The following is a 72,089-nucleotide window of genomic DNA, read 5'->3' on the forward strand; positions in this document are numbered from 1 at the left end:
AGTTATGAGTGTGGGGAGGCAGTCGTACATTGTTTGGAGCAAGGGTTCCGATCAAGAGAGGCTGCCCAAAGAATTGGATCAGTGGTTGACTCTTTGGGCAACACTGTAGAAACCAATGTCGTGATTTTACATGTCTTCCATGACTTTTACAAGGCACTTTATACTGGAGAGAATCTCGATATGCAGGCTGGTGAAACACAGCTGCAGAGTCTCAACTGCAGGAATTTAAACCTTCAAGATGCAGAAATGCTAGAGGCATCCATAACTATTGAAGAGCTGGAAGCGGCAATTAGTAGTTTAGCCACAGGCAATGCAGCAGGGCCCAACAGACTCCCGCTGGAAGTATATAAAACCTTTTTTTGGAGAGCTTTAGGCTGATATGCTTGTTATTTTTCAGCAGGCACAAATAGGCGCAGCACCTCTGACTTATATAGTTATTTAATTCTGATGGCAAAATGTATGCCAAAATGTTAGCGACCCGATTGAAGGGTGTACTAACCCCTTTGGTGCTGAGTCGACAGCATTGGTTTATACCTAAGAGGTGAACAATGAATCACATCAATAGGGTGGTAACCTTACTAGACATAGCTAATACCATGGGGAGCAAATTCAGCGTAATTTTATTAGACGCTGAAAAAGCATTTGATCGGGTCGCGTGGGAATTTTTATGGGCAGTACTTCGATGTTTAGGTTTTAAACAAGGTTTTATTTCAGCTATCCAGGTTTTATATCAGCGCCCGACATGTAAAATCTGCATAAAGGGCCTTGAATCAGATCTTGCATATATTACACTGAGCACAAGGCAGGGATGCCCGTGCTCCCCCTTGTTGTTTTAATAATATATTGACCCCTTTTTAATGGTGCTAGAGTGAACCGTAGAGAAGAATCAGTAATTTGTAGACAAGAACACTATTGGGTTTTCGCATATCTGGACGATGTGGCGGTTGTCACTCCAAATCCTATAATGGCTATGCCTAAGATTGAACAGCTGGCGCTTGAGTTTGGAGCAGCCTCAAGATACAAACTTAATGTGTCGAAGACACAAATTTTGTGTTTAAATTAAGTAGGCTATAATGACTATCGGATTTTGAGTGAGCTATCATACCTGGGTGTCACATTAAGGACATGCCTAAAGGCACTTGTGGAGATCAACTGGGGCAATATTTTAAATTCTGTATGAAAACAATTAGATGGTTGTGAATGTCTGCATCTCTCATTGGTGGGGTGATGCAACGTTCCTAAAATGTTAGTATTAACCAAAGTTTTATAATATTTTGGATCTGTTCCATTAGAGATTTCCCGTGTCCAATTGTCAGCACTTCAGTCAATTTGTGCTAGGTTTTTATGGGCACAGGGGAAGCCTCGTAGAGCTATGCGCTTTATGGTCCTCCCCATGAGAAAGGCGGTTGGGCAGTACCGGATTAGACCTTATATTACTACGTGTGTATACTGCAACATATGAACATAATATTAACCAGGGAAGAGACACTTAGCATTGATGGGTTTCCCTCTATATATCAGATGCTATTGGGCAGCAATGCTAAAAATCAATGATTTGCTAGCCTGGAGCCAAGATACTATAAAAACAGGTTTATTGTTTTAAATGCTGCATATAAGGAGTGGAAAGCTGTGCAAAAACGCTACCGACTTGAGAGGGTCTCCCAGTATACTCCGTTTACAGCTACATTGTTATTGCCATCTGTATTTTGGGATAGGACCATTGACAGATGTTGGATCAAAGGTATTCAATATATTGGAGATCTCTAGGCTAACGGGATCTTGATGTCCGTTGAGATGCTATCTGAGAAATAGTGCATCCCTAGATGAGGAAAAATGTGCGCATCAGTATTTTATATATTTACTATTAGACATTCAGGGTGGTGATTTGGATATGCACAACATCAAGTGGGACAGTGGGTTAGGATGCCAAGGTACTCGGTGGAATACTCTATCGATTTGGCCGGGAGGGTATTGATGTCTTCTAATCTTCGTTAACAACATTCTGAACCTGTTTTTAACCTCTATTATACTCCAGCTAGGCTGTTAAATTGAGGAGGGGCAAATGATGGAAGATGTTTTCGATGTGGAACGCAGGACGCAGACATTGTGCAATTTTTTTTATATGTAGGCACCTAAGAAATGTTTGGGAGCATCTAGAGAAATTCTTAGCGAAAATCATGGGGGGTCCAGTAAGACTGTCCGCTTCTCATGAGTTGTTGGGTGTGGCTAAGAGTGACAGGTGTGATCAGGGGTTTATAAACTCAGATACTTGATATTTTCTTAGCTACAGCCATAGCCAGAATATGCATTGCTTCAATGTGGCTTCAGAAAGTGCTCCGACTTTTGAATTATGGAGGGCCTGATTTTTCACCATCTTTAATTTAGAGCATAGTTTATACGCTCTAAAAGGCTCTCGAAAAAGGAAATTGGACATGGCGATATGGGGGCCAGTGTTGGCATATATGGAAGAATGATATTTCGCATCTGGGTGAAACCTCAAAATATCTAGCATTTGCACTTTAATGAATTATTATGGATTTTAGATCAGTAATGAAGAAGTATGCACTGTATGTGAATAATCAACTAACTACTGCCTAACTGTTTTGTTTGTTTTTAGGACTTCGTTTTTTAAAGCTGTCGATTATATGAGTGTAATGTAATATAACTATCATGGATTGAAAATAAATTAAATTAAAAAATAATTAAAAAAACACTAAACAACATTTAACCTCCTTAAAACGCACACATAATGTATTAACATGTATATTTAAGTATGATTAAAGCAAATTTAAATACCAACCAGAATAACAATATTTAAAAAGACAAAAATTCAGATTGATAAACTAAATTTATAATAACAAATATTTAAAAATAGATAAAAGAACAATGCAAGATAACATGAATAATTTTAAATAGACAAATTATTTTCAACCAGCTGTATTATTATGCTAACACCATCAATATTCACATATATAGACAATAAACAAACATAAGATCAGAAGAATTAACATTTGCTACCCAATAACATAAATACATAAAATAAGAGATCCCTTACTATTTTAAAAGCTGAGGACCATGTTGGTAAAATGATGGCCAAAAAATACAACCCAAAAAAGTACAGAAAAATAGCAAAACCACAACAACAACAATATACTTTTTTAAGTGTCAATGCAGGTGTGCTCATTTTACTTTGATAAGTTGCGAAATGTACACTAATGCATTACAATAAAAATATGCATGTAAGAGCAATATAAAAATACACAATACTAAAGCAACTGTCAACACACTATTCAAGTAAGACAAGTGTAAAAGAAGCTTACCTTAGACCTGTGCGACAACGGAGTTGATTAGCATCGTGGTCATGTTGTAGCAGCAAAGGGAGGACCTAGACAATGGGGGTCAAGATGGAAAATAAGGTAAGTATCTATCTCATTTCCTTTGCTTCCACCTACTCAAAGAAGACTGAAACTACTTTGTTTACACATCCAGCTTTGTACAACATTATCATGATGCCTTGAACATCATGTACTAGGCCTCTGTACGCACTAGGTACGAAAGTCGTCCATTCTTCATCCATGAGATGACAGCGCTATTCATATGTCTATAACGGTTGTATGTTGGAACAAAGAATTCCTCAACAACGACTTCCTAAACCACGATATCTGTACTACGACCGTGTCTCAACAACCACGCATTCTTTTATCACAAATTTTTGTGATAAAGGAATGTATGGTAAACCACCCCCTAACATCTATTTCGAACCCCCCCACTCCCTAAAATCTACCTTCCCACCTCCTAAAAACATACACAAACCCGCCCACACCTCCTAATAACTAACTAACACTAACCCCTCCCACCAGCTAAAAACTAACACTAACCCCTCACACCCCTAAAAATTATCTCAAACCCCCAAACCCTAACAACGAATACAAACCCCTAAACCCCTTAAAACTAAATCAAGCCCCTCCCAACCCCTAAAAACTAATACAGATCCCCTCACCCCTAAAAATTCCCCACACCTTAAAATATACCCGAACCCCTCCCATCCCCTTAAAACTAACACCCAGGCCCCCTCCCTACCCCTGAACCCCTCTTACCGCTCATTTTTCTCTGACGCTCCTTGTGACTGCCCATCCCGAACACTAGACTGTCTTAGCCTGAACCACGCACATGCTTGGTCCAGGCTAAGTTGCTGTTCGTTTAAGTCGTTGTTTGGTTTGCGTGACTCCGGAACTCGTTGTTCCTGAGTTGCTGTTAAGGATGGTCCCCATCCATAACATAACTAATCTAGCGCCCACATCGCAGAGGCTGATTTTTATTATAAATGATAGGCATCCTGATAGTTTAGTAGAGGAGGCACTTGTGCTGACACTGAAGGTCCCTGCATGCTGAGAAATCACCACACACTGCTCTGACATTCTGTGAGGGGTGTCCAACTCGAGACCAAGATGGGGTCCTTCACTCTCTCCTATCCTTCGGGGGTTTCTTGACTCTACACCCATATACACTCTAGGTACACTCAGGGCAGGGTCCGCTTCATAGGATTACATTAGATACAATATTGCATATATGCCTGCACATACTCATCGTTTCAGCACCATGGTAGAAATGCACCTACAGTTCACTCTTTGGGTGCATGTAATCTCCTTTATTTGCTACTGTGTCCTATTTTTTAAGTTCAAGAGAAAATGTTATTAAGAATAAAAGAGGTGTTTATATATGGTACAGAATAACAACTCACATCATTACAAAATAAAACCATTACATTCAATGTGCATGAATTGGACTTAGTAATAAAAGTAGAAAAAGCATAGCATATAAATACAATATTAGCATCACTAGAATATAAAATATGTTTGGAACAATTGAGGGAGTCAAGGTGGTTTAGGAACTTCTTGTTGAGATGGTTGTAACTGGGAGCTTCATTTAGCACTTGCATCGAGGTAAATTGTCACGGGTGACCACAAGATTAATCTTTTCATTGCCAATTGTAAAGGGTAAACAAAGGAAGTGTCCAATCTATGATTATGGCAAACAGCATACCACCAGGCCTTACAAGAGATTTTTGTAAAGTCTTTCCAAATGATGGTGATCTGCTGAAAAGCAACTGCTAGCAGCAAATCAATAATTTTAACGTTAAGCGTAATATTTTCGCAAATAGACGAGAGATTACCTATAAATATATGAATAAAGGCAAAAGAAAATTTAGTGCCAAAGATTAAGTTAATTTGGTTCCAGACTTGTTTCCAGAAATTAAAAGTACACATGGACAAGAGAATAACATATGAAATAACAGTGGTGGCTGGTGACATTTGAAAGTGGTAGGGCGTAAAACAGTTATCATACTGGACTGCGGCGAGTGAGTGTAGCCCAAACCTCCTACAGGAGGTTTGGGGGGTTCCCCTCCCGAGAACATTTTGAAAAAAAGAGTGGGCAAATGGTGCATTTTCAAGCAAATTTGAGACAGTAGGAAGGTTAATAAAGCAATTGTGAATCTGTTTTAATAAAGACAATGACTAGCAAAACTGTCAGTTTAATCGGGTGCATATCAGACGCTGGCCTACCGTGTGCTCTGTCCATCTGCGCCACTGTGTGATGTTATCAGTCATTTTAGCTGCTTGCCTCTTCTTTCGGATTGACTCTCATATCCTAGTTTCTCCCTGAGCCACGGTGAACGTAACCACAATTCAGGGTTGCCAGCTTAATTTATTTTACTTGACGTCATGTATCTGCAACTTGTTAATTGAACTGAAGTACTTTCATGTCATCAGATTTCAGCTCGAGGCAACGAAAGACGATCCGTTTTAGTATACATCCCAAGCGTGCTCCATGAGATCACTGCACTCAACACAGTTTATCTTCCTAAACCACCTCAAACAATCTACCTCTCCCAAATAACCTTGCCAATGTCTGCGAGCTTTCACGTTTTACCCTACAACCATTCAATGCCGGTGGCCTGGCCCGTCATTTCCTTTTTGGAGTCTACAGTTTTCCCATTGACTTTTGTATCTCAGTTTGACCGTGGTAGATTAAAAAGGGCACATCTGCTGTTTCCATCCCTTGCGACAGTCCCTTCCTTGAGGTAAGTGCATTTGCCCCAATAAAACAGACGCGCTTGTACAGCAGACCTTACTATATCTGTTAGTGTGTTGGCTGTGGAGAGCTTTAAGCTGATGAAAGCGCACTGCAGCTACATCCTGCAGGGATTAAGTGTAGAAAGTCTGTATTTGGAGAGCATCAAAAGAAACAATAATTATACAGGGAGAGGGTGCCCATGTCTGATCCCAGCAAAAGGGGAAATGGTGTATGTGATCTTGTGACACGCAGTATGGTGCAAACGTGTGAGGGGCAGTAAGCTATGGAAACATAATGCGTGAAATAATTCTTCACACATCGCTCAAGTAAAAAACAAATACCACAGACACGGTACGTCACGTACATGAATGAACCCCTGGCATGGTGGGCACAGCAGACTGCGCGATGCGCAACACCTCTGAGGTAGTTAGCATATGTACAGATTCTGCAACAGGCACATCTTTGAGGAATAAAATATGTTAGAACTCGGAGAATGTGAATCTGCACTCGCCTCAACCACAATATTTCTAATCCTGACTACTTTCTACTTTCCCTGCCCCCCGCACAAGCACTCTTCATTTAACCAAGGCAAACGCAATCCCTGATCTATGTAGCATACCGCGGCATCTGTACAGTTTGTATTCAGTCTCTTACTCGCAAAACCAAACTAGACTCGTACCTCTTTGCCAGCATTGCCCCGTGGCCCAGCCCCGCCTGTGGTCGGGTCTGCAGAGACGGTACACCGAGCCATCCTGCTGCCGGTGCCAACCAGAGCAGAGAAAGGGTATAATTTACAGCAGGTGGAGGGAAGGCAGCGCCTCTCTTCCCTTTCAGATCGGCGCATCTGCAGTCGCGGCTGGCATGGCGGTGGGGGGTGCTTGTCGGGGGGGTGAGGGGGATGCGGGAGGGGTTTCATTAAAAATTGTTTTACAAAAACTTACCATCCTGCGTGGCACCTCAGCTTCTGTTCTGGATATCCCGACTCCCACCATTCTGCATTTTTCTACTCCGGCTGCAGTTCTCATCGTCATCGGGAAAGGCAGCCTCACTCCCCTCTGCCAATCACAACACTGCAATGGCAGCGTTGTGATTGGTAAGGCCGCGCCCCACCGGGGTCATTTTAGGCAGCAGCATACATAGAGAAAAAGGGAGAGTGGGTGGTCCTACTCGAGGGCAGGGGGAGTGGCTTGCCCAAACAATCCGTATGCACAACAGTGTGCAAACCACTCCCCCTGCTCTCGAGCAGGACCGCCCACCCCCATACAGGCACTTCTGCTTTCTCTCAGTGCGAGAAGGCAGAAACATAAATGGTAGTTATTACCATTTATGTTTCTGCCTTCTCGCGTTGCAAGAAAGCAGGGGGGCAACACCCCAACACCCCAATAGGGAAACCGCCCCTCTGAAATAAATCTACATTTGATGACGAACATGTCCAACAAGTGTCTGCTCTGGTCGAAATCCTTTTACTTAAAGCAGTCGGTGTTGGTAAAAACCTATTATATACAAACAACAATGTTTGCGTTGTATTCGCAGCCCTGGAAGATCTGCCAAATTGATAGTGGCCAAGATGTCTTGAAATCAGTCTTCCACGCCTCCTCTATTTTAGATTTCTGTCCAACATTATACTTACTTTTTAAATAACGATGTTTGGTAGATGCTTTAGGTTTGGTGTTTAATAAGGTGTGAAGATGTGGATGAGTGCCCCAGGTCTTCCAGTAGAAGGGTTTATTTCGAATAAGCACGTTTTTATTGAGCCCGATTGTTGAGTTAAGGAAGGAGTCTATAGTTTTGTGAGATGTATGAGAGATTGAATCCAAAAGTTTGGAGGTCAGTTTGATTGTGGGAGTGGAGAGGTACTGTAGTTTCTGTGAGAAGGAAAGTATTCATGAAAGGAGAAGGGAGATAAAAATGGATGTTCTCTTAAGGTCCAAAGAGGACATTCTTCTGTGGAATCAAGCAACCAAAAAGAGGCTTGAAGTAGAAGGAATGCTATCTGGTATGTCGAAAAACCTGGAAAATTAACTCCACCCTCTGCTTTAGGGCAAACCAATTTCGATAAAGACATTCGGGATTTTTTATTATTCCTTAAAAAGGAAGCGAGGATAGAATTGACTTTCTTAAAAAGTTTAGTCGAAATGGGAACTGGGATGTGGGAAATAGTATATAAAACTATGGGAGACAACATTGTCTTTATAGTACCCAGTCGATCCACCAAGATAGATAGAGAGGGTGCCATTTGGTAGTTAATTCTGAATTTTTTGAATGGATTTATTCATGCAGAGTGCTACTGTGTCCTTAATTGAAGAAGTGAAGTGTAGTCTTAAATATTTAATGTACGTGGGACTCCAAGCAAAATTAGACGCACTAAAGTCCAATTTAAAAGTGTATTTAGTGAAGGGCAGAATTTCACACTTATCACTATTTAATTTGTAACCAGAAATGAGGGAGAATAATCTCACCTCTGCCAGGAAAGCAGGAATTGAGTCATCTGGTTTTGACATAAAGAGTAAAATATCATCAGCATAAGCTGCATGTTTGATGTGAGAGTTTGATGTTTGGCAACCATGTAGATTTGTGTTTTGATGTAATTTAGAGAGAAATTGTTCCAAAGCCAAATTAAAAAAGAAAGGGTAGAGGGGACAACCTTGTTGTACCCCTGTCAGAGCGCCACTTCCTCGGAGTCTGTAAGTTGCTCTATGGGCCCACCTCTCGGTACCTCCAATTCAGGATGCTATTACAGCACTGACAGTTAGAGTGACCAAGTGAGGGGAAGGGTTTGAGGAAGGGAACAGCTGGGAGGGAGACCTGTAAAACAAACAGATAAACATACAAACAATCAGTATAAATAATTCTCAGGTACCAGACTCTGCTACGCGGAGTCTTTTTGCTAATGAGTCTCTACTTTATCACAAGTCCGTGATACAAGTTATACAGAAAATACACTTCTAAGGAATGTGTTAAAATCACACCTTCCTAACAATAAAGTTCAATAATATACAGAACATATACTCATAATTTTGACACAGTACATAAATGAGCCCCTGTGCAAGCCTGCCCAAGCGTTTGAAAAATCAACATACCAAAAGTACCAAAGGGCTAATCCAATATTTCTACATACACTATGCAAAATGAACCCAGAGCACTAGTCCCTATGTTCACCAACCCACTATACAAAAATGAGCCAGACCTCTAAATCGTAAAGCTGGACCTAATGCTCAACAACACAATGTTTTAATGAATTACAAAACGAGCAATCAGCTGTGTGAGTGTAATCATACAATAGTCAAAATAAACTACAGAGCGCACTGTTGTTTGCTTGCCAAAATGTAGTTTGCAAAATGAGCCCCAAAGAAAAACTACAGCATGCTTCCAAAACACTGAATGCAGCAAATGAGCTCCAAAGCGCACCGAATCCTAACAAGGAAATGAAGTTACTCTGTTGCCTTCAAACAACAAAGGCTTACCTGCAGGCTCAAAGTAAATTGGAATGAACTCACGAGTCAGCAGAAGAGAGAGAGGCTGCTTCCACACAGGATCCTGAATAGTGAGCCACGCCCAATGGGTGTGGCTCCTTTTATAGGCAGACCACACCCATAGGCAACCACACCCAAAGTGATTGCTGTGTGGGGATTCTGGGATATGACCACACCCATAGACAACCACACCCAAAGTGACTGCTGTATGGGGGTTCTGGGATTTGTAGTCCCCTATAGTTACATCCAGCAGGGAAAAAGGAGAACATATAAAGGAAAATGGACAATGAAAGGAAAATTCTAAGAAAACATATTGCAGTGCTTAATGTATATTTACAGGACACCGCAGCCACCATTTAGCAACAGGAAAATGTAGTTTCCCACATCGTACCACAGTGAGGGCGGGCCCTAGAACGCGCACCATGGATGCAACGCTAACAACTCCTCTTCCTAAATCGAAGAACGGGGAGATCAAGCCATTAGCACAGACTGCAGCACGGGGATTGGAATAGAGGAGAGATACTAAAGATTGAAATTTGTGACCGAAAGCGAACCATTTAAGATTATAAAACGAATAATTCCACTGAACTCTATCAAGCGCTTTTTCCGCGTCTAACGCTATTGCTGCGAGGAGTTGTTTTAGGTGCGGAGATTTTGATAGAACGTTTAAAAAAAGCTGTGGGTTGTCAGTTATAAGTCTCCCTTTAACAAAGCCAGATTGTTCTTTGCCTAACAGATTAGTTAAGTGGGAATCTAAGCCAAGGGGTAACGCTTTGGAATAATTTTTGTAGTTAATGTTTACCAAAGATATAGGTCTGTAGTTTTTACAATATCTAGAATCTTTGCCTTCCTTAGGAATGAGACATATGTGAGCTTCTGAGAAAGAGCCAATCGAACTGTTGGGGGAGCAAAAATAATTTATCAGGGAGTACAATTTGGGTAATAAGAGTTTAGAAAAGTGGAGATAAAATTCAACTTTGAAACCGTCTGTGCCTGGTGCTTTATCCTTGTTAAGGCATTGGAGAGCGTTCAAAAGTTCTTGCTGTGATAGATCTAATTCTATAGAGGACAAATCGGGAGGGTATTGTTGGGATTTCTGAATTGTGGAGAAGAAGTTTGACAATGAGTGTTCTGTGGATTGTATTTCAGATGCGTATAATGATTTATAAAAGAGAGAAAATTAATTCAATATTTCTGCTTCTTTGAATTTTAAAGCAGCGTGTTCGTCATAGATGGATTTGATGTTTAACTTGTTATGTCGAATTTTCAGATAATTAGCCAAAATGTATCCTGCTTTGTTTTTGCCTCCATTGAATTTTGCGCTGGCTTTTAACAAATATAAGGAAGCATTGTCCGTTGATTTTTTGTTGAATCGTAGTTTAGCATCAATAAGAGCAGTTGAACATTCTTTCGAGTGGGACGTATAATATGAGTGTTCCAATTTCTTAATGTCATAAAGGAGATCCTCGGCGATTTTGCAAGCACTTTTTCGTTTTTGGGCTGTAAAACCATTAATAAATTCTCTTGCTGAAGATTTAAAAGCATCCCATATGGTTGAGAGTGACAAGGAATCACTTTGGTTCATCGCAAAGAACTCATTGAAGAAAGTGGTGAAGGAGGCGGTGAACATTGGGTCTAAAAGAGGAGAGTTATTAAAACGCCATGTTCTAGGAGCATTAACTTTAGGTAACAAATCAAGGCTGATTAAGACAGGGGCATGGTCTGATAGTAGAATAGGCCCAATTTCTGCATTCATGAGGTTTTGTGAAATATTATGAGAAACAAAAATATAATCCATTCTTGATTGAGTGTGATGAACTGGGGAGTAGAAAGTGTATTATCTAAAGGTTGGATTACATAAGTGCCATGCATCAAGAAGTTTATGTTGGGTAATAGTATGAACAAAAGACTTCTTAGGAATAAAAGTGACCTTGGAGTTTCTATCTATAAATGGGTCAAAGATCTGATTACAATCACCAGCAAGTATAAAATTATCTTCAATACAGTGAGTAATTTGCTTCGCCAATGTGTGCCAAAAGGATACGTCACCACCATTAGGAGCGTATGCATTGAGGAGAGAAACTGAAACACCATTTAAGTACAGTTTAGCATTCAACCATCGACCATCATCATCTGATTCTTGCGATATGATTTTGACTGGAAGCGTTTTAGGACAGAGAATCATAACTCCATTGCGTTTACCATCTCCTTGAGAAAAGAAAGGCTCTTCCACCCAGCCTCTTTTTAATTCTAAGGATTCGGTCTCAGTAAGATGTGTTTCCTGCAAAAATACTGTAGCAGCATCTAATTTTGCTAGGTGGGTTAAAACTCTCTGTCTTTTGATTGGAGAATGTAATCCCCCTAATTTTCCAAGAGATCAGTTTTAAGGGCATGAGGAGTCAAAAAGAAAAAGAAATAGGAACATGAAACAAAAGTCCAATTCTTTAAAGTTAGGAAAGAGTGTGAAAGGAAAGAAGAGAAAAGAATAAATGATCAGACAAAGAAAGTGAGAAACATCAGATGATCGGAGCCAGAAATGTAATCATTACTTAATAGTACAAATGAAGATAGATATAATACATAAGTAATGGAAAAATAGAAAGATAGTACAATTTGAATATGCAATGCTGAGTATAAGAACAACCATGAGAATACATGAGGGAATGAAAATATAGAGACACCAAGTGAGCAAAATATCAAGGATTGTGAGCCATTCCAAAGAACAAAAGACAAAACGAAAAACATACCTACAAAAAGGGAATGTGGAAGTAGGGGTGGGTGGAAACACATGGAACAGACAAACGTCTGGGGGCAACCGGACCGTGGAGAATCACGTCACAAAGTAGAAATAATTGTGGAAGCTAAGGAGAACTTGTTTAATTTTGATGTGTAAAATGAGCGGTTAACATGAAGGTGATGAAACCCAATAGCATAAAACTAGTGTTAACATAAACACCGAAAAGACTGTAAATCTGTTAATGATTCACTAGTAGTAAATAAAAGGATATAACAAAACATTGTGCAACCTACGATCTGAAAATTGATAGCAATTTATGTGCAGAGTTAAAAAATAGTCATGTAATATGAGAGGAAGAGGATCCTGAGGAATCCATGTGGTCCATGTCCTGCGAGTTAATGAAGCTTTGCAAATGTATTGGATCCTTGTATGTTGTTGTTCTATTGTTGTAGGTAACCTTAAAAAGACATGGGTGAAAGAGGCCATACCTAGCCCCGATAGATCGGAGAACTGGTCTCATATCCAAGAAAGCTTTCCGTATGGCTGCTGTGGCTTTAGAGTAATCTTGTGCGAAGAATAGTATAGAACCAGACCAGGAAATCCGGTTCATGGCTTTAGCAGCAGCTAAAACTATCAACAGATCTGTATATTCCAGAAAATAAAGGATAACTCCTCTTGGCCTCTGTGTGGGTGAAGAGCTTGTAAGAGCGCGTCCCAATCTATGGGCACATTCTATGTTCAGCATAGTGTCCTCTGGCATATGAAGACTCTTAGGAAGAAAGGACTTGAAAAATGCAAAAGAATCAGTGCCTTCGGCCTCTTCCACCAGACCATAAATACATATGTTGTTTCTCCTATTATGTTTTTGAAGTGTTGATACTTAAGATTGCAGGGATGTAACGCTTTTGGTTGTGTCGCTAAAGGGGGAAACGTTTTGCTCAACCACTGAAAGTCTCGTATCCAGTTGCAGCCAATTGTCTGAAAGAATTTGTAATTTGGAGTTGGCTTCCTAAACAAAGGGTCTGAGGGCTCTTATTTCCTCCAATCAAACCGGAGAGGTTGATTAAGGTGGTGAAGGGGGATCCTTTTTGAAGCGTTTCAAATTGGATTTTCCTGGTAGCAATTGAATGGGATCCATTGTTGTAGCTATGCTCCCCGATGGAAGCAAACCTGAGTCTTCCAGTTTGGAAAATTCTGAAAAGAGCGTTGAATTTTTGATGAAAGAGCGATTTGGTTTAGATGCAATGAAGAGGGATCCCTTCGTTCTACCCATCAATTTGAGAAAATTGATAAAGTGGGATTTGTTTGTACAGACTCAATAAGCGTCGAAGATGGACTTAATAACAGGAGAAACAATTCCATCAAAAAGATGAAACAACGTAGAGAAAGTTATACATCCAGGGTGAGAGTCACAGCTAGATATGTTTCATGAGCCAATTGAAGTCCATAAGTGTTGAGGCCTCTTTAACCACAATAACATTAATAACTTTAAGCTTCCTGGTACATCTTACTCCTCATATTGGTATGTATTATGGGCACAGTGTAAAGAAGCATAGGAGTGTAAAAGGGGTTTTATGCTTAAAGACTGTGCAGGAAAATATGCAGAGAAATGAGTTGCAATTCATGTAGGAGCCTGAATGTTTGTCAAAAAAAAGTGATGAAAATTCCACAAAATGGTGGCCGTAACTCCTTCTCCTCATAATGCATGAGATAGAGAGATGAAACAAGATTACTGTATTGTAAAAAGCTGCTGTTAATTTTGTTTGCCCAAGTTTTTCACATTATACTAGGTATGGGCACTTGTAGAAATGAAGCATTTACGCGGCCGTGAGGAGCAGGAATGATCACGACGCGATGCCGTTTTCCAAAATGGCGGCTGGATTATCGCAGCCGCAAATGTGAGTTATTACCTTCAGAATAGGTCGCTAATACGTTGTTTAATGCCTTTGGTAGGGTCCCATAATGGTTAGCAGCTCCTCAGAAAGGCGTGCCGCCGGTCAGCTTCGCGCGAAACGATGTTCAAGCGCGATACCGCCGCACCGGTCAGGAGAGCCTCACAGGAACGCTGCCATGCTCGTTGGGCGCCTAGCCTCACCCCTTGCTTCTGTCTCCTAATCATTGCAGCACATGTTTTTTATGCAAGAATAACGTTGGTTCAATAAATATTATTGAAAACGTCCCATTGTGTATTCTCTGTATAGTTCTATGAAAACAAGTGATCACAAGTGACTGAGTGAAAGTTTCTGTACTGTTTACACAATTCCTGAGTGACCAGGGTAGTCATGTTCAGTGGTTGCCAGAAACTGTTTGCTCCCTGGTAGGTTAGGGGAGCTTACACTGGAACTGTGAACTGGTGGGTCTATTGGCCAACATATCCTGGGGGGGGTCTGGAATCAGTCCTGACACCAAGCCCTTAGTTTATGTTGTCCAAACAATGTGCAGATCCAATGGATTAGTAGGAACTACACAAAATAACAAATGCACAAATGCACTTAAAGAAACAAAATAGCTTACAAACGATATAACACACAATAATATTTTTATAACAATAAAAAAATACAAATAAAATGATTATAATAACTTTTAGAATCTGACCAACTTTATTTTAGATTTTTAAAATATAAAATGTTTCTAACAATATTCTTTTGACAATATTTAGTTGAAACACTAACAGAAATATTTCCACTGGTCAAATCCTCCATTGAACTGACTGTTGATGGCCCGCTAACCTATATCATTTCACGACTCAGAAAGAAGTGGTCAAAAAGCTTGCTCATGCAGGAGGTGTGTGATATGCGGGCATCAGTTTTGTTTCTAATCTATGCAACAATGTAATCAGACATTGATGAAGCTAATAGATTAGCACCTGCAATCTAAAGGAGAGACCTATTGCGTCTTAATATTTATTATTCTAGACAGCTGCTGCCAGGTCAAAACTAGTAGCAAATGCTAGCGCTAAAATCGGAGATAACACACTTTGGAAATAAGGGGCATATTACCTAGAAGTGCGTTAATAAACACACATCGCATATCTTCATATCGCCGGCTATCGCCGGATTTTTTCACCGTGATAGCGCACAATTATCAATGCGCATCACGTAGGCGAACTGAAATCCGCCGATAGTCGGCGATATGGCACATTAGCGCATGAAAACAAACGTTGTTTTCATGCGCTAATGTGTGCCTTGATAATATGGGGGGGTGGATTCAGCTTTATGATCCACACCCCCATGTTATCAATGCCTAACACCTGGTCAGAGCAGGCGTTGGGAGACCTGCGATAAACGAGTTTATGGCAGGTCTCCCTCTCTCAACGCCTGCCTTGGTAATAGGGTGTTCCCACCTCCAACCACATTTTACATGTGGTTGGACGTGGGAACGCCCACTTTGCATGTCAGTAGCGATGTTTGTCGCCGACATGCAAAGTGGGCTTGAGCCAGGCGTTAAAATGCCCTTGTGGATAGGGCTCTAGAAGTATCGCCGCTTTCTCAGCACAATTCGCCGAAAAAGCGCCAATACTTCCCCTTGCTAATATGCCCCTCAGTTCTTATAGAAGATAGTTCTAAAATAAATGCAAATATATTTATATCTATTATTCAGGAATAAATCATCCTGTTAGCACAAAAAACACAGAAAGCTTGATTGACACTATTACGTGTCCTTGGTGATAAAAAATGCAGGGTTTGACACTAAGAATTGTTACAAGATGGTAAGGTGTGACAAGAATGTTTGTGCATGTTTATTCTGTTGTGTTTTGAGGTAGAGATCTGTTCGGTAAATTATGTTGATATGTTTGTGTACTGAATTATTGCATTGTGCTGTGCTGTGGTTGTTCTGTAGTGATTTGTTTTGACTTTTTTGTTTTATTGTGGAATTTCATGTTGTTATGTTGCATTGTTGTATGTTACTGATTTATGTTCTGTGGTTTACTTTAGAAATATCAACAAATGCTCCTACTTTTCTAGTGAAACGCATCAAATTCCTTTAAAGTTCTTGTATCAAACAACATTTCCCCCTGTCTAAAGTGGTAAAATACTACTGCTCTAGATCTCGAACTACTTCAGATACCAGTTAGGCTAAAACTGTGGCAGTGACCTGTCGGAAATTAGAACTTTCTCTGGCATTAACATAATGTTGGGTGCATTCTTAAGTAAACATTCTATTGTGAGCGGTGGGAAACTGTGGCTGTTACAGGTAAAGATCACATATAATCTGCTTCTGGTTTATGGAATATATCTAATTTCTGCCCACCTTTTAAACTGTGCTACCTTCATAGTGGCTAGGAGCAGGAGAAGACTAGGGGGCATATTACCAAGAGGGGCGATAGACAATTATCGCCGATTTAGCGGCCGCTTTCGGCCGCTAAGTGGTGATAATTCTATCTCCCCATTAGCAAGCTGTCGCTAACTGATGTTAGCGACAGCTTATAGGCGATAGCGAGCGGTTTGGGGCCTGCTTTACATGTCAGCGATGTTTATCGCTAATGACATGCAAAGTGGGCGTACCCAACCCGTTAGCGACTGAAAACAGTCGATAACGTCGGTATCGCCTATTAACAAGGCAGGCGTAGTGTTGGAAATATTCGCGCTTAGCGCGAATATCTTCAAAAACTAACGCCTGCTCAGACCAGTTCTTAGCCATGTTATCCAATGGGAGGTGAATAACATGGCTAAGACCATTTTGTCGCTAATGTGTGAATATCGCTGTATTCTCAGCGAAATTCACGCTCTCGCCGGAAAAATTATCGCTTTGGAGATAAACCTTGCTAATAGCAAGTTATCTCAGCGATAATTTCCGGCGATGCTTAGCGATAAAAAATTCGTTGCTAGGCCTAGTTAGCGATAAATATCGCTAATCGTTGGTAATATGCCCCTAGGTTTCTGTGGTCTTCACCTGGCAGTGTCAGACTCTGAAAAGAAGTGGCATATCAGCAATTTTCGTGTCGATTGGCCTTGTCAGGAGATTGTGTGCTCAAGAAAGTTCTGAGGAAACTGAGGCATCTGTTGCAGTGGTCAAATTTAGGGTAAGAAAATACTACTCGACCCTTAAGAAGCTGGTACAATATTATGTATAGAAAGTTGTGCTTATAGAGGCTACTTTGTGCAACTAGTAGAGATTAAAAGCAACATCAAACTAAAGTGGATAATGTATTGCAGCCATCTTGAACATTTTACCTTTTGCCAGTATTTTGGTGCTAATCTGGATAATTTGAGCAATCCCTACAGTGAATGGAGGAAAGTTAAATATTTATATCACATTACTTATAGGAGTTTGACTTCCTGTAATATGTATTGATGTACTAGGCTACTGTTTAATTTCTGCATCCCCTTTCAGAAGCTATCGTGTGGTCATAGTGTGGACTGAAGAAAAATAATTCTTTCATTGCCAGTAATGATACTACAAACGAACAAAAGGTGATGAGAGGATCCCTTGCAGTAAGTATAACCACTGGCAATCACTTGGGGTAGTATTTGAACCAGGTAGAACACAATTGTTTGCAGACTATATGCCCCCTTTTCCACTTGATTTGGATTTTGAGTCCAGTGATGATAAACAATGCCAAACAGCATTTACCACTGAGGATAATTCTATTGCAGATGTGAAATAAAATGTGTGAAGATGTTGGTACAACACTAGCATTGGATGTTTTGGTTTCTGTGAGAAAGTGGAATATTTGTTGGACAGGCTGTGAGTCCTCATCCAGTAATAATGTTACAATTCCATACCAGAGGCCTCAATAATTTAAACCTGATCTCATCCCATAGTACCTGTACCACAGAGCAGAAAGGTTTTAAAGTAGGAGCACAGCACAATGATATCTCCTACTCCAGTTCATAAAAATTTAGCAAAATGTAATGAACAATAGACACCAACATGACAAATGTCGGATATAGGGAGCCAGAGATATGAGTTTGGGAAGTTTTAAGTCAAAGTAGTGCCTAAAAGTACAAAGCATCAAACACAGTTATTTGATTGTGCTAGGCCAGGTCAAAGTTAAAAGTGAGGCCAAGTGCAAGCTACTGTTGGTCAGGTACAGTGACCATGTATGTCCTGGTGGAAGGTTTACCTTCTGGCTTAGAAGATTTTCAGAAGAAGCATCTTCATCGATGGTTTGTCGTGGGTCAGGTTGTAGACTGGACCCGAAGAAGAGCTTGATGATGGTAACCTAGTGAAATGCGGGTTCTCCAAAGTCTGGAATTTGTGCCGAGGGTGTTCTCAGATACTGATTGACGCTGACCTTGGTGAGGCCTCTCTTCGTTTTGAGTTAGAAACTTTTCTGGAAGTTGAAATGCCTTCAGCATGGGAAACCTGTGTGTTGGGCCCGACCAGCATTTTGACTTCAACTGCGATGACTTCGGCTTATATCCAAGTCTCTATTGGTTCTCTGGAGGGAAAGTTTTGAAAAAATGCATACGTGTCAAGTTTTGCAGATTTGAGGTTCAGAGAAGCACACTCTAACACCAGCCAAGTGTATGGGACCTTAGGGACACCACTTGGAGGTTAGGACACACTCTCCCAGAATTCACCACAGGGTTAAGGGCAAATGTTGTAAAAAAAATAGGCTTCTTTTAGTTTTAGAGGCCCAATGGCATAACAGAAGGTCAGCTAACTGGAGTTGAATTCTCTGTCCTGGATGCAAGTCAGAGCAGGGCCAGCCTTTCAACAGCGGGTGTAGTCCTCCTTCTGTCTTCCACAGGCCAGATGTGGTCTGAAGAATGTACCTAGGGGTGCCGTATTTATGCCTGGCACTAGCTTATGGATTGGAGAGAATCCCCATCCACTTTGGCTTTATTTCCTGCTGGATTATCCATAAACAATCTTTCTGTTCTGCCAAAATCCAACGTGACAGAACTTTTCTTCCCATGGGCAGAACTCTGGGCACACCCTTGAGGTGTGTCTAGTGACATGGAAAATTTGCCCCGCAAACCCGTTTCACCCAAAATGGAATTGGTGCCATACCAAGTACCTGTAAATGGAAAAGGGCAGTCCTATGTGTGTTACATCTCCCTGAGACACGGGATACCCCTTTGAAGCTTGCACAGTTGATGGGACATTCCCAGGCCATCCTCTCAGGAGTAGGCCACACCCTCTCCCATGCAAGGTCCTTTTGTTCCATTTCCTGGAAGCCATTCACACTTCCTTGGCAAGCAGTTTGCCAGATGACATTTAGGAATTAACTCTGAAAAGGCTACCAACTGCTTTAGCTAATGAATAGTGTCTTTCTAAAGTCAAATTTTCTGAATTAGACAAAATTCAACATCACCATTAGGTTAACTTTTGTTGAATTATATAAATAAGTATTTGAAGTATTTTCCTAGCTAGTGCCTATCTGAATTTAGCTTTATTAAGTGCTAAAATGAAAAATCGGTTTGGCCCTTTTTCATTGAAAGAACGTGTAAACACATTTAATACATATATCATACTTTTAAATACTATGCACCTGCCCTTAGGGCTGGTAATGCCGACTTTAGGGGTGACCAACAACTATTTATAAGGAAGTTTTAGTCCTGTTAAATGGGTGATTTTAACAGGTCAAAATTGCAGTTTTAAAACTTAGCAGCTAGCTTGCTATGGCAGTCCTAGGGTCATGTTTTTCATGGTTACTTTAGTGGTGGCAGAATATGTGATGCAGTCCACTAGTGATATTTAACTTACAGAGACTGAGTAGATTTGGTACCATAAACTAAGTACTTATATGTAAGTTAGATTGTGCCAATCAGAATTTTAACCAATTCAACAAGTTTTGAAGGGTCGGAGCACAGTCACTGGTGCCTCAATGTGCAGAGTCACATTAAACAGAATAGCATTAACCTTTAGGTGACCTTAATGCATTTTCACAGTGAAAGCTAAACATCTGCACCTGGACTCTGCCATCTGTGAATCTACCCTGCCAAGTGGTACCACCCCAGTCAGGGAACCTTGAAAGTGGGCTTAAAGTGCTTTGCCAGTCTCTGTGGATCCAGCAGAACTGACAGATCTCCTCTGCTGTGTAGCACAACTCTGAGCAGAACTGATGCATCTACAATATGCATGGATTGGACCCATTGCAAGCCCCCGCATTGCCACTGCTACAGCCCGCATCGCATTTTGAACCGCTGCTGCGTGATGCATCTCCGGCACAGCCCCTCGCATCTCTGCTAGATGGCAGTCTTGACAAAGATGAGATACTGTGCATCAATGCCTAGCAGCTCCTTTGAACTGACTCATCACCTCGGCTGCATGACGCCCTCCCAAGCCCTCGTTGACGGAATCTTCAACGACGATGCAACAGGACCTCACACCACAGCCTCGCCTCATCTCAGAACCGACACATAGTTTTAGCTGTGCGACCCATCTTTGACGAGGATCCTCGCAATGCTCCGTAAACCAGGACTGAAGGTACTTTGTTCAGTGGGCCTACATGGGTCCCTGTAGCCAGCCCATGCTCCATCGCGGTCAGCCTAAGTTGTGACTTTGTCCCAGTCTAGCGCCACCAGACTTCCACAGTTGGCACTTTCCACCCTTTTGCTTTTTGTGCTATTTTTACTAAAATCTTTAGGATTGAATAACTCCAGTACTACTTATTTGAGTGTTATCATTTTAGTCTTGTTGTGATTTCTCTGTGTTACTGCACAAATACTTTACACATTGCCTCTGAGTTAAGCCTCACTGCTATGTGCCAAGCCACCTAAAGCCTGAGCACATGGTAATTAAGGTTTTGCTTGTGACTTCACCTTAAGAAGAATTGAGGTTGCTGCCTGAATAGGGTTTCGTCCCCTCAACCAGTAACCCAATTTCTTACAATGTTTTTGCAGGGCTGTAAGAATTCTCAGTGGTTTAAGTGGATGGCTTTGCAGTGTTTAGCAATTAATAGAAGGACCACCTCAGAAACCTAGGACATGTCTTGGCTAGGATACAGGAGGCAAAACTATCAAGGTCGCCAGGTGTCAGGTTGGGCAGTCCTCTGTAATCTACCTCGGGCACAAGGAGGGGAACAGGAAGATTCTCCCATTGAATGGAAGGATTCAGTCTGTGAAAAGTGGGAAGAGCCTACTACCCAGACTGAAGCGAGGGACTTTAGGGCTCAACTTGTATTTTAGGTGGTTTGTGGCAAACTATGAAAGTCATTAGACTGTTTTGACCTCCAAGAAGCAGCCCTGGAAAGTGATATAGACCTACAAATGTCAGAAAGCAGTTGAGGAACTGAAAAAGCCACTATGCACTGCACCTGGACTGAAAGTGTATGACTTTGATTGGAGTTACTACTACAGGAAATAAGAGCCCTCAGACCCTTTGTTTAGGAAACCAACTCCAAATTACAAATTCTTTCAGACAATTGGCTGCAACTGAATACGAGACTTTCAGTGGTTGAGCAAAACGTTTCCTCCCTTAGCGACACAACCAAAAGCGTTACATCCCTGCAATCTCATAGTCAGCCTTTCATTGTAAAAATTGATGCCTCTGATAGAGGAGTTGGAGCAGTGTTAGCTCAACTGGGTCACAAAGGTAGAGAAAGACTGGTAGCTTTTAATACTTTTATTAGAGGTACCTAGATGTTGTCTATAGTGAATGGGGACTAACCACGACCGATAGCTGGAGGGGAGTGGGACTCAGGGAACAGCCTATGAAACACTAGAGCTCTGACCTCAAGGGACTCTGTGGATTGTTTATGAATGTTTCATTTTACTTTGAGGTTGTATATAAATGGTCCTTTTTCATAAAGCAAGTATTTGACTAGACAACATTTTTTGAGTTGTGAGCCTCTGTTCAATCCCCACCTCCCCCACCAAGAAGCCTTGAACTGCTCCACCCACGCTAACACTGTGAGTTAAATGCTTAAGGGGTACTTGGGCCAGTTGCTCAGGACCCATAGTAGGTCGGGCGCGATCATTTCAGAAGTGAAAAACCTCCACCCCACGGTTGGACCCAGTAGCCCATGCTTCTCTGTGGCCCTCTGAATTTGCTTATGAAAAAACAAAAGCTGCAGAATGGTCCATACACGCCTTTAAAATAAGCAAATCACAGGTGCAGTTCATGGTTTAAATTGCCGTGCCTCTTTCTAGACTTTCTTTGGGAATATGGACCATGTGTTTATGTGTCATATGGTTAATTTTTCTCAATTTTATTATATCATGTCTTTTGGCTCATGTCATATCATTAGGGTCTCTCTCATAAGTGCAAATCATAATGAATTTTGCACACTTTTTGGAGGCAATTTAGAATAGTTGTCCTTAAAGCTGTTCACATTTCAACTTTTTACAGAATAATATGAATTTCTGTTCAATTAAATGCCTCTCTGGAAAAGATTATCTACCCTAGTCTCACTGCTGCCATTTCTTCCCTGGTAAGCCCTAATGAACAATTCAAAAGCACACCATCAAACTAGCATTTTGGAGGTGCATTTCATGTCTTAAATTGCTCTTTCTTTATTATTGTCTTGCTTTGGATTATGGACCATGTAGCTATGTGCCATACAACTTCATTCAATTCAGTCTTTTATCTTAATAGTGCTCTTAGCAGTATATTAATTATATTGAGTGCTTTTTCTATCTTTTGTTCTGTTTGGATCTTCTCAAAGGAAATCAGCCCAGAAAGTACTGTACTCACACTATTCTGACAAGTGTGAAATTTCAACTATCAGACCAGATCATCAGGGCTGACAGTTTGCCATTTGGGTGATACCTTACCCTTAGACACACCACCAATTGTAGCCATGTGCAGGGGCGTAACAAATGCCCCCGCAGCTCCCGCGGTGCGGGGGGGCCCCTCTCTCTTCAGTTAATGAAGGGGGCCCTGGCCCCGGCCCGCTCAGCTCTTCTGAGAGCTGTGCAAGCCTCTCTCCCTCTGCGTCTGAAGCAGGTGCAGCCTGCTCTGAGCCCCTCGCCCCCTCCCTCTGACTAAAGAGAAACAAAGTATCAACATTGTTTCTCTTCAGTCAGAGCCAGAGCCAGGCCCGGGACAAGGGTGGGGGTGGGGGCCCAGAGACAGCAGTTTCCACTGCTCCTCTGAGGCAGCACAGAGTCTGGCCGGGCTCCTGCCATAACTGGCACCCCATGCCAGGCAAAGACAACGCAGCACACAGTGAAGCAATGAAATGCAGATTCATAACGTTATTTAAAAACAAACAGTTGCTTTCTGAATAAAACGAAAACTACCATTAGCTAGTGGTTGAGAGTCCCCCAGATAGGACTGCAGGTGCCCACCCATGCACCAGACAGTCAGAGACGTCACCTCGTGCATGACATCCACTCAAAAATGTCACATGCCCAACCACAGGCACTCACCAGCGAGGACACATGGTCTCGTCCGCTTTCATCCGCCAGCCCTGTGTACCCCCACACGCTAGGGAGGTGATGTAGTGTCTGTTGACGACGTGCACCTGCCAGCTTACGTGCACATGTAAGGGGGAGGTCACGTTCTGCCCGCGTCCAGGTAGCTTTCAACTGTAGGTCACATGGTGCCTGTACACTGGTACCTGCCACCTAAGGAGGTCACGTTGTGCCTCACACTGCTACCTGCCACCTAAGGAGGTCATGTGGTGCCTCACACTGGTACCTGTCACCTAAGGAGGTCACGTGGTGCCTCACACTGATACCTGCCACCTAAGGAGATCACGTGGTGCCTCACACTAGTACCTGCCACCTAAGGTGATGACGTGGTGCCCGCGCACAGGTACCTGCAATCTAAGGAGGTGCCATGGTGTCTGCATGGTGTACCAGGGAAATGTGTAGAGTGGGTAGTCAAGACGAACCAGTGCTTTGAAGGACTGGCTGGGACGGGAGTAAAGTCAGAATCTTGCCAGGCAGGCCCATACAGGGATACAAGTATGCAGATAAAAGGTAGGACCACAAAGGGGGTCTGTTATGGAAGACATGCCCAGAACAGGCAGCCGTGGGTGGACCTTGTGGTGCCATCGAAGTCCGTGTTACCTCATTATTTTGCTATTGCTCCTTTTTTAAAAGCAGTATATAGAACGGATACACAATAGGAAATTCAGAATATTCCGGTGCATATTTGCAAGCACATGTTCACCTTGGGTTTTCTTGACGCCATAAGACAGATTCCCCATTCAATGGTACTCATTGTATCGACCTCTGGAGAATGAAAGGCTGGTTGACATCGGGAGATTCACACCCGTGACCTTGAGGTCAAACACAGAGCCCAGCAGTGGTTGCATTAGTCACTCAAACATCAGACCTGTTGAAAGAGGCCACCCCATACCAATTTTGTGATATATTTAAGTTGTTTTTTACATTACATTATGTCACAATGCTGTCTTTCAAACGTGCTGCAGCCACCTCCTCTGGACGCAGCGCCAATATTTCACGGCGGTCCTGTTTGGCCGGCGGGGGTTGTGCGCGTGCCCCACGTGCTCTCTGCAGCTTAATGTACATCAATGCACATGCCCTTGCACAAGCCCGGGGCGTAACAAACGCCCTTGCAGCCCCCACGGTGTGGGGGGGGGCACTCTCTTCGGTAAATGGAGGGGGCCCCTCAGCTGTGCACAAGACCCGGAAAGAGGATGGGGTGGAGGCCCCAGAGAGCAGAAGGCAGCACTGAGCACTGCTCAGGACCTTGACAAGGGTGGGAGTGGGGGCCCCAGAGAGAGCATTCTCCAGGGCAAAGCTCATATGAGAAGGGATGAGGCAGCAAAATGGTGCCCTCAGGTAAGCACTCTTGTTAGAACACACCATGTGGGTGTCAGCGGGGGGGGCAAGGTGGGGCTGAGAAGGGTGCTAGGCAGAGGGGAGAAGGGTGCAAGGTAGAGAGGAGAAGGGTGCAAGGTAGAGAGGAGAAGGGTGCAAGGTAGAGAGGAGATGGGTGCAAGGCAGAGAGGAGATGGGAGCAAGGCAGAGAGGAGATGGGTGCAAGGAGGAGGGGAGAAGGGTGAAAGGTAGAGAGGAGATGGGTGCAAAGCAGAGAGGAGATGGGTGCAAGGAGGAGGGGAGAAGGGTGAAAGGTAGAGAGGAGAAGGGTGCAAAGCAGAGAGGAGTAGGGTGCAAGGAAGAGAAGAGAAGGGTGTAAGGCAGAGAGGAGAAGGGTGCAAGGCAGAGGGGTGAAGGGTGAAAGGCAGAGAGGAGAAGGGTGCAAGGTAGAGAAGGGTGCAAGGGGGAGGGGAGAAGGGTGCAGGAGGGAGGGGAGAAGGATACAAGGGGGAGGGGAGAAGGGTGCAAGGCAGAGGGGAGAAGGGTGCAAGGTAGAGAGGAGAAGGGTGAAAGGCAGAGAGTAGAAGGGTGCAAAGCAGAGAGGAGAAGGGTGGAAGGCAGAGGGGAGAAGGGTGCAAAGCAGAGGGAGTAGGGTACAAGGAAGAGAGGAGAAGGGTGGAAGGCAGAGAGGAGAAAGGTGCAAGGCAGAGGGGTGAAGGGTGAAAGGCAGAGAGGAGAAGGGAGCAAGGCAGAGCGGAGATGGGTGCAAGGCAGAGAGGAGATGGGTGCAAGTCAGAAGGGAGAAGGGTGCAAGGCAGAGGGGAGATGGGTGCAAGGCAGAGGGGAGAAGGGTGCAAGGGGGTGGCCGACAAGGGTGCAAGGTGGAGGGGGAGAAGGGTGCAGGGGAGATGGGGAGAAGGGTGCAAGGGGGAGGGGGAGAAAGGTGCAAGGGGGAAAGCGAAAAGGGTGCAAGGCAGGGGGAGAAGGGTGCAAGGCAGGGGGAGAAGGGTGCAAGGGGGATGGTGATGAAGATAAAATTGTGCCCCCCCCTGGAAACATTTCTACGGACGCCCATAGGAAACGCACACTTAAATGTGAGAGAGAGTGGAAGAGAGTGGAGAGAGAGAGAGTAGAGAGAGAGAGGGTGGAGAGAGAGACAGTGGAGTCAGAGTGGAGAGAGAGTGGAGGTAGACAGTGGAGAGAGAGTGGAGAAAGAGAGTGGAGAGAGAGAGAGAGTAGAGAGAGAGAGTGGAGAGAGGGACAGTGGAGAGAGAGTGAAGAGAGAGTAGAGAGAGAGTGGAGGGAGAGAGTGGAGAGAGAGAAGGGAGAGAGAGTGGATGGAGACAGTGGAGGGAGACAGTGGAGAGAGAGTGGAGAGAGAGAGTGAGAGAGTGGAGAGAGAGTAGAGAGAGAGAAAGTGGAGAGAGAGACAGTGGAGAGAGAGACCATGGAGAGAGAGACAGTGGAGAGATAGTGGAGAGAGAAACAGTGGAGATAGAGTGGACAGAGTTGAGTTAGAGAATGGAGAGCGAGAGAGAGAGAGAGAGTGGAGAGAGAGTAGAGACTGACTCAGAGACTGAATACTGACTGACCGAGAGACTGACTGTCTGAGAAACTGACAGAGAGAGAGAGAGAGAGAGAGAGACTGACTGAGAGAGAGAGAGAGACTGACTGGCTGACAGACTGACAGAAAGAGAGAGAGAGAGAGAGAGAGATTGACAGAGAGAGACCGACTGACTGACAGACTGACAGAGAGAGAGAGAGACTGACAGACTGACTGACAGAGAGAGACTGAATTAGAGATAGAGAGAGACTGACAGCCGCGGTCGTTAGTAGGAGTTCCTGCAGGGTGGTGACAAGGGGAGGGGGAGGGGCAGGGTGGGGGTAGTAATGTATGGATTACAGAGTTTAACAGGTAAGCCGTGGAGAGTGGCCCACCGCTTGGAAGCGGGTCCTTGCAGGCTCTAAGAGGTTGCCTGCAGTTTTGGGATGAAGGAGTACAGCGCCAGTGCAGGATGGCACTGTCTCGTGGCACGTTTTCATTGCTGGAAAACAGGGCAGGCAGCACCCTGTGTAGTTCTTTCCCACTTGGAATTTTAAATATGTTCAATTTTGAAGGGATTGGAAGCTGCCCCACGGGGGGAAGAAGGTTGGTGCACTACAAAGCCCAGAAAGCTTTGTGAAGGGACACGCCCACTGGGGCAGGTGTTTGAAATCTAAATGAAAGTGTGCAATAAAAACTGCTCCCAAACCCTTTCTGAATGATTGCCTCTGAAGAAAGGATGAGATTCCTGAAACGCATCAGGCAGATATTAACTTTAAAGACTGCATTTGTGAGCTGTCTGCTGGCAATGAAATGGATCCAAATATGAGTGCCGAGTGACTTCATGTGGCTTCGCTTCTTTTTGGGGTCAACCTGCTCTTGTTGGAGGAAAGTAAGCATATAAATAAATAAAATTAATTTTGTTGCGTGAACTGCATCACCAAATGCGATGCAGTGCGCACAAAAAAATGTTTTTTTCTTTATTTATATGTTTACTTACCTGTTAAACTCTGTAATCCATACATTACTACCCCTCACCCTGCCCCTCCCCCTCCCCACGTCACACCCCTGCAGGAACTCCTACTACCGACCGCGGCTGGAGACTTACTTTTTGAGAGAGAGAGACTGACTCACTGAGAGAGAGAGAGAGAGAGAGAGAGAGAGAGACTGTGATGGAATTGAGGTCACAGTGTGTATGAAGCTATGCAATGCCTCTTAAGATTACTATTGTCTACTAATAAAAATGTATTATCAAAATGTGTTCTTTGTAGTTACATCTGCTTTTGAAATACTGCATTGAAGCATTGTTTAATGTTTTAAAACGGAAACAAGAAGGAGCAGTGGATGCACTTTTGTCATACTGAACAATGAGTGTGCCCGATGTTGTATATCATGACAGGAGTCTGTATCAGGAAACCCACCTAAAATTGGGCAAACTTCCCCGGCCTACTGATGGCAGGGACCCTGTAATGAATGGACCACCACCCATGACAGCCTGCTGGCAGACTAAGCCCAACCTTTGACTCCACCATCCAGTGTTACTTATAACGGCTGGATTGGTGACAGTGGCGTAACAATAGCCCCGCATCCCCTGCAGTAGGGCGGGTCGCTGCCCTGAGAGCTCTAGACTGGTGCGGAGGATGGGAGGGTGGGGCCCCCTCCGTGTAGTTTGCAGGGGGGCTCCCTCAATTTTCGTTATGCCACTGGCCATGTGCCTGATGTTCCAAACACTTGTGAGTTCTCAAACCCAGTGATTTCAGAATCACAAGGTTCGCGAAAAAGGAATTGTTACTTGTAGTGTCATAACTCCATTGTGCTTGTCAGAAAAGTCTTTAAAGCCTGTGTGACTCACTACTTGGGTTTTATAGCTATTCCAAAATTAAATTAGGAGGGGGGGAAAGTGGGGTTCCCTCCTATTTGCGACTCAAAATTAGATGAATCAATGATTTGTGCCAAGTGGCTAGTGCTCCTCCGGATCTTTTTTCAAACAGAGAACCTTTTTTAAAGCAGCGCTAGTTGCTTTAAAGATCAGAGTGTGCCTTAAAAAAAGGATTTTCCAGCTTGGAAATGTAAACGCGGGGTCTACTGTTCCTTGCTGCCCATCAGCCCCATTTTTGTAGCCATTCACATGAGGGGCACAAATAGTAACTTGAAAAGTTAAAATTGAGGGAGCAAGCGGTTCTCCCTGCGACTGGAGATTTTTCAGTGTCGGCTCTTAGTACATAGGTTACATCTCAAAAACAAGAATAGGTTTTAAAAACTCAGGGACATATTACCAAGGGCCTTATCGCCGCTTTAGCAGGAATTTTTCCCGCTAAAGCGGCGTTAATTTTATCGCCCTATTACCTAGCTGTCGCTAACACCAGTTAGCGACAGCTAATAAGAGATAGCGATCATCTTGGGGACCACTTTACATGTCAGCGATATTTATCGCTAATGACATGCAAAGTGGGCATGCCAAGATGTTAGCGACTGTAAACAGTCGCTAACATCACTATCTCCTATTACCTACAAAGGCGTACTTTTGGAAATATTTGCGCTAAGTGCGAATATCTCCAAAAGCTAACGCCTGCCCACAGCAGTTCTTAGCCATGTTATCCAATGGTAGGTGGATAACATGGCTAAGAGCATTAGCTCGGTAATGCATGAATATCGCTGACTTTTCAGCGATATTCATGCATTACAGCCGATTTTTATCGCTTTTGAGATAAACCTTGATAATAGCAAGGTTTATCTGCGATAAAAATCGGCGTAGCTCGGCGATAATAATATCGCCGCTAACCGTGTTAAGCGATAAATATCGCTTAATCTTGGTAATATGCTCCTCAGTTCACATTTTGTGGCTACTTTTTGTAACCTGTCTCTTAGTACATCGGTCACTTGTTTTCCCTCTAATGACTGACACATTTGTACCAAGTTACTGTATGAAGAGCTTACCCAGGATTATGCAGACTCTGAAAAGGAAGAAGTCGCCTATGCATTGCTTGTCAGCAAGTCGTAGGGCAGTGTGCCATGTCTGACACAGGGCTCCCTTAACCCCGGAACTTCTGCACCACTGCCTTACATCCCAGAGGACTTTCTTATGAGAAAGATGGAGAATAGACCGCAACAACAGAGTTCAAGAACACTACATTGTGCAGAGAATGCCCTATCTCGGCTTCATCTTTGAGGTAGAGTGGATACAGTGAGTTTCCAAAAGAAAGTGGAGCTGGGTCTTATATATTGCCTTTGTCTTTTTCAGTAATTTGGGAGTTGTTTGGATATCCCAAACCAAGATGTGTCAACGTTTCTTCCAGTGAGATCAGTTCCTCCTTCAAGCACAGAAATGTTGCAATTGGAGAGGCATGGTGCGTCACAACCCATCTCATTACCTTATGTTTTTTGTCACACTCCACGATCGCTTGCTATGAATTTTTATCCCAGATTTTTTCCTTGACTGGTTGTAGTTTTCCTTTGTGAATTATCATTCCGTGGTCTGGTATTTTCTGCTCGGTGTTTTCTACACTTTGTTATCAGCTTATTCCAAGCAACTGGACAATATTGTGGATCTTCTTTCCCTGGATCACTTATTTCTTCATTGCTCTTTCCTGCCTTCCAGTATTCAGGAGGAGTTTTGTGACTTGCTGTCCTCGTCAATGCTATATACTGCAGTAATGAAACACAAGATTGCCAAAGGAGGTGTTATACCCGTCATGGATGTCTCTTCATAGCTGGGATCTTCAAGTAAATCACTCTGTACAGGGTGGCACTGTGCCTTTTGAATGAATCATCTTTTTTGGGCAGGTTAGAAGTGCGTATGATCGACAGCCTTCACATCCAGTCCTGGCAGCGACTTCTTGAGGTGCTGACTTTAGTACAGGTGCTCATGATTACTTTAATTTAGCACCACTCCCATAAGAATATTATACTTTACCGGAAACCTAGCAACTGATAGATTCTTCTAAAATACCGTGTGTTAAGGCCACTATTAGAGTCATTTTCTTCTGGGTAGCTTTGGGGCTTTAAATTTAATCCATAAAACATTTTGGGGGGAAATATGTCACAAGTTGCTCAAAAATAGCCCTACATAATACCAGAGAAAAATGCAAGTAATCATTAATTAGGTGTTTCATTCCAATAAGAAAATTCAACCTTGCTTCAGGGGCATTGTTATCTGAAGAAGGGGTTCCAATTAGTCGAATATGAATCTGAGTACTTTACATTCCCAGTCAATATCATGAAGTTGTGACATTCTTGGAATAATACTGGTAAAATTTGCTTCACCATTTTGTTAAGAAATTGTTTTTTTTTCAATATTAAATACGTGACAAAAGGTGAATTATCTTTACTGCTGGTTGTTATTGTATTATGTAAAATCTTGTACTGAACTATACCAGGATTATAGGATGAGGAAAATAGAACAGACAGAAACAGTACGTAAAGAATATAATGACACTGCATTTCCCCCATGCAGGGAAAGTAATTAAGGATGGGCTTGTGCACATCTATTAGGGTGCATTCAGGACTTAATCTGTAGCCATTACACCCATACAAAGGATAACATTACCTTAAATCTAAAGGGACCAGAATTGTCCACCATAAAACCGGACGGCTTATCCTCAATCTGGCTTCTCTATATCAGAACTCCTCCATCCCTGAGATAAAGCTTCACTTAGAGTGATCTTAAACATTTTTTATCAGACTTTACATACCTACACCCCTCTGCTTGAGACTATATTTTCATGTTACACTTAACTTGCCACATGATCTAGCAGGCGCAATGCTATTTTCCATCTCTTACCATTGACACCAATTAACACAAATACAGAAATACATTGGCCAGTTGTAGAGGGTTAAAGGATTACACAGAAAACAGACAGAGAACTCAACCATTTCTACCTCATCTATTGGCTGATCAGTCAGGTCTGTGGAGTGCAGTGAATGAATCCATCTCTCTGTACTTCGATATGCAATGGTAACTTGTGACAACTAAACATACAAACAATAAGATCCTCGAATATATATGTTTACTACTATTTACCCTTATTCTCTGAATAACTACCTTAAGCATTGTCACCAGCACTCTCTTGCGTGAGTAGAGTTATAAGGGTATATCTACTAAGATTTGGCGCTGTGTTTGCTTCACAAAAGGGATTCAAAATCTTTTTTTACTAATTTACTTACGAGTGCAAAACTTGCATTGCACTGTTATGCATTACTTAGTGCCTAGGGGGTGTTCCATGGTTGGTGCATGGGCGTTCTCTTGCAGCCACCCAAAGTTTCTGATGCAAAACCCAATTTACTAAAATAAATATAGACATGGTTTTGCATCACAAAACAGCACATACATCAACCAGATGCTGTCCCAGAGAAAAGCTTTAATTTCTTGGGGGCATATTATAAAGAATGGCGTTAAAGTTATCGCCGTTTAGCAGCAGAAAACTGCCGCTAAACTGCGATAATGGGCTTGATAATATGCCCTGGGGAAGTCCAATAGAAGCCCATGTTCATACCAGAACATGGACTTCTATTGGAATTCTCAAGGGCATATTATGAAGCCCATTATCGCCGCTTTAGCGGCAGTTTTCTGTCACTAAACTGGCAATAATTATTTAACGCCGTTATTGATAATATGCCCCTTCTTTCTTTTTCGACTTTGCATGTGTGCTGCACTGTATAGCATACATGCAGGATGGGAAACGTTTTAAAGTTAGTCTATGCAAAGTATTGTGTACACCCTTGCACTATTGTGCAGAGGTGTGTACATGGGGCACTGCGGCACATTTCTGCACTGGCAGCAGGTGGAGGGGACGAAAGCTCTACATTTCTGTAAATATGGTGCTCTCTCCTTCTCACACAGTGCAGCATTTGCGGCTGCTGCACTGCTCTACGTGATAATTGAGTAAATCTGGGCCATAGTTTCCATTTGATTACTGTAAAACTGGAAAGAAAGCCTATATTGTTAATATCCTGGCATTCCCTAATCTTAGCAATGATACATGCTTACTAGAACTCTTTATATGTTATAGGTAACATTTGCAAATGCATATGCAATGATCCATTTAAGAAGTCTTTTCAGTTTTTTCACAGGGTTCCTCAGTAAATTATAACCCCACTTTTAAATGTTCAACTGAACAGTTAATCATTCACTTTCATCAACAACATGATGTCAGAGTACTTATTTGTAATCATTCAAAAGAGTTTCATCTCAGTCTTAAATCAGGTAATATCAGCAGTTCAGATAGATATTCATTCGAATATTTCAAAGCTCAATTTCATCAACAACATGACTTCAAGATATATTTTTTGGGGGTGGGTGGTGATTCAACTGTACATACAATCCTTTAACAAAAAATAAGTCTTTATACATTTGAATTAAAAAAAAAAATCTTTTGAATTAAAAAAAAAATGAGTCTTTGTGACGGAAATCCGAGATCCATGTAACAAGCTCTTGTTTGCTGCAACGTTTTAACAGGATTTTCGTGTAAAGGATTCCATGATTTAAGAAGAAACTTATAACCAATAACTCAAGACGACCACCATTTCTCTGGAAACAATTGAGAGATTGTGGTCTGTTGGAGATCTTAGGTTACTGCCAACATGCTCCTGCACATATATTGCTTCAGTCAAGACAGCACTAGCACATTGTGATGATCTCCTGCATTTCCTGATCTGAAAGTCTTTGTAGCTCGAGCTTCAGGTGCATGCAAGGCCAGACTGGCGGTACAGGGCATCAGGTGTTTCCCTAGGACTCTGGAAGGGCGGAAGGGCACCGTTGTTATTTGGGGCTGCTTTTGTAGCAATGCAGCAGTTGTAAACGCACTGCAGAGTTCCTTGTATATCCAACAGTTTTCTGGCAACAATAAAAGTGCCAAGATAGCTCTGGTAATTAATGTACCTGTGGAGAGAGATCAGATTTGTGTTAGGATTAATAAGCCTGCTGCAAAGAACATGTATTATGCAGAACAGTATTTTATGTGCATAGCTCAGTAGTTTACCACTTTTGTCACAGAGATCCTTTTGTTAGTGTGCATTTCATAAATTACAATTGTAATCTAGGTTAGAAAGTTATGTTTATTCCCAGTCTTTCATTACACTACTTTTACTAAAAAGGGTTTAATTGGGTAGAAATATAATCTTATTAGTAAAGTCAACTCTAACCACTTTGTTATGTTCTGAATTCTGAGTTTTTGCTTTCCGAGACCAAGCACTGTTAAAGAATGCTGACCAGTATGATGTGATGACATGTGAATCCTACACCTTGTTGTCCCTTTTGCCTTATGCAACTTTCCTATACACAGATTTACACACGTATAATGCATTGCCTCTGTATGTGTGTGTGATGTAATATGCTCTGACACCCTACTCTGGTATGAGAAGCGCTATGAAACAAATGAAGATTGCTGTATTCTGGTGCACTGTAACATCATCATTTACTATGCTTTGTCAAAGGAATGCAATTGAATGTATAATGAAAAATATGTTGCGGAATGCACCATTTTTAGCCATTTTCCCCAAAATCTTTTTGCGAGAAAGAACCCCTGCAAGCCAACTTTTAGTGGTCAGGCTCACTTGCTGCGCTCACTCACTATGCACTGTATGGGGGCTGGTATGACAACATCTGCCAATGCACCTTTTGTGTTCCCAGTCCAGCCCCAGGTACATGAGTCACACAAAGTGATAAACAGAGCCTCCAGGTCCACTCCCCGAAATAGACTCTCCCATACCGATGTTTAGTTATCAATGTATTAGAACAGATGTCCCAGAAACAAGTTTTCTTTCTTTCAGACCAAACACATTATTCTGAGGTTAAAGTTACATAATCTGAGACCAAACTCCCCGCCTTACATTCTCATCCAGGTTGTGAAACCAGAGTGCTTCACACTGAGGCCCAAGTGACCACCATGACACCACACTACAATCTTAGTACCTAGACTGCTTGCTATAACAACAGTCTCTTCCACTGGAATACTGCTCTGCAACCCTGAGAGGAACCTTGAGGTCCACTATCCTTCTTAAGACAAGATTAGCCCTTGTGACAACACTACACCCTTTTTGCACACCCACAAACATTAAGCCATGGTGTCATTTCTTATGCACCTTTTAGACCTTTGCCATTTCTTCACCTTCTTTGCACCCCTTCACCTTCTTTGCACCCCTTTCCTTCCCTCTCTGTCCCTCCTCCTACCTCCCCCATTCTTCACATTTTCCGTGCACATCTTTTCTTCACTGCCATTACAATCCTCCTTAGTCACCAACTTAATGGCAACTGCAGCGTGGACCAGCAATTAAGAGGGTGCATAGGCCTAGCTCCTGCTGACTTACCTGGGACCAGTCCTCTGAACGATCAAGGCCCTTGCAGACCCAACTACAGCACATATAGGTACCCGCCCTGCTTCTCTCTCTCCGTCACTTTTGTGACACTTCTCTAACTCTTTATGCCTTTCTTTTGCTCTCTTTGCACTTTCTCTCAATCTCTCTGCAAGTTTTTTGTCTTTTCTCTCACTCTTCTGTGACTTTGTATACCTGTTTGCGTGCTTTTTGTGCCTTTTCTCTCACTCTTTGTTCCTTTTGTCTCACTTTTACTATGACTTTTTATGGCTTTAACTCACTCTTTTGCTTTTTCTCAGTACACTCTTTAAGCCTGTACTCTCACTTTTACTGGGACTTATTGTGTCTTTTTACTTGCTCTTTGTCCCTTTTATCTCACTCATTGTGCCTCCCCCGCCCTTCTGCCACTTTTTGTGCTTATTTTCTTGCTTTCTTTTCCCTTTTCTTGCCCATTGTGCCAATTCTCACTCTCCTTACTGGCCTTTGTCTCCATCTTCTCTGCACTCCTTTCTAGCCCTCTCTGCACCCCCACTCCTTACCTATTCCTCGTGGCTCTCTCCTTCACCACTGTTCTGCTCCTCCTCAGCCCCGCCCATCGCCCCCTTTGATCCTGCCCCCTCTCAGGATCTATTTAACAGGAGCCACAGTGCAGACGTGCAGTGGGTGTGCTCTGGTGCACCAAAGGCAAGCCCATCTGTACCCATCCGTGCTTGGGCCCTTGTCCGCCCATTAATCACCTCTACCCCGCCAATCTACTTCATGCCTTGGACCACAGATATCCTGCCATCCTGTAGTGGCACACAACACTGTACGGAAGGAGCTTTCACCTGCTCCAGCTGCCACTTCACCTGCACCACCGCTCCAGCAACTCCAACCTAGAACATGCCAATACTGATCTCTATACACACTCAAACACCTACAAACAAATGTCCTTGCACCCCTCACATAGAAATACTATGCATGGTCTTCAACACTCACTCACTCAACAAGCATGCCATGGAGAACTAGGACCTGCTGGACCTACTCTTCCTCATGAAAACACAGCTCACCAAAGCTTCAAAGTCAGACATCATTACCACTATCCCACTGGATACAAGATCATCAGGCAAGACCACCTCAACAGGCTTAGAGGAGAAATATCCATCATCTAAGAAGACACCGTCATCTGCGTCACCCCTGCTAAAGCAGGAACAAACTACATACAACATCTCAACTTTAAATTACAAATCACAGCAAATTTCACAGAGGTAGGAATCATAGTCTACTGCTCTCCAGGTCCCAAGCCAACTTTGCAAGCAACATCACATACTTCATCGCCCCCTAGTCCTTGACTCCAGCACTTTCAGCCTCTTGCGAGACCTCAATATACATCTTGAAGACCTTACTGACCACACCAACGCCCTTCATGACAACATCAGAAAACTGGGACAAATCCAACGCTTCACATACCTAACCTATGCACTTTCCTAGACCCCATCTTCACTTCTTTCAACTACAATATGATCAAAGCACAAACTCCCATAACCTGGACAGGCCACACCACAGTTAACTTCACAATCAACATCAATCAACCCAGAATAATCCCCACATCAAGCCCAGCACTCTGACACTGGAACAACCTAACAGGGGTGGGTTATAGAACCGTCTACCATGATAGCACACTGAAACCCATGGGTCTCTGAGCACGTGACATTGTGAACTTCCACAAGTGGATCACCAAATGTGCCAATGCTCTGGCCCCCATGAAATGAAGCAATACAGCAAATAGCAGAACACAAGCCTGCATCGTACACAGAAGACCTCAGAATGACCAAGCCACACTGCAAAGAACTAGAACAGAAATCGAGCACCAGCAAAGGGTGAGTAGAAGCAGATGCTTTCAAAGCCACCCAGAGAAGGTACCAAAAGTCAATCCTAGAAACCAAGAGGAAGGCCCTAATTGAACTGATAAATGCCACCTTGAACATCACTAAAGAAATCTTCACAATCATGAAAAACTTCCCTAAAACCCTTATCTGCCACTGGCAACACCAACCCATCACAGGACGTGTGTAATGACCTCACAAATCTCTTTTTTTTAGCAAGATCCAAACCATTTAGGGCAAGAATGATAGTGGATCCTTCATTAAACAAGCACCTAACCAAAATAACCGAACAGTAGTTATCCCATTAATTTAAAAATCGGGATTTGTGTGCACCCCGATGAGCACCCACCATCACAGTGCTAGTTCAAAAGAGAACTCAACGTAGTACAATACAAAAGCACAGGTGCACCACATGACAGAATCCAGAGCTGTATCAAGCACTTATTACAATGATCACAGGAAATGGCGTCCAATGTTTTTTTATTATTCCAGTGTAAGAAAAAAAACCTTATCTGCCACTGGCAACACCAACCCATCACAAAATGTGTGTAATGACCTAACAAATCTCTTTTTTAGCAAGATCCAAACCATATACAACAACTTTGCCCCACATCTGGACCCCTTAACCCTCAACAGAAGTCCCCTATTGATGATCGAATACAACAGAATCACTATATGGGATACCATTAACACAGAGGAAACCACAACAATCATTAAGACCCTTCACTCCGGGTCCTGACTGACCCCCTGCTCTTACAATGCCTTTGACATAGAAGCAATACCTGTCAGCGAGGCCCTCACCCTTATCCTCAACACCTCCATCCATAGAGCCACCTTTCTGGAACCATTAAAACACGCAGCCACCGATGCTATACGCAAAGAAACCCTCGGCTGACGTGACCAAACTTCTCAATTACCGACCGCCCACCGATATACCTCCTTCCTAACCCAGCCAAAGTCTTGGAAAAAGCCATCAACAAGAGACTCTCTAGTCACCTCGCCAAACACCAGTTTCTTGATGCCACACAATCAGGCTAGCACCTTATAGCCTGGAAAGTGCTCTTACAGCAGCAACAGATGACATCTGAATGATCCTCAATAGAGGGGAACCGGAGCCACATCCTTCTAGATCTTTCAGCAGCCTTTGACACCGTTTCCCATCCCATTATAATCCGAGGACTCCATGAAGCAGGCATCCTGGGACACACCCACAAATGGATCTTCTCCTTTCTCATTGGAAGAACCCAAACCGTCAACTTGCCCCCCTACACCTCTGAAGCACAAGACCTTATTTGCTGAGTCCCACAGGGATCCTCACTTAGCCCAACACTCTTTAACACATAGTATGACTCTGCTGGCCAATATCATATGTGCTCACAAAATAAACATCCTCACTTATGATGAGGACACACAGCTGATACTGTCCCTCACAGGGAAAATATTCAAAACAATGAACAAGTTCACCACATCCATGACAGAAGTGGCCACATGGATGCAATGTAATTGCCTTAAACTGAACTCAGACAAGACTAAGGTGGTGATTTTAATGAAAAATACCTCGCAATGGAACTCAATCTTGTGACCCACAGATCCTGGATCCACCCCCATGCCTTGCTCACAAATGGGAAACCTGAGAAACATCATTGACAACAAATTAGAAATGACTGCCTAAGTCAATGCACTGGTCTCATTTTGCTCAGACTAAACTATGGGAACACCCTGTATGTAGGGTTAACCAGCCAGCTCACAAGAAGTCTGCAGATCATTCGAAGTCCAACAGCCACACTATTCCCCAACCTCCCATGCTGGGGAACTTCATAGGCTCCTGACGTACAAGTGCTAACTCTTCAAACGCCTCACTCACCCAGACCTAGAAAGCACTCCATAACACCAGGCCCTGTCTATCTAAACAGCTGCATTCACTTCCACCATTCTTCCAGACAAGTCCGTTCTGCTGGTCTCTCACTAGCAACCCCCCACATACACAAAAAAGCAGAGCAGGGTGTTGCACCTCCTCGTACCTCACCTCTAAAGTCTGGAACTTCCTTCCACAGTGTATCGGAGCCTCCTCCTCTCTTCTTGACTGTCGCAAAAAGCTGAAGATTGGGATTTTCGAGTAAGCTCTCTAGGGCTGACCTCTCACACCGGCTAGAGAGCACCTGGATACCCTCCCAGGTGATTAGCACGCTATAATAACATAAAAAACATAACATTTTGCAGTAATTTCAGAGCAATATGTTGGAAATGTGATTGGATTAGCTGAAACATTGATCTTATTGCCTTATTTGACCTATGCTTTGCATGTCATTCTGAGAAAGGTTTGAGGATCTCCTCGAATAAGACAATGTTCTAATCTTTTCTGAATTTGTGGTAGACGGATTGGGATCTCAGAGAAAGCTATCCCACAAAAATATAAACATTAACTTGAGATATTTTCCTCTCAACCCCTTAGATCACACCATCCAAAACATTTGGCTCCACAACCGATACTTACTATATGAAACCAACCTCTCAGCGTTGAATCCCCAGCTAGATACAATGACCCACACCCTGCACAACAAACATAGGATTCCACATCCTAAACAGAGTATTTTAGGCACTATTGCTGGCCAGACTGGTGGAGCAAGAGTTCTAAAAGAGGACAAAAATGTAATTTGACAACAGGGTTCTCAAACGAAGGCCACATTGTCCCACCTGAGACATTTCTATCCTGAGACTAAACTTCCTCATACTGAGATCAGACACTACCGAAGGGAAACCAGTGCCTCTACCGTTAATTAGGACTCTCCCACAAACAAGCCCTACTGCAAGAGTAGCCACACCTACTGCAAGAGTAGCCACAGCACCTAAAGAAGAGATTGCACTAGCCTAACGCCAAGCATCCTGACAATAACCTGCATTTAGCCTGAGACAAAGCTCCCTCCCTTCTACCCTGAGTTCAGCCAGTGGCCATTTTTGAGGACTAGAGAAGCAGCCATTGTGGGGAAGCCTTCTTACTAGTTTACTTTTCAAAGTTAGATACAAACAGTATCATTGGAATACAGTAAAACATTAATTAAGAAACTGTAATTACTAACGTTCTGTTTTGTTACTGAATACAAAAATCTCGATTAAATACTGTGTTCTGCATGTATATTTAGTTCTACTTGCTTTATTGTTGAAACAAAGCTGAACAATCTAGCGAATATTTTGGTAATTTTTTTAAATCTGTCTGATAATACTTAACATCTTGTTTCTTGCTCATCATTGTATGTGTGAGTGCAAGTACGACATTAGCAAGGAACACGAGCAATCTATTGGCTAAAACAAAAGCTATCCCGAAAATACCTCTAAAATGAAGGCCATGAAATCTGTTGCACTAAATGGCTGGGCCATGTTAATACAATTTCCTGTACATAATGCTATATTCTATTACACATTCTTCTCTGTTACTTTTCAAGTGGAAACATGCACATTTGATTCAACCCAAATGTTTGCCGCCCAGAGTTTTACATGGCGTGAATGTTCTTCGGAAAAGGAGAACGAAGACTATAGTCTTGTGGGCATTTTTACTCACGGAATCTGCCTGACCCTAGAAACGTTGCTAGGGTACCCCTACAGCCTAAACACGACAGATATTTACTTTAGATATTGACTTTCAAGAGCGTTCTAAAGACTACTACAATTTCTGGAAACCGAGTAGGCAATACATATAATATTCTGAACCGGGATTTTTTTGTTCCAGACTCAGTGGCTCCAGAATCTGAAAAAAATGACAGCTAAATGTAAAAGAATGTTTCCATTTTATGTTAGCTACACTTGAATACCTTTTGTTGATATCAAAAAAGGAAAATCTTATTTGAGGCCAAGTGCGTTTTTATGCTGTTTGGTAGTGCATTACGGACTTAGTTACGACCCTTGTATGGGTAGCCAAATTAAATGATACTTCTTTTATAATAGTGATTCGCTGCGGTAACAGAAATGAATAGCTTCCTTTATTATAGCAGAAAAGTGAAATGTCTTAAAACCTTTAGATGAGCCGCAAAAGACATATGATTCTGTGCCCAGAAATGATGTTGGCACATTTCATAGGCATGATTAAAGATTGCTCAGTTTTGTTTGCCTTTTTTTTACTTCACCCCTCACACTCTGCGGCACTCCTATTACAAATAAAGAAGTGTATATTAGTCGTTCTCAGTTAAAGCCTGTGTCCCTCATACCCCACTTTATAACGCACCAAGACAGCCAAGTAGTAAATAGGGATATGGTCAATGTTTAGGCGAAAAACGATGGGGCATATGTACAAGCCCCTATCGCCCCCACAACGTCACCTATAGTGATGTTGTGGTGGCGATAGGGGCTGCGCCTTATATACAAGGCAGCGTTAAGCCACTTAACGTGGCTTAACGCTGCCTTGTACATAAGGCCCACTTTCACATAAGGGTGGCCTACATAGGAGTTAGCGCCAAAATTAAGACCAAGTCAAAACTGGTCCTAAGATGGCGAAATGAGGAGAAGCTCATTATTTCTCCTTGTTTTTGCTTTTTCCATGTGTGCTGCCAGGAAGTTTACTTCAGAGTCAAACCGCAGCAGAAACTTGAGGGCGGGGACCAGAATGAGGAGTGGTGGGCTCAGGGCACTGCCAGTCCACATCTCACTTTGCCACCCAGGGCCGGCCAAGCCGACATGCCTCCTTTGATATCTCCAGCTCTTGGAGATATTGGGAGGCTCAGGAGCACAGGCTCCTAGTTCCTGGTGGAGCGTGGAACCAGGCTGCTCCGGCCAATTGTTATTGTTATTGTTATTTGTGATTTTTTACAGCGCTAAATCACCGCCAGGTCTCTCAGCGCTTGAACAGAGGTAGACAACTCACTGCATGGATGGGACACACAATCTAGAGGAATTAATTAATATTTAAGGCTTCTTTAAAAAGGACAGTTTTAAGTAGTTTCCGGAAGTGAAGCAGGTTAGGTTCTCTCCGCAGGAGAACGCGTAACCTATTTCAGAGCTGAGGGACAAGTACTGAAAAGGCTCTACCACCTTTCGAGGAGAGTTTATACCGAGGGCATGACAGGAACTGTGCTTCTGAAGATCGCAGGGAGCGCCCAGGGGTATAAACCTCTAAGCGTTCTTTTATATAGACCTGGGCAAGACCATATATAGCTTTATGAGCTATGCAGAGGCTCTTAAATTCCACTCTTTGTTTTATTGGTAACCAGTGCAGCTTGCGTAACAGCGGGGTGGCATGGGTTTTCCTAGGCAGTCTGAGAATCAATCTAGCTGCGTCATTTAAGATTACTTGTAGTCTATTTACCAGATACTGGGGAAGGCCCAGGTAAAGGGCACTGCCATAGTCTAACCGCGAGATTATGATGGCTGACACAATCGTATGAAGCTTGGAGGTGGAAAGAAGGGGGACCAGTTTACGAAGTTGTCTGATCAGTCCTGTACACGTGCCAACCACTGTTGAAATCTGGTTAGCCATCGACAGTTTATCGTCGATTTTTATACCCAGACTTTTTACGATTGAGCTAGATCTAGGAGTGGGGCCTAGATCTTGGGGCCAGAATCTGTTGTTCCAGGGTGATTCGATTGTGGGGATAACCAGGACCTCTGTTTTATCGGGGTTGATTTTTAATGAGTTGGCTGTCATCCAACTCACTGTAAAACTGAGGATTTTTTGTTCTTGAGACTGAGCAGATTAAGTGTGGGCGTAAAATCCGTTTCGCGGGCGAATTTGCGAATTTTTGACGATTTCGCGATCTGCGAATCACGCGAATTTACCCAATAATTCACAAATTCGTAAGCTACGAATTAATTTGCTTGGTCGCGCTTGAAAAATACAATATCGCGCGCGCTGCGTTGACTCTGAGCCTGCCGAGTTGTTTTTCTCCCGGTTTTGCGTGTGCGGGGCCATTTTTGATCTTGCTGCGTGATCGCGTGAGAGTTTTTCGAACGCAATTAAGTCATCGCGGCTTGCCATCTTGCACGGCGAGAGTTTGACAACGCGAGTACGTCATAAATGCCCGCGACGGCGCGCAGCTGACTTTCGGCGGGAGGTTTATCCGGTCGCGTTCGCAAAATTGCAAAAATTGCAATTCTGCACAAGAAATCCACCGCAGGAAGCATAAACCTTGTGAAAATGATGATTTTGATCAGAATATCTCCTCAGATTGACATTTGGCTGCACATTTTGGTGCAGGAGTCCATTTTTTGGGGTGGCGTGGGAGGAAGGAAGTGCCCCAGAGTCTCCAACTTCCTGTTCCTGTCCAGCAGGCTCCTCCCAGTCCTTTGTCCATGTACTGGTCACTTTTCATTTGGCTGTGGAGCTGGAAGGATTACTTTTTCTTGCTGCTGGTGTATTTTTGTATTTGAGGACTTTTTGGACTTTGGAGTTTGGATCACTTTTGGACTTGAGATTTTACAAGTAAGTTGGTGTTGTTTGTTTGGGGCATTGCAGATGAGGCAACTCCAATTCTAAAACTATATTCACAACTTTAACAAAATATATATTGTGGTGGGTAGCTAGCCACAGTATCCAGTAGGCCCAGGGTTAGTCATGGGTGCATGATACAACTGTTTCTCTGATTTTTAAAAAAACTTAATTCTCATTTATGTCATGGAATTTTAGCTCACTGTTATATGTTTTTTATTTTTTATTTTGGGGTGCCTGTAAAGCCTCACTAGCCAGTAGGCCCAGGGGTACTCAGTGGTGCATGAGCCTAGTCAGGTTTAAAGTCTTTATTTCGATTTTTAACAAATCATAAAAGACACGTTAAAATACAAAAAGGAAATTGTTAACTCCTTCAATTTCAATTTAAACAAAAACAACCGAAAAGAAGAAAACAATAAAGAAGAATTTAAATAACTAACCAAAATTTGCAGATAAAAAACATTTAAGACAAATAGATAAAACAGGATTACATTTCCATTTTTGAAGAACCTGAATATTTTGTAAAAGGATGAATTTAAGTTAAGAAAAGACATTTACAGTTCAAATTCATTATCAGTGAGCCCCTCCATAACAAAAATATAAGGGGTGCAGATGAGACAACTAAGTCATATATTAATTAGCTGATACATAATCAATCAATTTATGGCCACTAAGGCATGATGTTTTTTTTTTTCCTTTAGCCTTAAGAACCAAGCCCATCCCAAATATTTTGCCAGACTTACTACAAAGAGTTCGGAGGTGTTGGTCCTAAGCACCCATATTGCTTCCTTCGATGTTTTGAAAGGTAGTTTTTAAAACAAGGGTTTTAGCCATTTCTTTCGGGATGCAGTGTACCTAGGGCAAGCAAAAAAAAAATGTCCTTCCGATTCAATATGACCTGGGCAACATGTACAATTGGGCGATGACCCTATAGACCATTTGTTTAGAAAAGGGTTCAGAGGCAAAGAACCCACCCTAAACTGATGATACAGCTTCTTCTCTAACGGTCGGGTTATTATGTCCCAATAAGGCTCTTGCGACAGGTCAAGTTTGAATGATAGGAACCTGCCTGTGAGGCTGTTTTTGCTAGAAAGCAGAACTCTCTTAGAGCGGATCGTGGCCCAATACAGGGATTTGAACTCATCTTTGGAAGGGAAGACATTAGATTGAGGGGATATCCAAAGGTGTTCCAAGCCCATATCATTAAGAATAGTTTTAACAGCAGAGAGCCAAGGGATTTTCCCTGAGCCCGTAATAGACCTAACTTCTGCCAGTTCCTTTGCAAATTGTGATAGATCCGGAGAAGTCCAGATCCGTCTCCACAGTGCCACCAACCTAAATCTAGCCATCTCATTAATCGGTGGGGAACCAAGGTCCAAGCAGAGGGGGATCAAAGGTGTCGACTGTGGGAGGCCTACTAAATTACGAAGGAATCTACATTGAGTTTTAAACAAGTTAAGTGAGTCCATGTGGCCCCAAAGATCCGCGCCATATAAAATGGCGGTGGAGATTTTAACGTCATAGATCTTGAGGGCCGGAAGAACCCGCTTTGTAATTGATTCCTTTTGCTCTTTAATTAGGCAACCAGTCAGCCTAGCAAGTTTTAGCTGTTGTATATTAATCTGGTCCTTCCATCTCAGACGGCTATCAAGGGTAACCCCTAAGTAGGTCATGGTTTCAACCTGCTCGAGGTTTACTCCATTCAACCTCACGGAACTCCGAATTGGATGGTTTTTTGTAAAAACCATGAACTTCGTTTTCCCCACATTTACCACCAAGTTGTTGATGGCACAGTACTCCTCGAAGCGGTCGAGTGCCCGCTGGAGTCCGCTACGGGTTTTTGAGAGGATTAAAGTGTCATCTGCGAAGATGAGAAAAGGAAATCTCATCCCCGCCAGCATTGGGGCATCAGTGGGGGTATCCATGAAAAATTTGACAATTTGATTAATAAAGAGGAGGAAGAGAGTTGGGGCCAGGACACACCCCTGGCGGACACCTCGAGTTACGGGAAATGTCTCCGTCACTTGTCCCTGGCCCCCCCACCTCACTCTCGCAAAATTGTCCTCATGGAGTCTAACAATGAGGTCTAATAGTTCAGATGGGCACCCCAGATTTTTCAGCACACCCCACAGTTTGTCCCTTGGCACCAGGTCGAAGGCGGACTTCAGATCAATGAATGCAGCAAAGATGGTTCCGCCACCAAGCCATACCACCTTCCAATAGATCAGGCAGAATCTAAACACCTGATCTATGGTGCTCATTCCCGATCTGAAGCCCGCCTGCATGGGAGACAGAATACCCTCTGTTTCAATCCATCCCTGGACCCGTCCCAGAACCATTCGTGCTATGATCTTTTGGATCGAATCGATCAAACTAATAGGGCGGTAATTTCCTGGGATGGACCTATCTCCCTTTTTATAGATCGGAACAATTTCTGCTCCCCTCCATGATTTCGGGACTGTGGCTCCTAGGGCTAAGGTGTTGGCTATCATTGTTATATAAGGGAGCCACAGGGCAGGATTAGATTTAAATAAATCCGCCAGGATCAGATCCATACCAGGCGCTTTCCCTTTAAGAGTCAATACAAGGGCCAACTCGGCTTCAGCAACTGTGAAGGTTAGTTTTTCTCTTTGTGGGGTCAGCAAGAGTGTGTTGCCTAAGGGATTCATGGTTTCAGAGTCGTCGGCTCTAAATTGGGCCGAATAGAATGATACCCAATCCTCAAGGGGCACATTATTTCCCGGGGTAGAGCCGTCCGAGTTTTTCCCCCATTTAACTAAATCCCAAAACCTTTTTTGGTTGTTGGTGGAGGATGCCTCCAAAAGATCTGACCAAAACTTATCCTCCCACTCCCGTTTAGCTTCTCTAAGGGTTTTCCTATAATTGAGCCTTGCAGCTTTCACTCTAACCATATCCCGAATTTTGATGGCTGAGATGAGAGCTGCATGTGCCTCCCTACATTTCCTATTGTACCATTTTTGAGGCAAAGGATTTACTTTTGTAGGAGCATTTCGGCACGGGAGGGAAAGAAGAGTTTTTAGATGGTCAAAGCATTTACTATGTAATCCCATCACATTATTAGCCAGTCCAGGGTCTGCCCCCGACAAATCTATTTGCGACATTTCGTTAAGCGCATTTTTTACCACAATATTAATCTTGTCCCATAGACACTTGTCCTCCAATACCCGGAACCATTTCAATCTCCTCCTATCATTAGTAAGTTGAGCGTCCCCTGTATAGGTGGCGATTGGCTCCTCCAGTCTATTTAGACCCGGTATCTTCAGAGACAATGACAGCGGGTTGTGGTCGCTTTCCGGGCGCTGTAATACTGCCATGTCAATTAATAACTGCCAATGTTCCATGTTCAGCAAAATGTAATCAATGCGGCTCTGCCTTTGCCCATTGTCAAAAGTGCAATTGCCTTTAATGTCCGAGGCAGAACGGCCGTTACATGCACGAAACCCCTTTTGTAGACAAAGTGCCATCCAAGATACTGCCGCCTCTGTTGCCTTTGCCCTTTTCACCCCTTTTAAATCCGGGATGCCCCAAACAGAGTCCTCTGCCATACTCCAGGTGCCTCCCATATCAAACAAAGGTTCTATAGTGCAATTTAGGTCACCAGCAAGAATAGTGACATTACCTCTGTCCATTTCCGTGGTTATATGGTCAATGGAATTCAACAAGGGTGGGCTTCGACCACCGGGCAGACCTCTAGCATAGATATTAACAATGTTCATGATTTGCTGGTTCCCTTTGCTTAGTTTGACGTGGAGAAGATCCAGATTCTCCACAGGCAATTCAATTGGGTGGAAACCCAAGGATTGTTTCACCCAAATTAGCAGGCCACCTGATGTCCGCCCTTTAACCCCTTTAGTAGCAGGTTTGAAAAAGGTAATGTAACCCAACTTGTAAACAGGCTCAGTTGCCCACGTTTCCTGCAACAGGATGATGTCATAATTGTCCACAAAGTTCGACCAATCAATAGAGACAAGGCGGGCCTTAATACCCGCTATGTTCCAGGACAAGATTTTCAAATAGTCTTTCGAATAGACCAAAGACGGGGGTTGCAAGGGTAAGGGCTGTACAACTCCCTGAGGGATCCTTTTATCATCCTTGTCCTCTAAATGCTTAACACCATCTATTGGAGCTATAAAGTTGTCCTTGGTCGAGATCTCCTGGGCAACTACGTGTGATGAAGGACTAAATAGCAGAGGAACTGGGCCTCCGTCCTCGTCTACTAGGTTGCTAGATTGATATGGGCGCACCATACTATGCTCAATAGATTCTTGTGCTACTGTTTTAACAGGGAAAGACTCGCTGGATGGATCGTTGAGTCAATCAATAGCCTCAAGGCCAGAAAGGGGGCCAAAGTGATTAAAAAGAAAGGGACGCTGACAGTCAAGAGGAGTTAATGCCAAGGGGTGTCTTATAGCTGGGCCCTTACGAAATAAAGGATAAGATTGGGGGGGTATTTGCCTATGTGGGTAGAAATATGATAAGGCTAATGATTGTACATCCCCCTGCCTTGCAAACCTCGGTTCTCGTCGAATGGCATCTACCACCCACATGTCTTTAAACGAGATTAAAATACAATCTCCCTCCAAATCTTTTGCCCCATGTCCCACCCAATCTACTCTCCTCACGAATAATATCTCCGTAGGGGTGGAGGGAGGTAGCGGGCGGTTTTTATTTAGCCAAAAGATGACCTTATTACGGAGATCGCCATAAGACTCCCTGGCACCTGGTTTTAGTGGTGCTACACCTGTCAAGACAATGGTGTGTTGAGCTGCTTCAGGTGGTAAGTCAACGCAAGGGGTAGATGGTCTTTTACGTCCCCCCTCCCTGTGGTTGGTGGAGACAGTACGTTGGTCTCTTTGGGTGCTTGGGGGGGCGGGTTTTAAGATAGATTGTGGGGGAGGACCCATGGTTTGATGCCCACCAGTGTTTTGTTTAACCATTGGTATTAAGTGGGACTTTGATACCTGGGCGTAAGTACTAGCGCCTGGTTTAGAAGGTGGGATATTAGATTTTTCACCCCCTTTAAGGTTGGTAATGCTCAATTTTGTAGTTTTATTAGGAAGTGTTTTACCCCTTTCCATATTGTTATTACCAGAGTAAATATTGATGTTATTTTACTGGCACCCTTATTGTTGGAATCAAGCGACGTTTGTAGCATCGCATGGTTGGATTTAATCAAAACCTCCATACTATCAATTTTTGAGGTCATGAGCCTTGTCCGCTCCAGGACTGGTAAAAGTAATGTTTTAAACATGGCCTCCATTTTTGCTAACAAAACTTCATCGCTATTAAGGGACATAGGGCAGGTACTTGAGGAACCCAGGGCTGAAAGGGAGGGACATAGCATATTGTTAAATACAGATGGGTTTAAAGAATTTGGGGGAAGCTCAGATCCCTGTCTCCTGCCATCCTGGGCTTCATTTACTTTAGGGATTTTTAAGTCTCTCTCCCCCGATAATCTAGAGTCCAACTTTCTCTTCTTAACGTTGGGGCCAGGGTCGGGTATCGAATGGTTAGAGGTTTCGACAGGATTGGAAGTATTCGATTGATTAAGCGGGAGGCATCCGGAAAGTTGACTAAAATCAGGCCCCCCACTAATCAAGGAATCATTATCATCATCCCCCTGACTACATTGGGAAGCATCTATATTATGCCTTTCTTCCTGTAAAGTGTCCACTGTTGGGCTTCCCCCTATACTTTCTAAATGGACAATTGCGTCCGTGGAGGTAGTATGGACGCAATTGAAGGCAGCATGTGGGGCAGAGGGTGCAGGGGAGATGGAAGTAGCTAGGGACCCTAATGACGATCGCTTGCCACTGATAAGGTCTAATGAGAGTCTTTTCTCTACCATAGCAATTTCCTTTTCCAGGATTCCGGTGGCCCGTGATATGAAAGCGTCAAGGGGGCCAGTCACAACACCCTTGGTAGTGTGGATTTCGACAGTTCGTTCCTTACCTGACTGTAACGGCATTTTGTAGGGGTTACAGATGGCAGTGAAGAGGCGGGCTGTATTATTTACACCAAGGGGCAGGAGATGGTAACCCCGAGTCCGCTGCCTACCTTATGGCCTTCTAATCAACCAGGAGGGGTGGGCCTAGGCCGGACTCTGCCGTACTCGAACGGCCTCAAACGGCCCGCTCTTTGCCCGGTCTTTGCCCCGGTCGCTCCCGCGCAGCGGAGGCGCTGTTCTAAGAAATAGGATAGGGCAGTGGGCGTTGCCGGCAGGGAGAGCGGCCACAGGTGTTGCACGCAGGGACTCCTGGGCAATGGAGTCCCTGCTCGCCTGCTCGCAGCCCTGCCGGTGACCAAGATGGCTGATGGATTTTGGGTTCACCCTGAGTTCCTCGCAGAGTGTCCTTCTCCGCAGCGGGACCCGCGCAGCGGGTCCGGCAAGTCGTTGGCCGTAAGTCCCAAGCCTGTTACTGGCGGTGAAAGCAATGGGAAAGAGTCGCCTCCTTCAATCCTCCGAAGTCCGTTAACTGGAAAGGTTTCCCACTTCAGCACGGGAAACGCTGTGGTTTTGAGCCGCTGTCAGGGGGCGTTGCCGGCAGGGAGAGCGGCCACAGGTGTTGCACGCAGGGACTCCTGGGCAATGGAGTCCCTGCTCGCCTGCTCGCAGCCCTGCCGGTGACCAAGATGGCTGATGGATTTTGGGTTCACCCTGAGTTCCTCGCAGAGTGTCCTTCTCCGCAGCGGGACCCGCGCAGCGGGTCCGGCAAGTCGTTGGCCGTAAGTCCCAAGCCTGTTACTGGCGGTGAAAGCAATGGGAAAGAGTCGCCTCCTTCAATCCTCCGAAGTCCGTTAACTGTAAAGGTTTCCCACTTCAGCACGGGAAACGCTATGGTTTTGAGCCGCTGTCAGGGGGCGTTGCCGGCAGGGAGAGCGGCCACAGGTGTTGCACGCAGGGACTCCTGGGCAATGGAGTCCCTGCTCGCCTGCTCGCAGCCCTGCCGGTGACCAAGATGGCTGATGGATTTTGGGTTCACCCTGAGTTCCTCGCAGAGTGTCCTTCTCCGCAGCGGGACCCGCGCAGCGGGTCCGGCAAGTCGTTGGCCGTAAGTCCCAAGCCTGTTACTGGCGGTGAAAGCAATGGGAAAGAGTCGCCTCCTTCAATCCTCCGAAGTCCGTTAACTGGAAAGGTTTCCCACTTCAGCACGGGAAACGCTGTGGTTTTGAGCCGCTGTCAGGGGGCGTTGCCGGCAGGGAGAGCGGCCACAGGTGTTGCACGCAGGGACTCCTGGGCAATGGAGTCCCTGCTCGCCTGCTCGCAGCCCTGCCGGTGACCAAGATGGCTGATGGATTTTGGGTTCACCCTGAGTTCCTCGCAGAGTGTCCTTCTCCGCAGCGGGACCCGGGCAGCGGGTCCGGCAAGTCGTTGGCCGTAAGTCCCAAGCCTGTTACTGGCGGTGAAAGCAATGGGAAAGAGTCGCCTCCTTCAATCCTCCGAAGTCCGTTAACTGGAAAGGTTTCCCACTTCAGCACGGGAAACGCTATGGTTTTGAGCCGCTGTCAGGGGGCGTTGCCGGCAGGGAGAGTCTAGTCTTTCTGTGGGGTGTCTTGAATTTAAACATCATTGAGGGCATGGATGGCATGGGTTTGTGGTGATTTTTATGTGTTTTTTGATTTTTTGGGGTGTTGTTGGGGACTGGCCATGTGGGTGGGGGCCATTTTGAGGGATGGTACAGGCAGGGCCTGGCCATGTGCTGGGGGGTCAAGGGGCCATTTTGAAGTCAGGCGGTGTGCTCAGGCCAGCATCCATTTTGCCTAGCTTCCATCCATTATGCCCAGGGGTACTCAGTGGTGCATGGGCCTAGTCTTTCTGTGGGATGTCTTGAATTTAAACATCATTGAGGGCATGGATGGCATGGGATTGTGGTGATTTTTATGTGTTTTTCGATTTTTTGGGGTGTTGTTGGGGACTGGCCATGTGGGTGGGGGCCATTTTGAGGGCTGGTACAGGCAGGGCCTGGCCATGTGCTGGTGTCAAGGGGCCATTTTGAAGGCAGGCAGTGTGCTCAGGCCTGCACCCATTTTGCCTAGCTTTCATCCATTATGCCCAGGGGTACTCAGTGGTGCATGGGCCAAGTCTTTCTGTGGGGTGTCTTGAACTTAAACATCATTGTGGGCATGGATGTCATGGGATTGTGGTGATTTTTATGTATTTTTCGATTTCTTGGGGTGTTGTTGGGGACTGGCCATGTGGGTGGGGGCCATTTTGAGGGCTGGTACAGGCAGGGCCTGGCCATGTGCTGAGGGTCAATGGGCTATTTTGAAGGCAGGCAGTGTGCTCAGGCCTGCACCCATTTTGCCTAGCTTTCATCCATTATGCCCAGGGGTACTCAGTGGTGCATGGGTCTAGTCTTCCTCTGGGGTATCTTCTTGAATTTAAACATCATTGAGGGCATGGATGGCATGGGATTGTGGTGATTTTTATTTATTTTTTTGTTTTTTGGGGTGTTGTTGGGGACTGGCCATGTGGGTGGGGGCCATTTTGAGGGCTGGTACAGGCAGGGCCTGGCCATGTGCTGGTGGTCAAGGGGCCATTTTGAAGGCCGGCAGTATGCTCAGGCCTGCACCCATTTTGCCTAGCTTTCATCCATTATGCCCAGGGGTACTCAGTGGTGCATGGGCCTAGTCTTTCTGTGGGGTCTTGAATTTAAACATCATTGAGGGCATGGATGGCATTGGATTGTGGTGATTTATATGTGTTTTTCGACTTTTTGGGGTGTATAACTGATGTTCCTCTGTATTCCATTGCTTTTAGGTGCACAAGAGAACCACCAGTGCCAGGAAGACGTCCTGCAGCGGTTTGTGCAGCACAACGTCACGCGACGTCACGTGTGGCCACAGACAAGACAACTCTGCAACTCGTGCAACTGCGGCCTGCTGTTCTGACATCTGAAGAAGATGGGCCCAAAGAAAGGTGGCCGTAGCGCCTCAGCGAAGAAAGTTGCCAGTGCCACTGCCAGTAAGAAGGAGCAGAAGAAGCAAGTGGCACCACCTACCAAGAGACTGGTGTGCCCACCGACACCTTTTTTTGGGGGAAAAAAACTACGCCTGCAGCAGCAGCGGTGTCCGCCAGGGACCAAGCTGGAAGCAGCACCTCCGCCTCATTGGGGTCAGTGCCACCACGCCAAGTTAGGTCCAGGACCATGAGTGCTGCTGAGGCAGCCACTTTACTTTCTCAACCACCATCGACCAGTGATGTTGGCTCATCACAAGAAAGTACCATCCAATCAACGCCGGGTGTAACTCAGCTGGCGAGTGTTCAACAATCACAGCCGCAACAACAACCACAAGTGCAACTAGTACAAGCGCAAGTACATGGGCAAGGAGAGGCGCAAGTACATGGGCAAGGAGAGGCGCAAGTACATGGGCAAGGGGAGGTGCAAATACATGGGCAAGGAGAGGCGCAAGTACATAGACAAGGAGAGGCGCAAGTACATGGGCAAGGAGAGGCGCAAGTACATGCACAAGGAGAGGCGCAAGTAGAGGTGCATGGAGAGGTGCAACTAGAGGTTCATGGAGCGGCACAACTGCCTACAACGCTTGTTCCTCCAGAAGTAGGGGCACATCAGGAAATTGATATTCAAATGGAGGTATCATGCAAGGAAGCCACTCCTCCTGAGGACGATCCATTGTCTCCCAGATCCCCAGCAAGAAAAAGGTCAAGGAGGGCTGCTACTACTACTACTACTACAAGTTCTTCTTCAAGCCCCCTTCATTCTGATGACCTTGATCGTGATTGGAACCCAGCAATGCAGTCTGACAGTGAGGCACGCCATGAGCCGACAATGGTAGCTAAGCCTAAAAGGAAGGTTCCCGCAAGGCTTCGACTTATGGGTGATGACGACGAACAAGAAGTGGTGTCTTCTGCTGCTGATGAACAGTCTGATGATGACCCAGTCATCACAGACGTCACTCCAGCCACAGCAGGCATGCAGCAGACAAACATTTTAACCCTAGCCCGAATGGCTGCTGAGTGGGATGTAGGCGGCGTGGCACTGGTACCACCACCAACGCAGTTTACTACAACACCAACACAACCTACAGCTTCCATATTTTCTCGTCAGAAGGGCCGGCAGGGACCTCCATCCAGCTCGACCTCCATTACCTCAAGTAGTGGTGTTGTAAGTGAACAACGGAAACAAATTCAGCCACGCCCATCCTCCACTTCATCTGCCATTGAAAGTCAAAGTAGCACCTCCACCACCAGCAGACATCTCCAGTCCCCAGTTTGGGACTTCTTTACTGTTAGCAAAAAGGCGGAAAACATGGTCGTTTGTTCGATTTGTAAAGTATCAGTTAGTCGGGGTAAGCATGGTACCAACTATGGTACCGGAGGCCAGAGAGGTCATCTCAAACAACACCACCCTATCCAGTGGTGTAAGCACCTAAGTGACATCGAGGAAGCCAAAACAAAAACAAATCCAAATGTATCCCTTGATATTGCATCTAATGATGATGAGAGGCTGATCGTGCAGGGGGAAGTGTATGGCAACTGATCACCAACCTGGCTCTAAATTATTTGTCTTGCCCACTCGCAAGCGTGTCTTCTGAACGTGTTTTCAGTGCTGCTGGTGCCATTGTTACTTCAAAAAGGACCTGCCTTTTGCCCAAAATGTGGAGAGGTTAACAATAATCAAGATGAATCAGCACTTCATACCACCCGATTACAAAATACGTGAATGCACGCAGGAAGAAGAGGACACCGACTTAGGTGACACCAATGGAAGTTCTTCTCGGTCACCAGACCTACTCCCGTCTCAATTCATAGACTTGGAGGACGAGCTCTGCTTCCCTGACACCGAGGCCTGAAAATGACTTCCTTTTTTTCCGTACTTATTCACTTTTATTCCTGTGTGTCTTTCTTTGTTTTGCTACTATTACCACAACAAAACTCTAGTCACCTAATCACAACAAGTCCATCATCAGCACTGTCTTCATCTTATTTTCCTTATTGATGTGAAGGTGCCGCAGTCTGCATTCAGATGTTCACAAGTTCACAACTCAATCATGCTCCTCTATCCTCCTCCTCCAGAATCCCCCTATCCATTTCCCTCAAGGCAGATGGATGGATTATGGAGAAAAAACAATCTTTGTCTTCGTAGACGAGTCCCCTCAAGTGGGACTGAAATAACTGACTGACTACATGCTTGCTGGTTGTTGACAGACCTACTTCTGAAATTTACAGGAGAGGTTGCCCTGTGGGCCCTCACTTTCCGAAGAAGATGCGGACAAAAAGTAGAACAGGTAATGAATAATGAGAAGATGGCATGCAGTGGACAGCAATGGCTGTCTGTCTCTGTAGAAACCAATTGCTGTCTGTTTTTTGTGAACAGCGCAATTTGCCATGTTTTGAATATACCAGTATTGCAGGTTTTTGGGGGTTTCTTTGGGGGTGTTCTAGATTTGCGGTGCTGGGTCGGGGGGGTCTGGGAGCACTGCTGGCACAGTCTATTGTTGATTGCATTTGTTTTTCAGGAAATTCATGGTGGAAAAGGGGAGTTAGGGGTTTGCTGCACAGCGCATTTGGACTGAATTCCTGGCTGGCCCGAAATTTACTAAGTCTCACTTTTTAAGGTTTTGCTTTTTGGATGTTTGGGGGTGTTAAACTTGTTTCCGCCTGGGTTGACGGGTCTGGGGGCATTGCTAGGAAGGTCTAATACCAGATAAAAGTGTTTTGGAGAAAATCCGTGGTGAAAAAGTTTTTCACTTTACAGAGTTTTCGCTCACTTTCTTGTTTTTGGGGGCCTGCTTGGGGGGGGGTTCCTGGTGTTTGGGGGGTTTGGGGGGCTTGGAGCAACGCTGGGTATGGATACTTTTGATTGCAAGTGGTTTGAAGAAAATCCATGGTGGCAAAGGGGAGTTAGGGCCTAGCTGCAGAGCGCGCGTGGAGTAATTTTGGAAATTTGCCTAAAAATGTCTAAGTCCCCATTTTTGTATTTTTGCTTTTTGGCTTTTTGGGGGTCTTCTACTTGTTTTCGCCTGGTATGACGGGTCTGGGGGCATTGCTGGGAAGGTCTAATACCGGATAAAAGTGGTTTGGAGAAAATCGGAGGTGAAAAAGTTTTTGCTCACTTGCTTGTCTTTGGGGTGCTGTTTGGGGGGGTTCCTGGGGTTTGGGGGTGGGTTTTGGGGTCTGGGAGAACTGGTGGCACAGTCCAATTTTGATTGCATTCGTTTTTCCGGAAATCCATGGTGGCAAACGGGAGTTATGGCCTAGCTGCACAGCGCGCTTGGAGTGAATTTGGAATGAGGCCTAAATATTTCTAAGTGTGAGTTTTTCCGGTTTTGCTTTTTGCCTGTTTGGGGGTCTTCTACTTTTTTTTGCCTGGGTTGACGGGTCTGGGGCCATTGCTAGGAAGGTCTAATACCGGATAAAAGTGTTTTGGATAAAATACATGGTGAAAAAGTTTTTCACTTTGTAGTGTAGTTCCTATATTCCCAATAGGCTCTGCGCATTGGAATAATATATTCAGCAGTGTAGACGTAGGACTGAGGTCGACTAGGTCTCTACTGACTATATTAGACTGAATAAATTTTGCCAGCTAGCTCAGAGGTCACTAGAAACTTTCTCGAGTAAACAAGGAGGAGTTTAACTTCCCTGGATAGACAAGAAGGGATTAGCTTCTGACAACCATAAACATGACAACTTTGCTCCCTCAGAATAAGAGTGTGGGCCAGATGTAGGTGGCCAATTACCGGTCGGTAACGGCCGAATTCGGCCGTTACCGACCGGTAATTGGATTTTGAGATGTAGGTGCCTCAAAACAGGCCATTTCGGTAATTTTACCGAATCTGTAAATATACCGGTCGGTAAATTTACCGACCGGTATTTTTACAGAATCGGTAAAATCGAGATGTAGGTGGGACTCTTCTGAGTCCCACAAGCCCTACAAAATCGGTATTTTACCATCAAATACAAGTTGATGGTAAAATACCGATTCAGGTGTGCATGCACATGTGTGCATGCACACCTGTGCTATATGACAGGTAGACCTGCCCTTAGGGCAGGTATGCCTGCCACATGGCACCTGAACCCGTTTTGGGGGTGCTAGAGGGTGTCAAAGTGACACCCCCTGCACCCTTGTGAAATTCGGTATTTACCGATTCGGTAAATACCGACCGGTAAATGCCCAATCATTCCTATGGGCTTCAAAGCCCATAGGAATGAATGGGCATTTACCGGTCGGTATTTACCGAATCGGTAAATACCGAATTTTACCGATTCGGTAAATGCACATCTGTATTTACCTACATCTCGGTACTTATATTTTACCACTTCTTAAATACCGAATCGGTATGATTCGGTATTTAATAGGTGGTAAAATATTTTTACCTACATCTGGCCCTGTATCTCTAGAGTCGTGTGAAAACAATAGACAGCTATTTTACTCAGTCAATCGTGCATACTTAGTTTCACCAGAGTGCAGAGAAATAGAGAGACAGGCGTTTTCAATAAAAGGTGTTATTTATTGAGCTGTCTTCTTTCTCATGCAAGAGAAATGAATTGCCACAATTGCAATACTTAACATGAAGTAAAGTGCGTACAGTTAAAGGAGTATTATGAAATAATACTGTAAAAGCATTGATATGGTTTCTTAGCCATATGCTACTTTAAAATGAATCAAATATATACATACATAAATACATTGACTAACGTACTCAACTGGTGCTTCTAATCTACGCCTACCCCGGTGTACCTAACCTAAGCCTAATACGTGGGAAGGAGTAAGTAAGTAGCAGTTTAAGTTAAGTTGGGTTTTGCCAAGGAATCTGAATCAAGAATTCTCTCAAGGGTTTAGTCAGCTCCGTACCTGGGTAATAGAAAGCAGGAGGTCTGGTATCTCTCTCTCAGGACTCGATATCCCAGCAACCCGCAAGGGCGGCTGGAAACACCGGAGCTGGATTTTCTCGGCTGGAGAAAAAGACAGGGTCTTTCTCAGTGCTTCAAAAGGGAGGGGCAGTGTCCGTGGGCTCTCGCATCAGCTGGGCTCTCGGGCAAGTAGATAGCCGCTCTGCTCCAAACCACCGTGTGTTTGCTTAAGGCAACTGTTGGTATATTTATACCTGAAAGGTGCCGGGTTTGACGTAAGGTTGGACATAAGACGTCAATAAAAGATGTCACTAAGAACTGGTCGTTCTTTCAGTGCTCGCAGGATTTCTAGAACAAATCAAAACAAAAGCATGGGGAATTCCCAGGTTGCTGGAGGTTTGGTTTGTTTAAAGAACGCGTTGTACTTTCTAGGAGTCTAGGGGAGTAGCCATGGCTGGATTTGGACTGCATGGGCTATTACTAAATATGGATATGATTCTTATGCCTTTATAAGGATATTATTTATTATAGCCACATAAGGGCATAAATCGGGAATATCGAATTAGGGTCCTAGATAGAAATACAGCAACTTTTTAGAGTTTTCGCTCACTATCGTGTTTTCGGGGGCCTGTTTGGGGGGTATCTGGTGTTTGGGGGTGGATTTTGGGATCTTGGAGCAACGCTGGGTATGGATACTTTTGATTGGAAGAGGTTTCAAGCAAATCCATGGTGGCAAAGGGGAGTTAGGGCCTAGCTGCGAGCACGCACGGAGTGATTTTGGAAATGTGCCTAAAACTTTCTAAGTCCACATTTTTGTATTTTTGATTTTTTGCTGTATGGGGGTGTTCTACTTGTTTCCGCCTGGGTTGACGGGTCTGGGGCATTGCTGGGAAGGTCTAATACCGGATAAAAGTGGTTTGGTGAAAATCGGAGGTGAAAAAGTTGTTGCTTTTTTGCTCACTTGCTTGTCTTTGGGGTGCTGTTTGGGGGGGTTCCTGGTGTTTGGGGTGGGTTTTGGGGTCTGGGAGCCCTGCTGGCACAGCCTAATGTTGATTGCATTTGTTTTTCAGGAAATCCATGGTGGAAAACTGGAGTTATGGGCTAGCTTCACAGCGCGCTTGTAGTGATTTTGGAATGAGGCCTAAATATTTCTGTGTGAATTTTTCCAATTCTAGTTTGGGGGTGTTCTACTTGTTTCTGCCTGAGTTGACGGGTCGGGGGGCATTGCTGGGAAGGTCTAATACCGGATAAAAGTGGTTTGGAGAAAATCGGAGGTGAAAACGTTTTTCGATTTTCAGGCATTTCGCTCACTTTAGCGTTTTCGGGGGCCTGTTTGGGGGGTTCCTGGTGTTTGTGGGTGGGTTTTGGGTTCTTGGAGCAACGCTGGGTATGGATACTTTTGATTGCAAGTGGTTTGAAGAAAATCCATGGTGGCAAAGGGGAGTTAGGGCCTAGCTGCAGAGCGCGCGTGGAGTGAATCGGAGGTGAAAAAGATTTTGCTTTTTTGCTCACTTGCTTGTCTTTGAGGTGCTGTTTGGGGGGGTTCCTGGTGTTTGGGGGTGGATTTGGGGTCTGGGAGCACTGCTGGCACAGTCTAATGTTGATTGCATTTGTTTTTCAGGAAATCCATGGTGGAAAACGCGAGTTATGGCCTAGCTGCATAGCGCGTTTGGACAGAATTGAAAGAAGGCCGAAAATATTCTAAGTATGAGATTTTCCATTTTTGCTTTTTGCCTGTTTGGGGTTGTTCTGCTTTTTTTGCGGGTGCGTTGGCGGGTCTTGGGGCATTGCTGGGAAGGTCTAATACCGGATAAAAGTGGTTTGGAGAAAATCCATGCTGAAAAGCGTTTTGGCACTTTTTTTAACTTAGGGCTCGTTAGGGTTAGCAGCAGTATTGCATGTGTTTGGGGGTGTTCTAGATTTTTGCAACTGGGTTCTGGGCTCTTAGAGCACTTGTGAGAATGTGTAATTTTGGTTGCAAGTGGTTTGAAGAATCCATGGTGGGAAAGGGGGGATTTGGCCTAGTTAAAGAAAGCGTTTGCCACTATTCTTAACTTAGGGCTCGTTAGGGTTAGCAGTATTGTATTGCATTTGTTTGGGCGGGGCTTCCATATTTTTACGACTGGGTGGGGTCTTGGAACACTTGTTGGAATGTCTAATTTTGATTGCAAGTGGTTTGAAGAAAATCCATGGTGGGAAAGGGGGGTTTTGGGCATACTTTCTGACTGCGTTTTGACACGATTTGAAATTAGGCCTCTGCGAGGTAGCAGCAGTATTCTGCACATTTTTGGGAGGGTAATGTGGGGTGTTCTAGATTTGGGGGATTGTCATTTTTTCTCCGAGGTGTCTTTAGCACTTACTGTTATGTTTTTCCATCATCAATTACAGGCAGGCTTTTACCCTGTGCCATTGATGTACTACTCAGGCTTACAATTAGCGATCCGCAAATCCGCATCAGGCAGTTAGTGGACAGTGTGTCTGGTCACCAAGATTGATCGACGGAGCATCCGATGGAATGAAGGAGTACCGCGAATAAGAGGAATGGCTGGATGCATCAACTTCACAAATACAACAGGACAACTACAAAAAACAGTAACGGTATCCAAAATTCTCCTTATCTTTTAAATGATATTCATGTGAACTTGAACTTACTTCTATGAGTGTGACTCTGTGCGTTTGTTTGATCTCTGCTTCAAATTCCTCCCTCCAGCTATTTGATACGTCTTTGCTATGTTTAACACTAATTTAATGTTCTAAGTGTTTATTCTCTCTGAGGGCAGAGAGGCAAGTGAAATTGCGTAATGACTGCAGCCCTGTACAGTCAACTTGTTTCTTCGTAGTTACTAGTAAGTTGCAGTAAGTAGTAGTACTACTTTTCAGTAAGCTAACCATCCATTTATTAAACAACTTCTGGCATGCAGTATTGCACTTCCTTTACGTCCCTTTAAAGATTTATCAATATCTTCAAATCTAAAGATTTATTTCTCTTCATTTGTTGTTTGACTGTCCATGCTGTGTTTTCTTTCCTCTCTACCAAACTTTCCCAAAAATACCCATTCCCATCCAATTTTCAAACCCTAACCCTCTTCCCCCGGGCTGTGTGGTATTTCATTGAGGTGTGACTGACAACAACAATAAATTCCACACACTTGCTGGGAAGGATAAGGTCAAAGCAACCAGAAGTTCATGTGCGCCATCGTGGATTGATAAGAACATCCTTCTCCTACACGACTTGAACAATCATATGCTTAATGCGCACCTTACATTGGCACTGCTTAGGCTACAATTTAGGGCACTGTTCTGTACCGTACTATCTATTGTACGGTTTCTAATGCTACGCTCAGGCCACTCAATGTTTAATTTCCTCTTTTTTTATATGGTGATACTGCCAGTGTGTACCACGACTGCTACCAGCACAACAATGATATTGCATCCGTCGAGGATTCAAGTCAACAACCAACCTTAATCACCATTTGCAATGCAGCCAGACCTGGGGCTACCCTGAATCTCAAACACGAATCACAGGTAAGATAAGCATTTTGAAGAGGTAGAATAATGGGCTAGGACTGGGAGGAGAGCAGAGATTGCCAGTACTACTAGTAAAGTACTAGTAGGGCTACTGAATTCACTAACTCGGTTACTGGCACTTTGGTACATTTCAGGACTAGATGTTTCATTCATGCTGGTAAGTTGGAAGAAACCAAACGTCCAGTAACCACCGCCCACCCCCACACAAAATAATATGAACGCGTATACTATGTTTTGGTATGAAAAATAATTATTAAGAAATATATTGAGGTAGTCAAAAAAGAATAATTAACCCAACTCACCCCCCTGCCTAACCCCAACCAATGTCCAAAAGTCCAAAAGTCCCCTTTCCCAAACACCCAATTCCCACCGCCCCAACAGTCTTTAAAAAAGGGGCAAGGGACAGTCACTTCCTCCGGTGGCGTAGTTTGGCAAGCTGTTGCTTTATGTCCCGCTGCTCTTTGCGGAGGTCCCGGAGCTGGCGCTGATGTTTTTCGGCCAACCACTCCATGTAGTCCACTCTTTTGCGTAGTCGGCGCACACGAACCATCCAGCATCTGGGAGGGGGGGCGCTGATGTTGTTGCTGCTGTCCGGCGGCGGCGGAAGGCTGTCGGGCCATGGCTCCGTTTGGCTGGAGGCTTCTGGCTGGTGGACCCGGGGGCAGTGGAGGAGGATGTAGATGTTGATGTCTCCTCATGCTCCCGAGCCCACAACCGCCGATACTCGGCACAAATAGCTTCCAGCTTACGGGCCCTGGCCCGGACAGCCATCTCCTTACGGGTGAGCTTTTTGGGAGTAGCATCTATGAGGAAAGAAAGAAAAATACTGTAGCCAATAGTCTTTAACATAAAATCAAAATAATTCAACGGAAGGTTGACACTCAGTAACACCAGCAAGTAGCAAACACAGTATAACATTTTGGCATGTATCTTTCCGCCGTCTTTGTAAGCCTGTGACACTGTGAGTTTCAGGAATTCCACTAGCAGCACTATAGGTGGACTCACTACTACATACATAGTCAGGGAGTACTAAAAAAAGGCCTTTTTTACTTTTTTTCTCTTGTTTTGCAAAAGAAATTACTGGTACGTGAACTTGTGGTAGCCGCCATAATGGCAGCTCACTCAGCTTTCACCCAAGAAATACAGACACAGGCCATGATGATGCAGACTCGCAGTACTTTAAGCAGTACATGCAGGTGGGGATAGGAATGTCTTACTTTTCTATAGGGTGGCACTGCCACTTGCCATACTTCATCCACTCAGCGTCTGCTCTACTACATCATACACCTCTGCTATCAACGAGGAGGATAAAGAAGATAACATCCAGGCTTCCAAAGTACGTCTATGATTCTTCTTAATGTCATAAATGTACCAAAATTTCTTTTTGTCAACAACAAACTAACATCCTTTTCATTATATTTTGGAAACCGCCGTCTTCTTATGTTGAATTGCATTAAAAAAAACATTCTTTACAGTCATAAATATTAAGACTCGCTCGTCCTTCGTTTCACCCTTCTTTAACTTTTCGTTCTTCACATCCCTAAACTATATCTGATATGACTTGGCTTCACAATAAAAATTTGCCAGCCGAGTTGAAGTGAAATAGAGGGGGCCATTGGTTACCAGAGAAGTACCGCCGCTAATGCTATTAAAAGTCAAGGTTGACTGTCTTCTCCGTGATAGCCCAAAAAGTAGTTCCAAATTAGTAAATGTTCTTGACAGTACAGTGTACTTATACTAGTGTACTGTGTACTACAGTACAGTACATCATACACTCCTTTGCGAGCCTACTCCAAAAAATTTCAATAGGTAAGGAGTATAATAAATTACCACCGTCCGCTGATGGAGCAAGGATTCGCATGTAAAGCGACTTGCTTGGATCAAGAAATTCAAATAACGTAAATGAAATGTAATCTACCTGTTCGTATTACTAATATTGCACAATTCTACATTACGCGGGGTGTCCCAGTAACGCTTGCCTATGTGTTTACTTATCCTAATACGCTTGCCTCTAAAAATGGCCTCTGCTTAGCGGGAATTTCTTCTGCGCATGCGTTGGTCACACTCACGTGACGTGACGTACTCGCAGTTCTGGTGGGAAAACTTTGCCCTTGCGCACTAGTTTAAAATGGCTGCTTTATGTTCTCACATGCCGAAGCTTGCCCTGCAGCTTATGCTATGCTATTCGTCTTGCACTAACATTAATGCTATAGTTAGTATAAAGTAAGGGGAGTCATATAGGGATTCCTGGTATACAGTGTATTCATTTATTTCTATGTTCTAAATTGTTTTCCTTTACTTTTCATGTGGCAAATCTTTTGGGCCGGGGAGGTGTATGAAACTCCATCTTAGAAGTCCCTACTGTGCATGTCACCCTGGCAGAGGGAAAAAAACCTTGTACCAGTGGAACCCAGCCAGCTGGCAGCCACAGTCAAGATGCTCATGAGAACCGACCTGTGACCCAGCAGGACGAAGCCGAAATGTATAGCATTTGAAACAATTGTAATAAAATCTGTGAATGCCATTGTAAGAAGGAAACCTATGTCATGGGAACCCCAAATTCAATAGGCGGTCGCAAAAGATGTAAATTGAGGCTTGTAAAAGTCAAATCCTGGTTGGTGTGTTGACCTGTCCTACTTGTGGACCAATCAAAATTGGGGATTCTTACACTTGCAACATTTGGGGGGTGGTACACTGACCCGAAAACAGTATAACTAGCCTAGGTTAAGCTAGAGAAATTGTCCGACTTGTCTGAATAGCTGACCTGGCACTGACCCAACGCACTCAATAGGTGACTGATACAGAGAGCTGCGGAGCACTCTGTCCGTAATTTCCATACACCCAAGCAGGGTTTTGAGAACCTTAAGTGCTGGCGGAGCACTTTGCTGGGGAATTCGATAACCCAATCAGGGTTTTGACTGATAACTGCCGAGAGGGTGGAGCGCTGGCGTTGCTACCGAACTGCAGATGCTGGTCTTACCTTGGTGATCCTTTACTGATCCTAATCTGGTTTTCCTGTCCAGGGTGTCCATTCTGCACCTGTTGGCCTACTGGCGACCGTCCTTCCTTGGGGTCCTTTCTCCTGTCCCAAAACTGACCCGTGGCCAGGGTTGGTCTTCACACCGTTCTAGGTAAATATAGTGCTGGAGAACCTATTCTGCATCCTTCATTCCTTTTCTTTGCTTTAATAAAAACGTGTTCTTGCATATTGATTTTCCATACTCTCCTTTTGCACTGATAAATGAAAAAGTCATACATTATAGTTGTTATACTAGCATGTTCCAATTTTCCCCATCCTATAAGTACTGTCCTACGTACTGTTCATAAAATACAGATGTTCCTTTCCTTTACCCTCCTTTAGCTAAATGAAATGATTGCTCTGAAATATTAGCGTGTTCCACTTTTACCTTCCCTATAGTTACATGTTACCTTCGAGTTTCCTTAGACTGACTAAATACTCGTGCTTTGCCCACTTTTGAAGGGTATACCAACTGTGACATTCTAGCTTGTTCCTTATTTTTCCCTGTCCTTTAGTTACTCCACGTCAAGTGTAATTCCTGAAAATTCTTACTTGCATGTTCCCTGTTCTTACCTTCCTTTAGAGTCCTAAATGGTTGGTCTTATTTACTTCCTATATGGATATATGCTCTTTATAATCTTAGTTATTGACAGTTTACTTGCTGTGAACCTTATGCTTTCTGAACTTGATGAGAACTAGATAAAGGTTTTAAAACTTCCTGAGTCTGTGGTTATTATATGAGTGCAAACATAGAAAAAGGTATTTTGTATTTTGGTGTCTGACTTTCTTTTACAGCTAGCTCCCTGATCCATTGTGGTCATTAGGTACCCGTAGCAGTGGAGTGGTAAGTCGGGTACATTGTAAATACAATAGGAAGGAACAGGGTTACTGGTAGTAGAGTGTAAGGTTACCTGATTAATAAATATGGTGAATTGAATTTATGGGCCCAATGTGCATATGGTAAAATTATAGTCGGGTGACCTGCGCGCTCTATCAGTAATTTTCTGGTAGCAGAGGTGATGGTTAGGGACTAGTTAAAGGTAGGTAGGACTAGTTAAGATAGGTAGATACGTCATTTGCTGCTAATTGTGAACATTTTGCTGCTAAAAATCGATCGATCAAATGTTTATTGCTTTGAGAAATTATGAAATGTGTTAAATTGTTTTTCTTGCTAATATATTGATATGTGTTTTAACAAAACTCGTTAGTGATTGGTATATGTTTGTCTGGAATCCCCGGGGGCAGAATAGCGGGTGATGAGGAGAATACACGTCGCAGTGAGGTCAGTGGCTTGAGGAAAATTGGTGCAGGTTAGGTAGAACTGGAAGCACTAATTAGGGTTTTCTGTATAAATGTATGAATGAATGGTAGCAAAGAGTTCGCTGGCAAAACTTCTATTGTGAAATAACCTAGCAAGGGTCACATGGGAGGAGTAGCAGGTTCGTCTAAGCTTGAGTGATAGCAAAGGGGCTCACTGGTGAACCTTTTGACTTAGTATATATCCCGAAAAGAGTGGATGAGTCAAAGAAGTAGCAGGTTCTCTAATGCTTGTGTGAAGGGTAGGCAGAAGGGTTCTTCTCGCAGTATTTGAAAAGTAAATAGAAGAGGTTTACTTGCAGTGAAACAAAGCTTTTCTTTCTAGACACTCGAGTACAGTGGCGAATGTGTTTTAGTTGTAAATTAAACAGAGCACTTGCACTTTAAAGGGTAGAAATCGAAGTGGTTTCCTACCTTGTGAAGGAGGGAGTCAGTTGCGGAACTGCTCTGACGTCACTCAGTGCCGCGCTGGTATTGGTTGAGACAGCGGGCGTGTAGCTGAGACAGAATTGTAAAGGAGGGGTGAGCACAGGAGCGTGAGAACTCGTTTACGAGAAACGCCGCGCACCCATTGGTTAAATTATTTTGAAATCGCGCATTTGATTGGTTGCAGAAAAATAAAAGACGCATTTAGATTGGAAGTGATTTTGTAAACAAAGTCGCTTGTGGAAAATTATATGTGGCATCCGTCTAATCCAGAGACTAGACCTGATCCAAAATATATAGGTTTCGGAAAAGATAAGTGGAAAGGTCGTAAAAGCGTTATGTACGGAAATAAGAGGAAAATGACCTTGTAAGCAAAGTGAAAAATTATTTCAAGAAAGACAAACCTATCAAAACTAGAGAAGGAATTGTCATTCCACCACCTAATACTCCCGCATCTTTCATGATGTTTGACAGGGGCTACCATACTTGCGTATGGTTGGAAAATTGGGTGGAATATACTAAAAATGACGGGATTTTGGCATTTCCGTTAGATGGTACCTTTAATAGTAGGATTCTGTTCAATTTAAGAACCTGAATGAATGATTTACATCCCAGACCCAGACTAACGCAATATGAGGCCTTAGAAGAATGGGAGATAGAGGCTTTTGAGCGAGACAGACCCAGAATGGACAAGGGGTTGACTAAATGGTATCCAAAGGTAAATAAAGAGACCCGAGAAAAAAGAATGAAAGAGTGGAGACATAACATGATAGTAGAAGGACTGTACCCTGTAATAACAGTAGAAGAGCCCCTGGGAGGGAAAAGAACAGAAAAGACAAAGCATTTGATGACCGGTGGGGATTCAGATCATGATTATTTGGAGGAATTGTTAATGAAGAATCCACCTCCTTATAATGAAGGATCAAGACCCCCAAGTGCAAGAGACACCGGTCTAAGGCCTCCTTATCAGGAGGAGCCAGGACCTTTAAGTACAGGAAATCCATTCCTGAAACCTAACTATGGTGAGGGACCAAGTATGACACACCCAACTGCCCCGAATTATACTCCTACCCTAACTCCGCAAATAGTGCATGAAACAAGCCTGGAAAGGGTACTGCAAGAGAAAGAACGAGAGGCTATAGCTAAACAAAGAACAGAATTAATTCAGAAAATCTCCCAATTGAATTCAAGTCCTGAAGCCTTGACAATCCCAGTGACTATTGGACCAGTTGTTCCTTTGTACGGGGATAAGCAGAACAGCCCGAAGACTCCTATGATTACCCCATCTGTAGTACAGCCGAGAAAAGAGCCCTTAATTGTAGATGATCAGGCAAGTGAATGTGAATCTATGATTTCCTTGATGGATTTACCGATAAAGGAACCAGAAGGGGGTTCGCGGAGGAAGAATACTCCTTTCAATTCAGGAGAGGTGCAGATTGAGTCAGCTTCTGGTACTAGAAGTGGCACAGTAGTGACTCCGGAAGAAATTGAGAGATGGAGTCGAGAATTAGAGAAACAAAATCCTCAGTCAAAACCATTAGATATTTACAAACTAAGAATAGAATTGGAAGAACTGATGGCTGGAAATGTGGGGTTAGACAGACTGAATACCTTTACTGAGGAAGAATTACTGTTTATTTGCAAAAGGGGAACCAGAGAAACATTCCTGCCTGCCTGCATAGCCCGTGGCAGGGCCTTGCAGCACTCCTGAACACCGCACCATGAGGGGAACGGTCAAGCTGACCGGCAAAGCCGTGAGGGGAACGGCGGTAGTTCCCATCGGGGAACTACACTACCCAGCAGCCCCGGGACCGGCGCACAACAGAGGGATCACCAGCACGCCCGGAGGTGCTTCATAGCTTGCGTCCTCCACTCGCACCGCGAGTCGCGTGCGGGAGAAGCCCGGGACAAGGGCGGGCCCTCTGTGGCCCTCAGAGGCCGCAAGAGGCAGGGCAGGGCAACCCCTTTTGCATCTCGCCTGATTTCCACTGGATAAAGGAGGTAAAACTTATCGCCTTATAAAAGTGACTGCCTTGACTCACATTTGGGCTAACAGAAAATGACCTTTGACATTATACATTGGCCCAGCACTGGTGTTTGTTGTTGCTTTCATATTTCTCTCATATATGAAAGCAACCCGCATTATGGTTGGTAAAGGGCCCATAAATAATACTAACTCCCATGGGGGGCCTGGAAAGGGGACTTTGGCCAAATTAAAATCCAGCCGTGATTCCCCTTTGGTGACAGCTAACTACTGCCAATCACTATCCTTATTGGAAGAACTTAATGCGCTTTGTAAAACTAATTACACCTGGACTGAAGAGGGAAATAATCAAACTAGTGCCCCAATATCTATGAGTCCTAAGTATAACACACCACCCAATCCTAAAGCAATCCACCTGGAAACCCCCTCTCTAACTTCAGTTAAAGATAGTATTCATTTAATAACTAACCCTCAGACCCCCCCTACTAAAATAAAGCGGTATGCAAGTTCCCCCTCAGCCACTAGCAATACCCCGAAATCATCCAGGGCATGCTCAACTCCAGATTCTCCCCTATCTATCATACCAACTGACCCACTGGCTCTGATTGAACTTATTGTTAAATCTTTAATATCCCCATTGGTTAAAAGAATTATGGTAATAGGGGAAAAGGTAACATCTATAGAAGAGACAATGAAGGCAAACGCAATCCTTTTAGAAAGTCTGGTAGGAGCTAACAAGGTAGAACCCCCAGCCACTGCCGATCTCCCAACATCTTTCACACAAAGCAGTACCCCCCAACCCAGTTATCTGCCCCCAAAAAACCTAAAAAGTCACTAATATCCAATACTCGGCAGACTACACCAAAAATGGCAATACCACAGGGCACTGATAACAGAGTAGGGTCGATCAAAGATCCAACGCCCTTAGTGGGGACTCTCTCCAACTATGGCTATAGACAAAGAAAAATCAACCAAATTGATTTACCACCGGAGGCTGCTTCATTTGTATGCATTCTTTCAGGTGTGCCCGAATTAAGTAATGGTAAGATCGAGGGACAGGCGGAATTGGCAAACAAGGTATCTTTCTGGCTAACAAAGAATAGGCCCCTCCCACCAAACATCGTTGGGAAAATTTTGAACGTCAGAAGGGTGAAATGGTTGGGTCCTCTAACTAAAGATACTTGCAAAAAACACAGTTGATGGACAGAATGTAGAACAATGTCATACATTCACCCCAGTACAAGGATCTGGGCCTAAATCCATTGTTTTTTTGCACTCCACACCACCCTGGGTTAGACACTGGCTATATGCAAATCAGCTCTGACCCTGTGCCTCATGGGAACAGTCCAGTCCGAACTACCAAGCCATGTCTTTCCCAGACCGGAATCAAGCATCCAAGGACCGGTTTCTGGCTATCAGCCTTCATCAGCCTGGATAGCTTGACTCCAGTGGTGTGGAGAGCCTGGGACTCACGTCTGAGCATACCCAGCCCACTCGGGGTGAAAATTGCAAAAAACACAGTTGATGGACAGAATGTAGAACAATGTCCATAGTTAGTGCTACACCAGGAGAACTGCAGAACTGCAGGGGAGGCGACATTAAGTGTGGGAAAGTTGCTATGAGTAGATTGTTCACATCTAGATTGAGCGAGGGTTGTATCCCCCTTATTATAAACAAATGAAATTTCTTGCTGATGCACTTTGCACTTTCGCATAATTTTAAACTATTTTGTTATATTGTATTTTGTATTATTGTGGTGAATCTATTGTATGTATTGACCCATCTATGCTTTGGTTTGGTATTTCCTTTTATCATGTATTGATATGAAGTATTTTAAAAATTGTACTGTGCTTTTATGGTTGCTTTGTTTCAACCGAATAAAGCTTGTTGATGATGATGCAAAAGTATCACCCGTAATACCAGAGTGTTCCATGAGAAATTGATGGACACCTCGGCTAGTATGGGAATAGATATTGGTAAATCTAAAGTATTGCAAAAACCCTACAGAGCAGAGTTCTCAGACAGAGACTTAGAAAACATGAATGTGTCATGGAAAAGGGTACAGATCAGAGAATTGTGAAACCTGTTGCAAAAATGGGGGGAATTAGAAAAATGGAAAGCCAGATGGGCAAAGAAAAAGGAGGAGATTAGATCAAAACAGATGGCTTCTGAGTATGTCTTAAAAGAAGCTGCAAAGGCAGAGAAATTATATCCTATGCGAGAAGTGACAGGGGGAAAATATGTGCATGTTCCATGGTACCGACAGGATACTGTGTCATTTACCAATGACTTCCCAAAATTACGAGAAAAAACCTGTAGATTGGTACAGACAGGTAGAGAGATTTGTGAAGGTCCAGAAGTGTCTCTGGAAAGATTTAGATGGGTTCTTTGACATTGTAGTTCCCGTAGATTTGTGGACCGAATGTAAAATTGCTAATGATTGGCCTAGTGAGGAATACCCGAGAGACCCAAATACTGGGGCACCTTCAGCAGATGTAATGAAGAAATACAACCAGGCAATGTTGCATCTCAAAGGAAAGGTGCCTGCCAAGGATACTGATTGGACCCGAATAGATAGAACTACCCAGAATAGAGATGAAACTGTGCATTCCTATTGTGAACGACTGTTACAGGTGTTCAAAACGTACAGTGGATTGGACAACATTGAAATTAAGGACATGACCCACTTCATTTATAGATTTGTGCTAGGGTTAAGGCCTGAGATTTCACAATGGATCAAAGACAATAAAATCTGTTGGCAGTCTAAACCAATTGATGAGGTCCTGAAGTATGCTAAATATTGCGAGGATGAGATGGCAGACAAACGAAAAGCATTAAAGGAGAAGGTCATGTGGGCACAGGTAAAGTTGGCGGAACAACAGGAACAGCAGCTAAATAAATTAACCAGTAATCAGAATCAAGGCCCCGGGGGTGGGGGAAAGCCCAAAGTAAAAATGAACAGAGAGGAGGCCAAAAAGAAGTTCCCCTGTCACGGGTGAGGACAGATAGGTCACTGGAGAGACGAGTGTCCACATGTACAGAATGGTAACGTACAAATAAATGAATTAAATCCACAGACGCAGATTGAGAAACCACGAAAGACCCAGCAACAGGTAAAGCAGAATCAGTTGCCTCGTGCACCTAGACAAAATTATAGGAGCAAAGCACAACAGGGTGAAGACACCGAAGTATGGGAAGAAAGGGAGAATAAGAATGCAGCAACTTCACAAATTCTGTTAAATGACACGTTTCTCTGTGATGAAACCTACTGACGGTGCCTGAGGGGGGAGGACGAGGAGTGCGTGCTTGCGCCTCCTTGCCGGTGGACCAGTCAGGGCCATACATTGAAGGCAAGGTTGAAGGAAATGACGTCACCTTTCTGTTGGACACTAGTGCTACCCGCTCTACTGTAAGAACAGCAGACGTTCCAAACCTACCCCTCTCGGGAGAAGCGATCCAAGTAGTGGGCGTTTCTAATCAGCTAATTAGTACCCCAGTTACAAAACCTATGGAGATTAAAATTGGGAATTTTAAGGAAATGCATAGGTTTGTTGTCTGTGATTCCAGTCCTGTAAACCTGCTAGGACGAGATTTGTTGTGTAAAATGAACTGTACTATCTTTTGCACACCAAATGGCGTCGAAATTCAGACCCTAGGCGAAGACGGAATATACAAATTAATGTTAGCAAGACCCGACTCAGAAATTAAATGACTGACAATAGAGGACTTACCTGAAGAGCTCCAAGAAACAGTGAAACCAGAAGTATGGGATTTTACTGGAAAAGATGTAGGATTAATGGAAAATGTTGACCCAATTAAAATAGCCATAAAAGAAAATGCAGTATAACCAAATATTAAACAGTACAAAATGAGTGCAGAAGTAAAAGCAGGAGTTGCCATTGAAATAAAAAGATTGTTAGAAGCCAAAATCATACAAGAAGTGATGAGCAGCCATGTAATTCGCCCATAATTGGAATCAAGAAACCTAGTGGTAAGTATATGGTAGTACAGGACCTGCGCAAGGTTAACAAAATTGTGGTTCCTTGTTGTCCTGTTGTGCCAAACCCTGCAGTAATCCTATACCAAATACCATGGAATGCTGGATGGTTTACCGTCATTGACTTATGTCATGCATTCTTTTCAATTCCATTGCATCCAGACAGCAAATTTCTTTTCTCATTTGAGTTTGACAGTCACATGTACGTCTGGAATCGCGTCCCTCAGGGGTACACAGAAAGCCCCTCAATTTTTAACCAGATTCTGAAAAAGCACCTTGAAACCCTAATATTGCCCGGAAAATCAGTTTTGGTGCAATACATAGACGACCTCTTGGTGTCGTCTAAAAGTCGAAGAGACTGTGTAACTGACACAACTGCCTTGCTGAACCATTTAGGTGAAGGGGGGGCATAAAGTATCACCAGAAAAGCTGCAATTCTGTACCACATCAGTAAAATATCTGGGGCACCAGATAGAGAGAGGTATCAGGAAAGTCACCACAGAAAGAATCAGGATAATTCGAAACATGGAATTGCCAAATACTCAGAAGGAAATCAGAATGTTCCTTGGAGTTGTAGGGTACTGTAGACAGTGGATTGTGGGATTTGCAGTCTTAGCAAAACCATTGATAAAAATGACAAAGAAAGGAGCAAGTGACCCAGTAGAGTGGGATGATGAAAGCATGACAGCTTTTACAAAATTACGAGAATATCTGTGTACTGCTCCTGCACTAGGAATGCCTGATTATTCAAAAGAGTTTGCACTGTTCTGTGACACACGAGACAATTGTGCACTTTCAATCCTAACCCAAATTCATGGTTTGACTCGACGTCCAGTGGCATACTTTTCTTCCACATTGGACCCAGTAGCAGCTGGATTACCTGGGTTTTTGAAAGTTGTAGCTGCAACATGCATGAGTCTTGAACAGAGTGAGTCCATTG

Source organism: Lissotriton helveticus, chromosome 6 (genome assembly GCF_964261635.1).
Source record: "Lissotriton helveticus chromosome 6, aLisHel1.1, whole genome shotgun sequence".
NCBI lineage: Eukaryota > Metazoa > Chordata > Amphibia > Caudata > Salamandridae > Lissotriton > Lissotriton helveticus.